Source organism: Zingiber officinale, chromosome 8A (assembly GCF_018446385.1).
Source record: "Zingiber officinale cultivar Zhangliang chromosome 8A, Zo_v1.1, whole genome shotgun sequence".
NCBI classification, from domain to species: Eukaryota; Viridiplantae; Streptophyta; class Magnoliopsida; order Zingiberales; family Zingiberaceae; genus Zingiber; species Zingiber officinale.
The window spans coordinates 113,364,373-113,436,461 of NC_056000.1; the positions used below are offsets into that span (position 1 = coordinate 113,364,373).

The window sequence follows — 72,089 nt, forward strand, 5'->3', positions numbered from 1 at the left end:
AACCCTGGACAAGGACATTGGACTGCGATAATGTTAGAGTGTATACTAAAAGCCTAGCTTTTGGTATAAACATTTATCTAGAAATAAGAATCACATTGGTCAAATGTCTACATTTATGATAAATGTAGTTGCTCAATTAATTTATATTGTAGATAACATGGTGTGTGGTGTCACACACAGAAGATCATGTTATTGGTTCCTTATAAATTATAAACAGTAGCTCACGACCAAAATGGAAAGGAACAAACCATTAGAAGGTCGTAGTGTAATTAGGTATTAGTTTATCTTGACTATATAATTACACTAGTACACTCAGAGTGTATTGAGTAGGACCATTTGAGGTCGTTCCTTTTATACTGACTTTATAAAGGAACAAAGACCTCGGTTATTATGGAAGTGTGTGCTCTTAATCCTAATATAATAACAAGCACATATATTTGACATTTATTTCTTTAATTTATCAATGGGTGAGATTTAGTTCGATGAATCAATAAGCCTGATAAGTTGGGAAATTGTATCACTTATAGTGTGTGTTGTTGATTATAGAAGGAAACTGTGTCCTAGAGATACTAGGTTGATAATGTCCTCAAGAGGAGCTCATAAGGATTGTCATGTTAAACCCTGCAGGTGGACCTAGTCCGACATGGCAATAAGGTTGAGTGGTACTACTCTTGGACTTAGATATTAATTAAATGAGTTGTCAGTAACTCACTTAATTAGTGGACATTCGATATCTTAAACACAGGGAGACTAACACACTCATAATAAGAAGGAGCCCAAAAATGTAATTTGGGATTGGTGCGGTAGTTCAATAATAGTTCTCTAGTGGAATAAATTATTATTGATAAAATTAAGTTGTGTGTTCGGGGCGAACACAGGATGCTTAATTTTATCGGGAGACCAAAACCAATTCCTCCTCTCGGTCCCTATCGTAGCCTCTTATTTATAGAGTACTATACCCACCTATACCCACCTTCTATACCTACCAATAGGGGGCCGGCCAAGCTAGCTTGGGAACCAAGCTAGGGCCGGCCTAGGTATAAAATTGGGTGGCCGACCCTAGCTTGAACCCAAGCTAGTGGGGGCCGGCCAAATTAATTTAAAAAGGGATTTTAATTTTAATTTTTATTATATGGGAGATATAATTTATTAAAGAGAATTAAAATTAAAACATTTCTCTTGTAAAAGATCTACAAAAGATTAAAGAAAGAGATTAGATCTCTTTCCTTATTTGTAGATTGGTGAAATATTTTATTTTCTCTTTAAAAATTATTCACATGTTGTAAAATTAAAATTATAGAAATTTCCTTTTATCAACCATGAAGAGATTTTGAAGAGAAATTTTATTTTTTTTAAATTTCCGGAAATAAATTAGGAAGTTTTAATTGTTGATTGAAACTTGTCCAATTTGATTTCATTGATGTGGCCGGCCATAAGATTTCAATTGGGGAAATTTTATTTTATTTTTCTCAATTAAATCATGTCAAGGAAATTGAGGAAATTTTATTGTAATTAAATTTCCTAATTTGCCTAGGCCAAGGAATATAAAAGAAGGGGTGAGGGTGCCTTCATGAACAACCTCTTTTATTTCTCTCCCTCTTTTGTTCCTTGATGTGGCCGGCCATCATCATCCTCTCCCTCTCTTTCTCTTGTGGTGGCCGAAACTCTCTATTGCTTGGAGCTCTTGTGGAGGCCGGATACTACTTGGAGAAGAAGAAGAAGAAAGAGAGAAAGCTAGCATCTCTTGGAGCTTGGTTGGTGTTTTGATCTTCTTCTTTGGTGAAGCTTCCTTGTTGTGGCCGAACCTAGCTAGGATGAGAAGAAGGTGGTTGGTGGTTTCTCATCTTGGAAGATCGTTGCTCACACAACGTCCGAGGTTAGAAGAGGAATACGGTAGAAGATCAAGAGGTCTTTCTAGAAGGTATAACTAGTAGTTTTTCCTTTTCCGCATCATACTAGTTATTTATGGAAATAATACCAAATACAAGAGGCTTACGTTCTAGTATTTCGAATATGTTTTTCGATGTTGTGTTCTTTTGTTTTATTTATCCTTGTGATTTGATTGTTCTTTTCGGTTAACCTAAAGTTATTTTAGGAAATTAAATATTAGCTTTCTATAAAAGGTTTTGTCTAGTCGGTGGTGGTTGCTCCCATATCCAAGAAGGTCATGTGCCTCGCCATGCAGTCCTGGAAGCCAATTTTGGAAATTAATATTTAATGGAATTAATAACTTAAGGTGATTTGGGTCGAACGTGTTAAGTTCCGCAGGAGACCCAAGTCAAAACCTAAAAGAACGAATAGATTAAGTTTTGGATCAAACGTGTTAAGTTCCGCAGGCGATACAAAATTTAATTTAAAAGAACACATGGTAGCTAGGAAAAGGTTCATACCTTTGTACAAAATTTTTGTACAGTGGAACCTCTAGGTTTTCCGAGTAGCAACCAACAATTGGTATCAGAGCTAGGGTTTTGCCTCTGTATATTTGGTATTAGTTTAATTATGCACATGTCATACATAATTTAGGCAGGATAATAGTAGGATGTGCTAACTTTGTGGATGCAGGATCCAACTATTATGGCTTTTAGTTATTATGTGTATGATTGGACCCTTGGACATGTCAAGGGCATTTATATGTGTGTGCATGATTGTATTATAAAATACAGCAAGAGCTGTATTTAGTTTTATTAGGATTTTATTTTTGATCCAGATACATGTACATTCCTTTTATGGAATATAGGATCAAAAATGTAAAATTCTATTTATGTCGCGGATCGAATCTTGCAAAGCATGGAACCTTCTAAGGACCAGAGGCGCAGCGGAACTAGGAGCAAGATGGATGCGACAGCTAGACCCGGTAGCGGTGGCCAAATATGGCAGCAGCTTGGGATGACAACACACGGAGGACAACTAGAGATAAAAGCCATAATAGTTGAAAATTAGATTTTCTATTTATTGCTTTTATATTGTGATGTGTGTGCATGTTGGTTTACATATTTAGTAGGCTAGCATAGTTAAAATTCCTCATTTATAAATAACTAAGTGGGAGAGGGATTTTTAAGTAAATCCCATGGTCTCCATTACTGGTTTGTAAGTGATGCAAACAAGCATGCGTTGGCTCTGAGTGCCTTCCTCCATAACGATGAGCTTGTTTGTGGATCACTAGAATGCACTTCCATTTTGGATGACTATAGGAAGTTAATTAAGAGTGTGTGATCTTCCCAACGGAAGGGCATAATCTTATTAATGGACTTAGTGTCAAGTAATGGTATACACTTAGACACATTTAATAGTATCCTCCCCAACGGAGTCACTACTATCACTTGTGTGACCAAAGGGAAACCAACTATTGATTTGTCATAAAACTAGATTGGCAATATAATAAAATTAATAAACCCCTCTTACAAATGTTTGAATTTGTATACGTCCACACTAACGTGGCATACAAGATTCATGGTGTTTGAGGTAATTTTATTTGTCAAAAAGTTATATTGACAAGATAGTCAATGGGTAAAACCCTCATCTTACAAATGATGAATTTGTATACGTCCACACTAACGTGGCATGCAAAATTCATGGTGTTTGAGGTGTTGGTGAATTTAAATAATATTGTTTGAGGAAGCAATGTTATTTTAAATTCAAAGAGTTTTGACCAAATATTTGATCAAAGACAGATTAACTATTAATTTTATTCGTCATAAAGTAAAGTTGATGAGATAATAAAATTTATGAATAAAATCTCCTCTTCGATTTTGTATACGTCCACACTAACGTGGCATACAAAATTCATGGGGATTTTTAAGGAGTTGATCTTGACCAAGTATTTTTGTGATTCTTAGGATTTAAAATGTTTGTCAATCCCCTAGTAGTTATACTATAAGAAAGACTTAGTAATCCCAATTGTAATGATTGGAAATAGGACTTGGACATTAAGGTAGACTGTCTTCTTAGAACTAAGAACAATATAGGTGTATTTAATTCATTAGTTGAAACATGTTTAGTGGTGTTATCTACCAGAACCTGGAGTGTAGATACAGATGCCATTAATCATGTCCGCAATTTATTGCAAAGTTCCAGGAAACCCGGCAACTAAATGAAAATTAAAACACCGTCTACATAGGCACTACTGTAAAAATGGTAGCTGTTGCAGTGGGAGATGTTTATCTTTTGATAAGAATAAAACATGGATTTTTGAGTAATTGTCTTTACGCACCAAGTTTAGAAAGAACTAGTTTTCAGTTTCTAAACTATTCAAAGAACTTGATATTCTGCCTCTTTTAAATAACAAAGTTGTTATTAAGAAAAAGAGGGAAGTTATCTGTTCTGGTACGTTGGTTGGCAATTTATAAATCCAATAACTCTCACGATGCAACAAATGGAAATTAGTAACACATCTTCTAAACTTAAGAGAAAGTAACCTTCAAAAATGAACCAATTATATCTTTGGCTTCTAAGGCTAGGTTATATTAACTTGAGTAGGATTCATTGGTAGTTGATGAACTTTTGGGTTCATTAGTAGTGGAAATCTTTCCAACCTACGAGTCTTACTTGGAAGGAAAAATAACCAAGAAGCTTTTAAGTCTAAGGGGTATGAAGTCAAAGATATATTGGAATTGGTTCATTCTGATTTGTGTGATCCTATGAGCATCCAGGCAAGAGGTTGTTTCAAATATTTCATCTATTTTATAGACAACTATTTGAGATACGGATATATTTACTTGATGTGCCGCAAGTCTAAGTGCTTTGATTAGTTCAAAGAGTACGAGGCTGATGTGGAGAAACGACAAAGTAAAAGTATCAAGACACTACGGTAAGATCATAGTGGCAAGTACCTCTTGGGAGAATTTAGGAGTCATTTATCAGAAGTAGGGATTCAATCCCAACTAACTGCACCTGGTACACCCCAAAAAGAATGGTGTAGGAAAAGGAAGGTATAGGACTCTTATGGAAATAAGTAGATTGATGAGTTATTAAGAATATTATCAAAATCATTTTAAGGATATACTCTGGAAACGGGAGTGAATTTAGTACCTTCTAAAGTCAGAACTCTCTACTCATATAGAATTGCTGAATAGGCGTAAGCCTATATCGAAGCATATTCGGATTCGGGTAGTCTAGCACATATGCAGAAGAGAGACAATGATAAGTTGGACAGGAATTCACTTGTTTGTGGGTTATCCTAGTGAAATGAAAGTAGGTTTATAGTCTTAAAAATCAGAAGGTCATTGTTAGCATCAATGACCGATTTTTAGAAAAGGACTATGTAATAAACCATGTGCCCATAAGAAAATTTGTTCTTAAGGAAGTAATAAAAGACATGTCTAATCTAGTACCAATTGTACAAGATGAGATACCACAAGGAAACTGCAACACATATCACAAATGATACACAATTGCAGAAAGTGTCTTGTCGTAGTGGGAGGGTTGTTAGGCAACTTAAAAAGATTCATGTTTTGGGAGAGTTTTTGGACTCGATCCCTGGAGCACATGAACCTGATCTCCGGACATATGACGAAACACTCCAAGATATAGATGCAACATCTTGGCAAAGAGTAATGAATAACAGAATTAGAATATATGTATTCTAATAAAATCTGGAAGCTTGTAGAACCACCAAATGGTGTAAAAGCCTTTGGGTATAAAAAGGTCTATAATAGGAAAAGAGGGATAGATAGGAAGGTAGAAACTTTCAAAGCAAGGTTAGATGAAAAAGGAAACTTTTTCACTGATAGCCATGCTTAAGTCTATCCGGATTCTTTTATCTATTTGGCAAGTGGATGTCAAGACAGTATTCCTTAATGGAAGTCTTGAAGAAAGCATCCATATAAAGCAGTCAGAAGGGTTCATTGCAAAGGGCTAAGAGCATCTTGTGTGCAAGCTCAATCAGTCTATGGACTGAGGCAAAGCTTCAAGGTCTTGGAACATCCGGTTTATCAAAGTAATCCAGACCTTTGGATTTATTGAGTAAACGGATAAGTCTTGTGTATACAAAAGATGTGATGGAAACGTGGTGGTATTTCTTATACTATACGTAGATAACATTTTTGGTAGTTGGAAACAATATCAAAATATTGTCAGAAGTAAGGGTATGGTTGTCCAAATAATTCGATATAAAGGACTTGGGAGAATGTATATATTTTTGAGATCAAAATAATAAGGGATCGAAAGAAAAAATATATATTTTACTTATCCCAAGCTTGATACATCGGAAAATCCTTGCTCGTTTTAAGCATGCAAAACTCCTCGAAAGGTTTCTTACCTTTTAAGAATGGAGTGTCTTTATCTAAAGAGATGTCTCCGATGACATCAAAGGAGATTGAGGACATGTAGGCAGTTCTTTATGCTTCGGCAGTTAGACAACCTAATGTATGCTATGCACGAGATCAGAAATCTATTTTGCCAAGGGCATAGTTAGCAGATATCAAAGTAACCCTAGACAAGGACATTGGACTGCAGTAAAGCATATATTAAAGTACCTTAGAGGTGCTAGAGATTATATGCTAGCTTACAAGGCAGTTAATTTGGTCCTTGTGGGTTACACGGATTTTGACTTCCAATCGGATAGGGACAATAATAAGTCTACCTCGGGGTTTTGTGTTTACTTTAGGAGGAAAAGTCATAACTATGGAAGAGTGATAAGCATAGGTGTTTTTCTGGACTCCACCATAGAAGCTGAGTATATGGCAAGTCTCTGAGGTAGCCATAAAAGCTGAATGACTTAATTACCTCAAGATAGACTTAGATATGATTTCTAGTTTGTCCAAAGATTATTACAATTTATTGTAATAATAATGGTGCAGTAACAAACTCGAAGAAACCATGAGTCTATAAGGCAAGTAAACACAATAAAGCACAAGTACTACCCAATACGAGAAATTGTATAACGAGGAGAAGTTGTTGCCGCCTAGATTGCATCAGATAATAACCTAAGGTCCTTAAGGCAAGAGCTTTTTGAAAGGCATGGTAATCAGATGTATAGCAGTAGATATGGCAGCTTAGTCTTTTAGTATAAGTGGGAGATTGTTAGAGTGTATACTAAAAGCCTAGCTTTTGGTATAAACATTTATCTAGAAATAAGAATCACATTGGTCAAATGTCTACATTTATGATAAATGTAGTTGCTCAATTAATTTATATTGTAGATAACATGGTGTGTGGTGTCACACACAGAAGATCATGTTATTAGTTCCTTATAAATTATAAACAGTAGCTCACGACCAAAATAGAAAGGAACAAACCATTAGAAGGTCGTAGTGTAATTAGGTATTAGTTTATCTTGACTATATAATTACACTAGTACACTCAGAGTGTATTGAGTAGGACCATTTGAGGTCGTTCCTTTTATACTGACTTTATAAAGGAATAAAGACCTCGGTTATTATGGAAGTGTGTGCTCTTAATCCTAATATAATAACAAGCACATATATTTGACATTTATTTCTTTAATTTATCAATGGGTGAGATTTAGTTCGATGAATCAATAAGCCCGATAAGTTGGGAAATTGTATCACTTATAGTGTGTGTTGTTGATTATAGAAGGAAACTGTGTCCTAGAGATACTAGGTTGATAATGTCCTCAAGAGGAGCTCATAAGGATTGTCATGTTAAACCCTGCAGGTGGACCTAGTCCGACATGGCAATAAGGTTGAGTGGTACTACTCTTGGACTTAGATATTAATTAAATGAGTTGTCAGTAACTCACTTAATTAGTGGACATTCGATATCTTAAACACAGGGAGACTAACACACTCATAATAAGAAGGAGCCCAAAAATGTAATTTGGGATTGGTGCGGTAGTTCAATAATAGTTCTCTAGTGGAATAAATTATTATTGATAAAATTAAGTTGTGTGTTCGGGGCGAACACGGGATGCTTAATTTTATCGGGAGACCAAAACCAATTCCTCCTCTCGGTCCCTATCGTAGCCTCTTATTTATAGAGTACTATACCCACCTATACCCACCTTCTATACCCACCAATAGGAGGCCGGCCAAGCTAGCTTGGGAACCAAGCTAGGGCCGGCCTAGGTATAAAATTGGGTGGCCGGCCCTAGCTTGAACCCAAGCTAGTGGGGGCCGGCCAAATTAATTTAAAAAGGGATTTTAATTTTAATTTTTATTATGTGGGAGATATAATTTATTAAAGAGAATTAAAATTAAAATATTTCTCTTGTAAAAGATCTACAAAAGATTAAAGAAAGAGATTAGATCTCTTTCCTTATTTGTAGATTGGTGAGATATTTTATTTTCTCTTTAAAAATTATTCACATGTTGTAAAATTAAAATTATAGAAATTTCCTTTTATCAACCATGAAGAGATTTTGAAGAGAAATTTTATTTTTTTTAAATTTCCAGAAATAAATTAGGAAGTTTTAATTGTTTATTGAAACTTGTCCAATTTGATTTCATTGATGTGGCCGGCCATAAGATTTCAATTGGGGAAATTTTATTTTATTTTTCTCAATTAAATCATGTCAAGGAAATTGAGGAAATTTTATTGTAATTAAATTTCCTAATTTGCCTAGGCCAAGGAATATAAAAGAAGGGGTGAGGGTGCCTTCATGAACAACCTCTTTTATTTCTCTCCCTCTTTTGTTCCTTGGTGTGGCCGGCCATCATCATCCTCTCCCTCTCTTTCTCTTGTGGTGGCCGAAACTCTCTATTGCTTGGAGCTCTTGTGGATGCCGGATACTACTTGGAGAAGAAGAAGAAGAAGGAGAGAAAGCTAGCATCTCTTGGAGCTTGGTTGGTGTTTTGATCTTCTTCTTTGGTGAAGCTTCCTTGTTGTGGCCGAACCTAGCTAGGAGGAGAAGAAGGTGGTTGGTGTTTTCTCATCTTGGAAGATCGTTGCCCATACAACGTCCGAGGTTAGAAGAGGAATACGGTAGAAGATCAAGAGGTCTTTCTAGAAGGTATAACTAGTAGTTTTTCCTTTTCCGCATCATACTAGTTATTTATGGAAATAATACCAAATACAAGAGGCTTACGTCATAGTATTTCGAATATGTTTTTCGATGTTGTGTTCTTTTGTTTTATTTATCCTTGTGATTTGATTGTTCTTTTCGGTTAACCTAAAGTTATTTTAGGAAATTAAATATTAGCTTTCTATAAAAGGTTTTGTCTAGTCGGTGGTGGTTGCTCCCATATCCAAGAAGGCCATGTGCCTCGCCACGTCAGTACTGGGAACCAATTATGGAAATTAATATTTAATGGAATTAATAACTTAAGGTGATTTGGGTCGAACGTGTTAAGTTCCGCAGGAGACCCAAGTCAAAATCTAAAAGAACGAATAGATTAAGTTTTGGATCAAACGTGTTAAGTTCCGCAGGCGATCCAAAATTTAATTTAAAAGAACACATGGTAGTTAGGAAAAGGTTCAGACCTTTGTACAAATTATTTGTACAATGGAACCTCTAGGTTTTCCGAGTAGCAACCAACAGATAAAGCATATATTAAAGTATCTAAGAAGGACTAGAGATTATATGCTAGTTTACCAAGCAGACGAGTTGCTCCCTGTGGGTTACACGGATTCGGACTTTCAATCAGATAGGGACAATAGTAAGTCAACATCAGGCTATGTGTTTACTCTAGGAGGTGGAGCCATTGCATGGAGGAGTGTTAAGCAGAAATGCGTCTCGGACTCAACCATGGAAGCTGAGTATGTGGCAGCCTCTGAGGCAGCAAAAGAAGCTGTATGGCTCAGGAACTTTCTAATGGACTTAGATGTGATTCCTGGTTTGCCCAAGATCATCACAATTTATTGTGATAATAGCAGTGCAATTGCAAACTCGAAGGAACCACGAGCTCATAAGGCAAGTAAACATATTGAGCGGAAGTACCACCTGATACGAGACATCGTCAAGCGAGGAGAAGTTGTCGTCGCCAAGATTGCATCAGAAGATAACCTAGCAGATCCTTTCACAAAGGCCCTTCCGGCGAAAGCTTTTGATCGGCATGTGGAGGGGATGAGAATCAGATGTAAGGCAACAGATATGGCAGCTTAGTCTTTTAGTATAAGTGGGAGATTGTTGGAGCGTATACTAAAAGCCTAGCTTTTGTAAACATGTATTTGTTAAAATAAAAGAATCACATTGGTCAATATCTGCATTTATTTATTAAATGTAATTGTTCAATTAATTTATATAGTAGACAACATGGAGTGTGGTGTCACACTCAGAAGATCATGTTGTCGGTTCTCTATAAATTATAAACAGTTACTCGCGACTAAGATAGAAATGAACAAACTATCAGTATAGTCGTAGTGTAATTAAGTATTAGTTTATCTTAACTAATAAATTACACTGATACACTTTAAGTGTATTGAGTAGGATCATTTAGGTATGTTCTTTTTGTACTGACTTAGTAAAAGAACTAAACCTTAGTTATTATGGAAGTGTGTGCTCTTAATCCTAATATAATAACAAGCACATATATTTAATATTTATTTCTTTGATTTATCAAAGGGTCAGGTTTAGCTCGATAAATCGATATGCCCGATAAGTTGAGAAATGATATTACTTATAGTGTGTGTTGTTGATTATAGAAGGAATCTGTGTCCTAGTTATCTAGGTTGAGAATGCCCCCAAGAGGAGCTCATAAGGATTGTCATGTTAAACCCTGCAGGTGGACCTAGTCTAACATGACAATAAAGTTGAGTAGTACTACTCTTGGAGCTAGATATTAATTAAGTGAGTTGTCAGTAACTTACTTAATTAGTGGACATTCGTAATCTTAAACACAGGGAGACTAACACACTCATGATAAGAAGGAGCCCATAATGTAATTTGGGATTGGTGCGATAGTGCGGTAATAACTCTTTAGTGGAATGAGTTATTATCGATGAACTTGAGTTGTGTGTTCGGGGCGAACACGGGATACTCAAGCTCATCGGAAGGCCAAAACCAATTTCTCCTCTAGGTCCCTGTCGTAGCCTCATTATAGCCTCAAGTCCATCCAAATGTAAGGCTCTTCTTGGTGTCCAAGAAGGGGGTCGGACCATTGCTTAGTGACCAAGCAATGGTCGGCCACATCCTCTTGAAGGGCCCGCCCTATAGCTTGGTGACCAAGCTTGTAGGGGCCGACCATAATAATTCAAAAAGTTAGGGTTGTTTTGAATTTTTAAAATCTTCTCTTTGTAGAAAACTATAAGTTTTAAAAGAGAGATTTTAATTTTTAAAACTTTCCTTATTTGAATTAGGCCACATGTTTAAATAGAGAGTTTAAAAGATTTTAAAACTTTCCTTTTTTAACCATCCTTATGGTTTAAGAAAAAAAAGGAAAAGAAGTTTTAAAATTTAAATTTTCTATCACCATGTTAAAAAAGGAAATTTATAAGAGAGTTTTTAAATTTTAAAACATGGTTTTAATTTTTAGAAACTTTCATTTTTTAACTCATACTTTAGGAAAGAGAGCTTGTAAATTTTATAAGAGGATTTCTTCTTGTAAAATTTTTAAAAAATTATTTTTCCTTTCCTTTTAATTGTGGTCGGCCACCTTGCTTGGTGCCCAAGCAAGGGTCGGCCAATAGGATTAAACCAAATTCAATCCTAAACCAAATAGGATTGATCATAACCATTGATTGGTGATTGATTCAATCAAGAGGAAAGAAAAGGAAAAAATAAAAAGGGAAAGGAAAAACTCTTGGATGATTTTATTTTTTGTAAAAGGTTTTTCCTTATTTGCCTTGGGTAAGTAATATAAAAGAAGGGGTGAAGGGGCTTCATGAGACACAACTCTTATTCTTTTACTTGGGTGATCTCTTGGTGTGGCCGGCCCTCTCCCTTCTGTAGGACCGTGATCGTTCGATAGAGGGGGGGGGGAGTGAATATCGATTCGAAAAGTTGAGTTAAAATACGAAGCGGAAAAGTAAATAAACACAGTTGTTTTTACTTCGTTCGGAGCCTGTGACGACTCCTACTCGAAGGCCCGTGGTCCTTGACCACTTTCGTTGGGCAATCACTATCAATTCGAATATAGTTACAAAATAAGTACAGGAAATGCTAGTGAAAAAATACCGACAAGGAAATTAACTAAAACTCGAAGGAGCACTTTGTCGGAGCTTGTTGGCGTCGCAAGAACGTAGAGCAGCAGGACCAGTAGTAGCGGAGTTCTCAGATCAAAGATGATTCTGAAGCTCCTGCCTGGGGCTTCTTTTATATGTTGCTCCGGGCGCCTGGATTCCTTCCGGGCGCCTGGAATGTGACGTAGCTGCTCAAACCGAGATGCTCCACGTGGCGACGACTTGGCTGGATATGATTTGCCTTCCGGGCGCCCGGACCTCCAGGCGCCCGGACCTCCGGGCGCCCGGACCACCTTGTTCCAGAAAACTCCTTTTTCCTGCAAAACAAAGTTAGTCCGAGGCAATATATATCCTGCAAAATAGATTGTTAGCGCATTTTATAATAGTATGAATTAGCACAAATAGTATGACTTAGATTCCGTCTTTCCGAGACCGGAATCTAGTCACGATCTCGACTTAGACATCCGAAATGGATCTAAGCCGGATCGACGCCTAATGTTCCCTTCCCGGGAAGTCACTCCCCTCCAGTGACTTACCTCACTTACCTGCCAGACTTCCGGTCAGCCCTTCGACCCGTCTGGACTTCTTGCCAGCTATCCGATCAGCCCGTCGACCTAGCTGGACTTCTTGCCAAGCGTCTGGGCAGCCCGTCGACCCGCTTGGACTTCTCGCCAGCTATCCGGTTAGCCCGTCGACCTAGCTGGACTTCGTGCCATACATCCGGTCAGCCCATCGACCTGTCTGGACTTCTCCTGCACACTTGATCAAAGTGTCAGACAACAACAAAACTAACTTAACCTATTTGTCATTCATCAAAACCTAGGTTAGACCGTTAGTGCTACCCGCACCAACAATCTCCCCCTTTTTGATGGAATGACAACCTGGTTAAGTTAGTGAAAGAGCGAAAAAATGGGCGCAAAAAAAACAGGTGCATCGGTTTTAAAGTTAGTTTTAGTGTTTTCAAGTTGGTATATCTAACTTAACCACCTAACCCTCCCCCTTTGACATTCATCAAAAATAAGCAAGGGTAAACAATCATAATGTAGAGTTACTTTAAAAAAATAAATACAGTTAATCTTGAAAAAAATCTGAGTTTGGTTCAAAGTATAATTTTTAAATCCAAGGAAAAAAATCAAGTTGACTTGGGGAAGACAAGTTAAATTTTGAAAAGTATAAAATTGAGTTTAATTAAGTTTAACTTTTCAAGCGTGTAAAAAATTTTAAATCAGGACTTTCAAATTTTCTTTTCAAGTTTAAGTAATATTTACTTCTTAAAAAGGTAAAATTTTTATAACTTCAATTTTTCAAAACAAAGCAAAAATTAAACAAGTAAGATTAAATTTGTCAAAATAAATTTTTAAGGCTAATTTGATAAAGGCTAAATTTGGAAAGTTTAATTTTCAAGCATATGTTACAAAACTGAATAAGTTTAACTATTCAACTTTTTAAATCGGGTTTAAAAATTAGGTGAGATTCAACTTCCAAGTTTTCCAAACACTTAGTTTAGCTGGTGTTTTAAAAATAAGTCAGTGTTAAAATAGCTGTACAAAGTCATTTTTCAAACACACAAAATTTTAATTAATTTCTCCCCCTGAACTTGATACTTAAATTTAAACAGCTGTCTAACCAATTAGGTACTAACTAATTATCAGAAGATAGTAGCTTTCACTTGGTTAGTCAGATTAAGTTGATTATAAGCAGTCAGTCTTTGACTTGATTGAAGACCTTAATCTGATTAATATCTGAGTTGTATTTAACGTCCAGACTTATGCTGATGCACCGAAATAAGCATCTTAAGTCCAGACAGTTGGCCTATGCATCTCACCCCTTTCTATGTTTGTCAAACACAAGCAAGGTAAACCTAAGGTGTTGGTGAGATGCTCAAAAACTAGTCCTATGGGTACATGCTTTCTAAGGATTCAAAACTAGTCTAAGGCCAAAACTGTTTTTGAAAATCTAAAAATGGAAATTTTTGAAAACACACAATTTTAATTTATAATTTGAAAGAACTATTTTTAAAATTCCTAGGCTACCAAGATAGAACATAATCAATGCAGGTCTGAAAATATCAGTAGATAAATCCAAAATATTTTACAGGTAGTGTAGCTACAGAAGTGAGTCATAACTAGAGCTACTGGGATGATGAAGGGGGTGGTCCAGATCCCAAGGATCGGAGAAGTGCCATCAGCTCAGTGTGTCGGGTGTCCCCGGCAGCTCGTAACTCGGCAACCTCTCGCCGTATGTCTCGATGAAAATCAGAGTTCTCCTGCTGGAGACTCGCCATAGCTCTCTCTAGTCCGGTCATACGGTCGGCTAGAGTGCGGGGAGCGTGACGTGGTGCTCGAGCTGGGGGCGGTGGTGGAGCCGGTGCGGCTTCCTCTGGAAATAGTGCGAGCATGAACTCGTCCACCTGTGCGTCTGGATCGGGCTGGTGCTGTGCCCCCCTCCGCCAAGACATAGTCCCGTCATCCCTATCTATCTGGACACCAGCTAGGGAGAAGTTCCGAGCTGCTATAACATCGAACTCGGTCATATGGGCAATGTCTCCTCTAGTGACATCAATGTGCAACGAGGACATATAGGCTGTCAAAATGTGACAAAATGGCATGTGGACTCGTCTGTCAGTCACGAATCCAGCCGCGTAGATAATGGTGGAGAAGATATGTAGGCTGATATCAATATCTAACCTATGACTCAGGGCATAGAGTAAGAACGAATGGAATGAGCGCATCACAGCGATGTCCCGAGTAGTCAGTGGTAAAATGCAAAGGACTAAAACCCTATAAAGAGCGTAGTCCTGGACCCGAAGTTCTATCGACCTAAACTGTGTCACAGTGGGATCTCGCTCTCCCCCAAAAAAATACGAATAAATCGTATCGAGAGTAATATGTGAGTAGGGATCTCCGAATGGTAGATCCCTCGGAGGATAGCACAAAAAGGAACAAGTATATGGACGCAATTCTAAAAACTCTCGGATAGTCGTAGGGGAAAATGTGATATCAGTGCCCGCTGCCCTGGTGGTATAGGTGAGATCGTCTACTTTCACTAGGTTATTGCAAAATTCGGCACACAGACTTATGTTTATTGGACTGGTACATTCGACAAGGTTCCTTAAGTTATAGTGGTCTATAACCTCTAAAACGGAGGGACATGGCCCTAGAAAGAAAGATCTATCTATGCAGGCAGTCCTAATGGCCTTATAAATGGTTGACTCAAACTTAACCCTTAGTTCTTCTGTGGGAAACCTAGGGTCAGTGCTAGCATTAGAGGGTCCAGCACCAGTATTTCTTCGTTTCCTACTGTATATATAAGAAAATATTCTAAGAAAAAATGAGAGGACAAATTCTAATAAAGTTTTAGAGAGGGGAAGAATTTTTACCGAGGAGTCATCGACAAATATAGATCTGACGACCTCGGTTGAATCGCAACAGCGTCTTCACCGCAAGAAAATTTGATTTAAAATACTCTCGCACTAAGGTTTGGAGTGAACCTTTGGCAAAAGTAAAGTTTGTGGGGCAAGGGTTGGGGGCGCCTCCTGCCCCTTATTTATAGGGGACTCCGGGCGCCCGGGGTTGATTTAGGGCAGGGCGCCCGGATCCCCTTCCGGGCGCCCCGAAGGGGAATACCAGGGGCGCCCGCCCCTGGTTTTTGACCTTTTTTTTTTTTTTTTTTAATTTAGAGATTAGGTTTGAAGTTAGGTTTTAAAATTTTTGAAATTAAGTTTAAAATTAAAATTTTGAAAATAATTTAAGTTTAAAAATTAAAATTTTGAAATTAATTTTTAAATTAAAATTTTGAAATTAATTCTTAAGTTTAAAATTAAAATTTTTGAAATTAATTTTTAAGTTTAAAATTAAAATTTTGAAATTGATTTTTAAGTTTAAAATTAAAATTTTGAAATTAATTTTTAAGTTTAAAAATAAAATTTTGAAATTAATTTTTAAGTTTAAAAATAAAAATTTTGAAATTGATTTTTAAGTTTAAAATAAAAATTTTGAAATTAATTTCTAAGTTTAAAATTAAAATTTTGAAATTAATTTTTAAGTTTAAAATTAAAATTTTGAAATTGATTTTTAAGTTTAAAATTAAAATTTTGAAATTAATTTCTAAGTTTAAAATTAAAATTTTGAAATTAATTTTTAAGTTTAAAATTAAAATTTTGAAATTAATTCTTAAGTTTAAAATTAAAATTTTTGAAATTAATTTTTAAGTTTAAAAATTTTAAATTTTTAAGTTTAAAATTAAAATTTTGAAATTAATTTCTAAGTTTAAAATTAAAATTTTGAAATTGATTTATAAGTTTAAAATTAAAATTTTGAAATTGATTTTTAAGTTTAAAATTAAAATTTTGAAATTAATTTCTAAGTTTAAAATTAAAATTTTGAAATTAATTTTTAAGTTTAAAATTAGAATTTTGAAATTGATTTTTAAGTTTAAAATTAAAATTTTGAAATTGATTTTTAAGTTTAAAATTAAAATTTTGAAATTAATTTCTAAGTTTAAAATTAAAATTTTGAAATTAATTTTTAAGTTTAAAATTAGAATTTTGAAATTGATTTTTAAGTTTAAAATTAAAAATTTGAAATTAATTTCTAAGTTTAAAATTAAAATTTTGAAATTAATTTCTAAGTTTAAAATTAAAATTTTGAAATTAATTTTTAAGTTTAATATTAGAATTTTGAAATTGATTTTTAAGTTTAAAATTAAAATTTTGAAATTAATTTTTAAGTTTGAAATTAAAATTTTGAAATTAATTTTTAAGTTTAAAATTAAAATTTTGAAATTAATTTTTAAGTTTGAAATTAAAATTTTGAAATTAATTTTTAAGTTTAAAATTAAAATTTTGAAATTAATTTTTAAGTTTGAAATTAATTTTTAAGTTTAAAATTAAAATTTTGAAATTAATTTTTAAGTTTAAAATTTTGAACTTAATTTTTAATTAAGCAAATTTACGCCTTATTCATCTCACCCGATCTAAATTATCAATCAGGGAATCCTATGATTTTGTGAGATGAAATTAGTTTGATTACAGAGTTTGGTTTAACTAGTATTAGATTCAGGTTTAGTTTTGGTCTCTACAAACAGGCATTCTTCGGATAAACTTCTAAGCTTGGTGAGTCGCATGGACGTCATTAGAAGTAACCAACCTTTCGAGGTTTTCCGAATAGTCCTATCCACGGAGCTTAGTACTAAATCTTGGTCTAACTGGTTAGGATTCGTTTAAGGGTAGCTTCGGTCAGTTCCACTTGGCCAAATGCACCAGATCGAAGTCATATCTTTCTAGACATGCGATGCCCAAGTTTCCCTAACGTACTATCATCCAAAAACTTCACCGGTACCATGATTCAAGTTAAACTTGGTCTCTAATCCTAATTACCCTGCCGGGTTAATTTGTTTTGGGTTACCATGTTGGGTAAGTTAGTTTTGGAGGTGTCAGCTATTCTGGAGCCTCCCCCTGAATTATTGGCCATTGATTTTAAATTTTGGTTTTAGGTTTGTGTCGATTCTTTTTATAGTTATGGTTAACTTGGTGATAATTTTGTTGATTTTTAAAGTGTTTAGATTTTGAATTTGATTTAGGTTTGTATTTTGGATTTTGGTTTGGTTTATTCGATTTTATATAATGTATTTTTTCTTTAGGTATATAATATTGCTTAAGTCCTACTTGCGTGGTCAGACACGCTTTCGGAACCCAAGCTAGATTGGTTGATTTGTATTGGGTTATTAATGATTTGAAGGTTTTATTTGAATTCGACTTATATCCTAGTCCGGTTTTATTATAACATGCTTTTTGATTATTCAGGATTAAGTCTAAATTTTTCGATCTTGTTGTGAATTTTTCTAACATTTCTTTTAAATTATTAATCTCATTTTTTAATGATAAATTGTCCTCCTCAAGTGTTAGATCTTGAGTTGGATTTGAATTTTTGATTTGTTCCTTGAGGTTTTGATTTTCCTTAAGAAGTGATTTGTTTTCATTTTCTGTTTTAATTAATTTATTGTTTAAACAAGAAATAATTCTAAAAATTTTTTTGTTTAAATTAAAGTATACCTCATTTAGGCCTTCGGAAACGAGTACGGACTCGTGGCTTGTTTCGGGTTCAGACCCGTCTTCATCTTCCGACTCGTCTTCTGTTTCAGCTTCGTGGGCCATCAGTGCGAGGTGGCTTTGATGTTTCTGTTCTTCTTCCTCCGATTCGTCCGAGGAGTCATCCCACGTTGCTTTGAGTGCCTTCTTTTTGGTTGGCTTCGGTTTGTCGAACTTCAGTTTTGGGCATTCGTTCTTGTAGTGTCCCTTTTTATTGCAGCCGAAGCAAGTAACGTTCCTTTGTTCTGTGGGAGAGCTGATCTTTTGAAGGTCCTTTTTACTGAAGCTCCTCTTTCTCCTGGTGAACATTTTCTTACCAAGTTCACCAGGTGTTCTTCGTCTTCGGAGTCTTGGTCGGAATCTTCTTCAAATTCAGTCTTGCTTTTCTTTTCTTTGGTGGAACCTGCAAATAAAGCTATACCTTTCTCGGCTCCAGCAATAGTTTGTTCATGTAATTCTAATTCACAGAAAAGCTCATCTAATTTTAACTTAGAAAGATTTTTTGAAATTTTGTAGGCATCAACTATTGATGCCCACAAATTATTACGTGGAAAGGCATTTAATGCGTACCTTATTAAGTCTCTGTTTTCCATTTGGTGGCCTATCGCATGAAGCCCGTTGAGGATGTCCTTGATCCTCGCGTGGAGCTGATTCGCTGTTTCTCCTTCCTGCATTTTTATATTAAAAATTTTATTTAAAAGCAGGGTTCGTTTCGTTACCTTGGCGTCGCTCGTTCCCTCGTGCAGCTCGATCAATTTGTCCCACAGTTCTTTAGCGTTTTTGTGTGGACCGACTATGTTTAGTTCTTCTCTTGTTAATCCGCACTGTAGAGTGTTGATCGCTTTATTTTCTGTTGATGCCTTTTTCTTTAAGTCTGCTGTCCAGTCTTCAGGATCCAGTAAATTCCCGGAGTTGTCTACTGGAATTTTGTAGGGTCTCGTAATGCTCATCCACTGGTCGAAGTCTGTCTTGAGGTAAACCTCCATCCGCTTTTTCCAGTACGGAAAATCGTCCCCGTTGAAGAGTGGAGGGCGTACTGTGCTGAATCCTTCTGTCTGAGACATTTTAGTCCTGCGCACAGACGAAAGAAAAGAGACAAAAAAAATCCCAAGACTTGGTCTTGGATTAGTAGTGCGGGACGAAAAAATAGTAGACAAATCTAGATTGGTGTTGCACCAATTTAGATTTAATTGCAAAAAAAATGATATACCAGTTTAGAGTTAGAAAATTTTTTTTAAGAGGAATAAAAAAAAACAAAGGAAAGGTTTCACCCCCAGTCTGATTGGTGGTTGCACCAAATCAGAGCGGTACCTGCTCTGATACCACTTGTAGGACCGTGATCGTTCGATAGAGGGGGGTGAATATCGATTCGAAAAGTTGAGTTAAAATACGCAACGGAAAAGTAAATAAACACAGTTATTTTTACTTCGTTCGGAGCCTGTGACGACTCCTACTCGAAGGCCCGTGGTCCTTGACCACTTTCGTTGGGCAATCACTATCAATTCGAATATAGTTACAAAATAAGTACAGGAAATGCTAGTGAAAAAATACCGACAAGGAAATTAACTAAAACTTGAAGGAGCACTTTGTCGGAGCTTGTTGGCGTCGCAAGAACGTAGAGCAGCAGGACCAGCAGTAGCGGAGTTCTCAGATCAAAGATGATTCTGAAGCTCCTGCCTGGGGCTTCTTTTATATGTTGCTCCGGGCGCCTGGATTCCTTCCGGGCGCCTGGAATGTGACGTAGCTGCTCAAACCGAGATGCTCCACGTGGCGACGACTTGGCTGGATATGATTTGCCTTCCGGGCGCCCGGATCCCTTCCGAGCGCTCGAACCTCCGGGCGCCCGAATCCCCTCCGGGCGCCCGGATCCCCTCCGGGCGCCCGGACCACCTTGTTCCAGAAAACTCCTTTTTCCTGCAAAACAAAGTTAGTCCGAGGCAATATATATCCTGCAAAATAGATTGTTAGCGCATTTTATAATAGTATGAATTAGCACAAATAGTATGATTTAGATTCCGTCTTTCCGAGATCTGAATCTAGTCACGATCTCGACTTAGACATCCGAAATGGATCTAAGCCGGATCGACGCCTAATGTTCCCTTCCCGGGAACGCGTCCTCGCAGTCACTCCCCTCCAGTGACTTACCTCACTTACCTGCCAGACTTCCGGTCAGCCCTTCGACCCGTCTGGACTTCTTGCCAGCTATCCGGTCAGCCCGTCGACTTAGCTGGACTTCTTGCCAAGCGTCTGGGCAGCCCGTCGACCCGCTTGGACTTCTCGCCAGCTATCCGGTTAGCCCGTCGACCTAGCCGGACTTCGTGCCATACATCCGGTCAGGCCATCGACCTGTCTGGACTTCTCCTGCACACTTGATCAAAGTGTCAGACAACAACAAAACTAACTTAACCTATTTGTCATTCATCAAAACCTAGGTTAGACCGTTAGTGCTACCCGCACCAACACCTTCTTCCTCTCCCTTTGCTCTCTTCTCCTTGGTGGTGGTGGTGGCCGGATTTTAGAAGAAGAAGGAGGAAGTTTTGGGTGGTGTTCATCTTGGAGGATCGTCGCCCACACGACGTCCAAGGCGAGGCGAGGAATACGGCAGAAGATCTCAAGGTCATTAGCATACAAAGAGAAGGTATAATTAGCAATTGTTTTCCGCATCATGCTAGTTTTACTCTTTGTATGAATTCTAAATACAAGAGGCAATTAGATCTAGTTTATCGAATTTATTTTTTGATTTTATGTTTTCTTCTTTTTCGAATTTGTGATTCGATTGTTCTTTTTGGTTAACCTAAAGTTATTTAAGGAAATAAATATTAGCTTTCCTTAAAAGGTTTTGCCTAGGCGGTGGTGGTTGCTCCCATATCCAAGAAGGCCATGTGTCTCGCCATGCAGTCCTGGAAGCCAATTTTGGAAATTAATATTTATGGAATTAATAATTTAGGTAGATTTGAATTAATAGTGTTAAGTTTCGTTTGCGATTCAAATCTAAACCATTAAGAACAGATAAGTTAAATTTGGAATCAATGATGTTAAGTTCCGTCTGCGATTCCTGATTTAATTTCTAAAGAACACAATAGGTTATTTAAGGAAATGTTCGACACTTGTACAAAAATTTTTGTACAGTGGAACCGGTACGTTTTCCTAGGATTAACCAACATGACCTGCAACCACAACCATGTCAGTGCCGAGCTAGGGAGGGGTCCCTCGGCGTTGACCCTCCGATGCTCAAGTCAGTCACCGACGATGTGGAAGCAGTAGAACGAGGAAGTAGAAGAACAACAACAACAATAATGTGTGCGTACCTCCGACGAAGCTTGGACCTCTTTATATAGGGCTCTTGTAGCGTGCGTGCACGCATCCCGAGCGTGTGCACACTCCTCGAGGCTTCCCTGAGAAGATGTATCAGTAAAGTGCCCCTGACACAATATCTCAACGAGTTAAGTATATCTCTGACGTGACAGTGGAAGCTTTCGTCGTACGATCCTATGCCTGATCATGCCGCCAACCATGCCACTTGTTGGTGGCTCTGGTTCGCAAAAGGATATCGCCGGATCCTTCTTGGTATAATCTGCCACTTGTTGGTGGCTCTGGTTCGCAAAAGGATATCGCCGGATCCTTCTTGGATCCTTCTTGGTATAATCGCAAAAGGATATCGTCGTACTGGGCCGAGCGAGAGAGCCGCTCGACCACCCTTCCACTGTCCGAGCTACGCTGCCATGCTTAGCAGGAAGCCTGATCTGAGTATAATCTGCTCGGTCTTGACTTCGCTTCGCCGGTTCCGAGTTTGATGTAAGTCTGAGCGGGCTGGCCGCTCGGTGTGTGCCTCACCAATATTTAGCTTTTATGAGCATCAGAAGCTCGGCGCATGGCCGAGCTGTGATGATATCAGATCGGACATTTTTTATCCCGATCGGATAAGTGGGTTGTCCGACCGACCAATGATATAGAGGAGTGGACTTTGACTTTGACTTTGACCCCTATCATGGTATTGACCCTCCGTGGAGTGGACTCTGTCTAATCATTGCATCAGACATATTTATGTATTATATTACATATAAAATGTATGTGAAGAATGACTAGTATCATTGTTACATTATCGAAAATTAGAATAACTTTGAAGAATAAAATATATTAATAAATTAAAAAGAGGACATTCCAAAAAAAAAATGCCCATTTAATTTTTAACAAAAAAATATTCAGCATACTTCCTATAATTTATGGAATACACATCTAAACCCTACTCATCTAAATATAGAGACCATATTAAGTTCTATAAAAGAAAAAAAAAATTGCATTACCAAATAAGAAACTCCTGTCTGCATGTTTCTCATTCGGGATTTTGAATTTGATTGGTTGCTAATCTCTGATGGACGATGTTCTGTGCTCAACACCCGATCCCTTCGAAGTGGCTCCATTTCGACGTTGGGACTTGGGGTTTACCACTCAAAATGTTTCCTTTTTTTTAATTAACTGCTAAGAATTAGGGTTTCTTTACGTTCTCACGTGCCAAAACCACTGATTCGACCAAGGGCATTGTCGCATTTTCGGCGGCGAGATGAAGCTGGCCGGGCTGAAGTCGGTGGAGAACGCCCATGACGAGTCCATATGGGCGGCGTCGTGGATCCCGGCGACGAACGAGAGGCCGGCGCTCCTGCTGACTGGGTCGCTCGATGAGACGCTGCGCTTGTGGCGCCCGGACGAACTCGCCCGTGTCGGGGCGCCGTTGAAGGGGCATTCACTTGGGGTTGTGGCCGTCGCGGCGCACCCTTCCGGCGCGGTGGCGGCCTCCTCCTCGATGGACAGCTTTATCCGCGTCTTCGAAGTTGACTCGAATGCTTCCATTGCCACCCTCGAGTCGCCTCCATCTGAGATCTGGAGTATGCGGTTTGACCCAAAGGTGAGGTCTTCATTGCGTGCCTGCCGTCCCTATTCAGCTTTGATCGGTTTCATGTTTTCCGAGTTCATTATGCTTCTTTGTTCGTTTCTGGAAATAATGTTGCAAACAATCCTTTGGCGTTTGTTGAGGAATAGCTACGATGTCGTATCGAGGACACACTAGGATAACAGTCTTAAGTAAGCTATTTAACTCAACGATGTACTAGTAGTAAATGCTTTACAGACATTCCTAACATATCATCGAATTCCAAACATATAACCTAGATCTGAAATTCCTTCCTGTATTTTCATGATGGTTTGTTGGATAAATTGCCCGGCAAGACATTTTTGTTGTTGCATGTCTGAATACTTGCCATCAATGGACATCTTTATGGTGACTTGTGATTCAACAATTTCTTATGCTACCAGGGTTTCAGATGTGTTTTCATATTGCAACAACATTTTATGACATAGGAGGCCAATAAGGTGAATGCCATTTTGTCATAATTTTCATAAAATCGTCTCTATATTTATACCTTGAGAATGTAGGGTTTTTGTGTATTGTTGTTGCATTTATTCACATCAGTTTTTTGTTCACTTTCTATTAATGAATATTGAACAGGTAGCTAGTTTGCTAACCTCATGACATGAAGAAAATGCACTCCATTTTTTGCTTTCTTTTCTCACATAGGTGATCAGTTGAAAAAAAATGATGAAGAAACCATAGTCAATAAATAGTGAAGTTTGTAATGATAGATAAATAATAAGCTAATGGATATTTAAGGATATGTCAACTTGATACCATGATGAGGAATATCTTTTATGGATTCTTCTGCTAATTTCAATATTAATGATTTAACTGATTTACAGTTTGAACATTTGTTTATATTTTAATATTCATTCTCAGAACTTGTATGGTTAGATGCTGATATTGTATAAGTTTTGTGATAGATAGCCTCCAAAATTTGGAAAATATTTTTGGATGTGAGTTGTAATCATGAGCATTGTGAGTTCCATCTTCATCCTGAAGTTATACATGTCAGTTTCCTAAAGTACCACAAAGTATGACGTTAGCATATTGAATTACTGACTGCATGCTTTTCTATGAAGGTTCCAAACACAAATCTGATGTGTTATGTATTTCCAATTTGGAATCATATTAGTTCCAAACACATTGGATTACTGATCATATGCTTTTCTATAAAGTCGAAATTTCTGTTTACTTGTTTTGTATTTGATTTTTGTGCTTACAGTGTATTCTTGTTAAAACACCATGAAGCACTTAGGTTAGATAACAACAACCTCCATGACTCCATCCCAGTAGAAGGTAAATCTTTGTGACGTGAAAGATCTTTTATGTTGTATAAAAGTGTGAGCCACTGAGTATATGTACCAAATGAACTTCTACTGAATATACTTTGTTTCATTGTAATTTTAACTTGAGCAACTTATAAAACTCCTGTAAATATCACTTGCATGTACAGACAATGACACAATTTTATACTCGATGAAGGACAACTGTATCATAAGCTGCCTTTCTTCTCTGATACAACCTCTCTGGACTTCCAACATCCACACTGCAAAATCATTTCCTGCCGCATTTCCTCCCTAATTCGAACCTCTTGCATGCCCAACTTCTACTTTGCACAACCAAAGCTGAAAGAATTATTTTCCATGATTTTGCATGAATTTTTTCTTAAGATAATACTTCAACAATAACTAAGTCTTATCCCACTAGGTGGGGTCAACTTCTTAAGATAAGATAATATTTGTTTCATAAAAATATTGATGAGTCTAAAGTTGAATATTCCTGAATCAATCATACTTGTCTTGTTCATGCCATTAGGCCTAGGGGTGTCAATTCGGGTGGGTCGGATTGAAAAAAAATTATAAAAAATCCCAATCTGAACTGACCTGAACTCAAATACAACCTGAAACTTCTAAACCCAAACCCAACCAACCTGAACCCAGCATGAATAATCCGATTAAAAATGATATTTTTTTTTGTTTGGCTATTTTTCCTATAAATCTTCACTTTTATCTCAATACTTCATCATTATCATACTAATATCGATATTGATGTACATAAAAGCATCTTAATTTTCAAAATAAAAAAAATCTATATTCAAATCAACCCGGTCACATGAAAATCTTCAACCCGAAAACCATCCAACTCGACTTGTACCCGAAAACCCCCAACATAAACCTGATTTTTTTCGGCTCAACTTAGGTTGGGTCGTGAGGTCGGGGTTAATTATATATGATTAAGACTATAATTAGTGTCAGTACTTGGTTGGGGTTTGACTACCCTTAATTTATTAGGATTACTAATAGCAAAAGAAATGGAAAATGTAGTTGTTCACACATTTACACTCCAAATCTTCATAAGTCATGGTATAATCATTAAATTATCTATATCACTATTTCTTACTTTGGACAACTGGTTCTATTTTCTAGAACATTGATCTAACATCTTTTTGTTTTCTACAACAAAAAAGATGCAACATGTCAAGTAATCTCGTTCTTATATTTACACGAAGTGTATTTTTTGCATTTCTCTATCATCCTTGTGAACATCAACCTAGGTCAGTTGGACTAGTTAATTCAACCGAGTTGATGCATAGGTTAATATGCTGATCAATTGTTAATCCATTGGTCTCACCATTGAGCTAATGACCTGAATCCTCACTCAAGTTGATGCCTGGTCTGGGACTATGTTTGATGTATGTACTATATAAAGACATGGATAAACCCCTTTTCTTGCTGTAAGATTAATGAAGTCAAAACAATTTTACTTACTTTTTTGAAGAAACTTGATGTTCTCTGCCACATGCGGAATATATGTGAATTTAGGTGCTTTTGTCATATAATTGAAGTGTTTATACATCCTTGGGATGTGTAGATGACTCTTTTAGGTTATTTGTTGACGAACCTTCATTGGGCAATATGAATAATTTTATATTCTTAGATTCTGTTTATGATTGTTACTTGGAATATTTAGAGAATTTGCACAGAGTATCTCATTCGTTTACCCCTTTCAGGGCACCATGCTGGCAGTTGCTGCAGGTGGCAGTGGTTCAATTAAGTTGTGGGATACCTCAACATGGGAACTTGTTGCTACCCTTGCTGTTCCACAGCCAGAAGGCGCCCGTCCCGATAAGACTGGCAGCGGCAAATTTATCCTTTCTGTTGCCTGGAGTCCTGATGGTAAAAGATTAGCTTGTGGATCTATGGATGGGACAATCGCTGTGTTTGACGTTGCCCGTGCTAAGTTCCTTCACCATCTTGAAGGCCATAACATGCCAGTGAGGTCCATGGTCTTCTCCCCAGTAGATCCTCGAGTGCTCTTTACTGCTTGTGATGATACTAACATCCACATGTACGATGCCGAGGGAAAGAATATGGCTGGCGCAATGTCAGGACACACCAGCTGGGTCCTCAGCGTGGATGCAAGTCCAGATGGTGCAGCGATAGCTACAGGGTCAAGCGATCGAACTGTTAAGCTATGGGATATCAGCATGAGGTCTGCAGTCCAGACTATGGCAAACCATTCAGATGCTGTGTGGGGCGTGGCATTCCGTCCTCCTGGAGGAACAGGCGTGCGTGTGGGACGACTTGCCAGTGTATCCGATGACAAGAGCATCTCGTTATACGACTACTCATAATCCACTGGCAAGATCCTACGGTTATATGGTTCACTAATTGTGATCTTTTTCAAGTGAGGCATAACCTTGTCATGAAACTAATCTCGAATTGCGTACATCTATTCCAATCTATGAAAAATATCGAGGGGGCAGGGCTATAATTCCAATGTCACTGTTTTGAATGTTTTTACATAAATGTGAAGTGCCCTACCCTAATTAATGTTGTGAACTGCATGTACCACTGATGTGTAGTATAGGCTTCGACATTTCTTCTACATTGTAGTTGTAAGTAGTTGTAACTTTGCGTCTTCTCACGATGGTCTAGGGCTAGACGGTCTAGTGGCTAACATATGAGGTATTGTTATAGCATATGAGGTATTGTTATCATGAGATCCGGGGTTTGAATCTCGATAAAGTCAAGGTAAATACTTCCTTTATGTGTTAGTTATTATTTCAAAAATTAATAATTGTCTGTGATTTATTTTTTCTGTGTTGGTCCTAAAACGGATTGATGAAGGTAATGGGGACGAATATATTCGATTTTTATCACCGAATAATTGTAATCTTGTTGCTATTTTATTTTATTTTCTTGTGTATCTTACTTCACAATCTTCACTCCAATCCAAGTTTCCTAGGAACTTAGACATGGAAATTTATATACGCCTGCTCCGTAGTTCATAGAAGGGCAAATTCGGAAGATCGTATTGTAGATTCACATTTTTGTTTTTTTTTTAAATTGCCCTCTTAATTTTTAAATATATAAAATGCACATGTGTTTTCATTGTTTTGCCAAAATGCCCACTTGAACTTTTTTCACGTTACGTCCTTCCATTTCAAAAATTACCTAACTAGCAAAGTTTTGTTCAAATTCATTTCCATTTGTAATTTTGGAAAACCTACGGTCCTACTTGTGTATAAACAATTCATTTTCTAGACCAACTAAATTGAGGTTGACTTTGACAAAGTATTTGGGTCAAAGGAATAGACTGAAATCACTCGTGGACTTTTCTGAATGTCAACATAAAACTTTGAAAGGACATGCTTTTTAAAGAATCAGATTACAATTTGATGAAATATTAAACTATAATTTTTCTACCAGAGAAAAAAAAATTAATGTTATTTTGAGCAGACATAATAATAAGAATTTGGCAAGAAAATGTTTTCTTGGTATTTTTTTATATCATAAATAGTAAAATAATTTATTTATTTCATTAGGAAGGTTCGTTAAGATCTCCTTGTCTCGGTCTTCCTACCGATTCCAGCCTTTCCTACTTGTTTGTTAGGGTTTCGTTTCCTTTTCTTTGATTTGGTAGATCTCGTCTCCGAGTTCTTCTTCGCCGGCCACGATGTTCCTTGTCGATTGGTTCTACGGCGTCCTTGCCTCACTCGGACTGTGGCAAAAGGAAGCTAAGATCCTCTTCTTGGGCTTGGACAACGCCGGGAAGACCACGCTACTTCACATGCTCAAGGATGAGGTCGGATCCCTTTGATTTCCTTTTGCAAGATTGCTTTTTGCTGCCTGTTTCGCTTTAATTTGTTGGTGTTTGGTTTGGATTTGTGTTGGTTTGAAATGTAGAGGTTGGTTCAGCACCAGCCGACGCAATATCCGACATCGGAGGAGCTTAGCATCGGGAAGATCAAGTTCAAAGCTTTTGACTTGGGCGGTCATCAGATCGCCCGGCGTGTCTGGAAGGATTACTACGCTAAGGTCGATTCTCTTTCCACAGTTTTGTCTTTCGCCGAATAGTTTCTCTCTCTATATATATCTATCTCTCGAGGATAATGGGGCAAGAAAATTGCACAAGGACATTCCGTTAGCCATACGTGGAAGATCTATCGGTTGGGCGGTAGTAGAGATAAGTATGAAGTCATATCAGAAGATGGTAAATTAAGAAAGAGAAACTATAATCTGTAATGGATGATCATTGTTCGTGTTTCTCTTCTAATCTTCTCTAAAGACAACACTTAGGTAGTAAAGGTAAGTTGCACTGGAGTCATCAAGGAAGAAGGTAAATTAAGAGAGAGAGACTATAAACTCCTGTCGAGAGAGCATCATTATCCATTTACCTCTTCTAACTTTTCTAAAGACATCACCTTGGGGTAATCTGTTGTTTACATAAATCATTCCTTCATGTTTCCAAATTTCTTTTAAGAAAGTTTCTTTTTTTTCTGAAGGGGATTCATATTATTATCTCATTCATCAATGTATTGGCTTGCTGATATTATCTCCTCGAGAGTGATATAATTATTTTGTCGCTGACATCATCATATCATGTGTTGGATCACATTAGATATATTAGAATAACTAGTATTTCATGATCATTTTGTGTTACTTTGATAGTCAAATTATATTTAGATTGGGATGATCTGATGCCTAATTTCTCTTCGTAGTCATTTTTTTAAATTCACTTGTATATTTTGAACAGATGGTTAACTATCTCATTTCTCTATATCTCTAGTACATGCTTTTCATTCTTTTCGGACAAGACATAATGAAGCATCAATGTTAAAATTGTTTGTACACAAAGTGTAAAGGGCTTAAAATATAGGTACCTATTTCAAGGGAAATTTTTTAACCTTGATTGTATTAGCATATAGCAAGGTTGTGAAATTGAGGTCCCTATCTAATTCGCTTTTTGTTTTTAATTTTGAATTTTAAATACAAGGTATTAAAGTAGTGCTATCAGAATTTATGGTATTAGTTTTTTGAATCATAAGGTTCAATTGAAAAAATGTAAGGAATTGGTTTGAAAGATCTCTGATTTACAATAGTTTTTGAATTCTAATATATCCACACACACATATTTTGTAACATCCATTCATAAGGAAAATATATGTTAATGTCTCACTACTTTTTGGCAAAGGAGTGAATATTGGGGTCTTTTTTATTTTTAAAAATGAAAATATGATAAAATAGTGAAATAATACCTATTTTTATTTTTGAAATGGAAAGAGATGGCAACAAGATATTTCATAATTAGCTTGGAGATGTTAAGACAATGGAGCTTGACAGCTAAATTGAGGTCCATGACACCATGTAGATAACTCAGTTAGCTTGGAGCTCTTCTGGTGTTCTTTAGCGTCATCTCCCAGCGAGCCAAAATTGCGTCACCTTTAGGCTTGGGGAAGCAGTCTCGCATGTCAAACACAACTCAATTGTGGGATTCTCGAAAAGGGTTGGTGTTGCATTGGCAGCTAGATTTACCTTGGCTGATTCTCCACTGGAATCTTTAGAGGCCTCTTAGGTCTAAAATTTTTTGGGCTTTGATGGTAACTCCGATCGTGCTGGCTTTGGTTTTCATTGAGTTTGGATTGTGCTGTGTTTGTTCTACCTCTAAAGCAGGTGGGCCTCTTCATGGTGGCTAAGATTTTAGTTGGGCAAATTTAGCGGCACTAGTAGTTCCAGAAGACTTTCTGCCTGAGAAAGTTTGACAAAAGGATGGTTTAGCCTTGAGGATTTGACTAGCCGTGGGTAGAGGTGCTAAATAGGCCTATCCATCTGCAACATGTCCTGACTCGACACTTTCAGCATGTTTGGTTGGGTCAAGACTTCTTGACTTGCTGGTTGTGGTAGGTATAGCCCGAGTCGGGGTCAGACCGAACAGAGCATATAATCAATTATGTTGATTTGCATGTTTGGAGTGCATCTCCGAACATCCATATCAATCACATGTGATTGATCATTAAATTCAAAACCACACATAATAAAACACAAGGACGCTCATCGATTGAAAAACAATTCTTGTGCCTGATATCCCCCTCTTTGAAAACCTGCAAGTCATAGACCTATCTCTTCACCTCCCACATTATTGTTCCTGCTGTTGCACGAACATGCCCTAAATCTTTTGCGAATCACCCTCCAACCACTCTATGAATTTGTCGTTGGTGTATACCTCTGAGATCAAGGGAGAAGTTGCAAACTCACAGTAGTGCATCACATGAAATGTCAGTACATCACAAATACATCATGCACAGTGCATGAAAGGCTGAATGATTATGATTCAAATATATAATCTTTTTTTCTCCATTAGACCATTCTAATAATTATTTATGGAGTGCAGGCAATTACTATGTTGGTGTTGTACCAAATTTGAGATATAAATATTCATACTATACTAAACTTAAACTTAAGATGTAATTATGGGGAGAAGTTGCAAAATTATAGTAGCGCATCACATGAAGTTGCAGTGCATCACACAAAGTGCACGGAAGTTCGAATGACTATCAATCAAATATATATTATTTTTCTTCTTCACTATGTCATTTAACAATTGTTTATAAAATATTAACAATTGATATGTACTATAGTTTGAGATGTAAATATTCATATTATTCGAAACTTGAGATGGAATTATGCAAATATCAAGACTTCATTTAATGAAGTTGTTGGAATTTCTTTTCTGGTTTCTAGAATTCTAGTATTTTTTTTTTAAAAAAAATACATTTGGCTTATAGGCCTGGACCCAAGTTGTACAAGTTTGGGATGGGGTTAATTTGGATGAATGGATGAACTTGCTGGGGTCAAGAACATACCTCTTTTTCTAATGTTCGGCTTAGGGCTGCAAACGAATCGAGCCGGCCCGAAAAATATTCGATTCGTATTCGAATTTATCGAATTCGAGCCGAACTCGAACATGTTCGAACTTTTTTACGTGCCAAACTCGAGCCCAAATTATATTGTTTGAGCCGCTTGCGAGCCGCTCAAGAGCCTTAATATTTATTAATATAAGTTAAATATATATTAAATAAATAAATTTTGAGCCTATTTTCGAGCAATAATTCGAATAGTTCGAGGACATGTTCGAATATTTCGAGCCAAACTCGAACCCGAGTCCTAATTCGAACCGAACTCGAACCAAACATTTTGAATTTTTCGAGTTTCGAATCGAGCTCGAACTCGAATATACCTATTTCGAGCTGAATTCGAGTCTTAAATTTTTCTGCATATTCGGCTCGATTCGATTCGTTTACACCCCTACTTGGGTCTGGATAAAAGGTTCAACAGAACTGAGCCATGTTCGACCCTGGCATGACGCAGTGGGATTTGAACCCTAAGGTCTATAGTAATGGGGCGGACACAACTCCTTTCAAGAATTCAGGGTTTGCTCAAGGGAATGGTTGCCAAAGTATGCAAGAAAGTTTACATTCATATCTGCAGAAGAGGTGAAATGAAAAGTGTTCATAGGCAAACAATATGTAAAGTGCACTTCAGGATAGGACTTAAAACTGTGGAGCCTTCAAATCCTACAGAAGTGAGTTTTTTAGTTAGTTCATTAAGAAATGCACAGCTGATGACTTTGGCCAACCACTTAGCATCCTATAGTTTTTTAGTTAAGCTAGGGGAAGTTCAAAATGATGTGTTAGAAAGACCACCGAGTTGGGTATCTGCCAAGGGTGAGCCACAGAGAAAGTCTTCGCCTTCCATGTCTTGATGAAGCCCTTTGCCTTCCACCTAGTGTGATGTGATATATTGTCACTTCTGATGAAGCAAACTCAGTGCCGTCGATGAAAGTTGTTGTTTGTGATTTCAATCCCTAAAGGATTAACCTTTATCTGGAGACCACTGTGTGCTGCTAAATTTTTTGAGAAAACTAAGGGGTTAGGGGGAAATCAGAGATTGATCATGCAAACAAGAGGACGATTGGAAGCTCTGTTTGTTAAAGAGAGGCATGCAAAATAAAGGAGTTCTCCATCTTGGATTTCTCCCTAATGTTCTGCAGTTTTGATTTAGTGGTGGCGGATTGTTTTGAATGAACCTTCTCTCACTCACACCTAGTTGTTATAGCTTGGCTAAATAGCCCATCTGGGCCAAAAGAGGTCTTTGTTGTTCCATCTAGGCGGAGGAGGAAGCCTGAAGTTTGATTCAGTTCCCCTGAAAGGTAAAGCAAGATAGTTCAGTTGAAGTGAATATGGTTCTAGTGAAGGTGGAAAGGACACAGCTGTGGCAACTAAGAGTTTGATGGCCGAAATTTTTCAGGCTTTGAAAATAAGGTGGGCCAAATCTGCAATGTAACAAAGCAAAACAATGTTGAGTTCTTACTGAGGTGGAGATGATGTTCTGGAGATCACAAATAGTGTTGGGTCGGAGAAAAGTAAAGCAGGGAGTTTGATCGGCTAGAAAATATAAAAGTATCTCTACTAACTACCTATTTATAGAGTTAGGTGTCATGTGAATGAAGAGAAAACATAGGCAGGGACTATAATCTAGAGAAATAAATGACAAGGGAATCAAGAAAGAATTGTTATCAAGATTCTATTTCATGAAATCTAATACGAGAACAATTAATGTGGGTAAAGTTTCACACTAATTATGGATGGTTAAAGGGAAGACATGCACTTTGGAATTGATCATGGTGGGAACAGGATCAACCATGTGTATTTAAATCTGTCAACTTGGAACTTGGCACGGGTTTATTATGCTTGCTAGTAGGGTCTTGCCATGTGGACCCCCCTCTCAGTTGGGCACTTGCTTATAGCTTTATAAAAGGAGCTCCTGACCAACAGTAAGAATGAGATGGCGACAGAATAAGCATAGGGCAGTCAAGTTGAGACACTTTGGATGCCTCTAACCTCACTTTAGCCCACCTACTCAAAAACTCACATTGAACAATACTAACTCCAAGTCTCACCTCAATCCACCAACCATATCTAGAAACTTAGTCACATCTAGAGAGCTATCCAGTTCACCTCAACTTAACTACTTTCACTATAAAGAATTGAGATTCCCTTGTCAAACTCTAATCGCTTGGTTGGATTATATCAGTTCATAGGGGTCCAACTTAACTGAAACCTCAATTGACCAATCTCTCATTGACTAGATCTTCTTTAGCTATATTCCTAATCGAGGTCTGAGCTATATTCCAAGAGTTAGCTGGTATTACTATGTTTTACCCTTTGCCATATTGTCAATACAACTTCTATTCTGATAATAGTCCGACAAGATATGTTCATTTACATCTCTATCAGCTTAGTGATTTTATCCCTTGTCAACTATTATTATGAGTGATTCCTTTTTAAATAAGAGAAACACGAGTTCCATCTTTCTTTATGATAGCCTAGGTTTAAGTTATCTAATTTGATTTAATTTCTTAGTGACTTTTTTTCTTCTTTCAAACCGTTCGCATCATGATTCTTTTAAACTTTCACTCATATGTTATTCATTGTTTTACATCTCAATAATATTATATCATACAATACCAATCATGAATCATATGATTCTAATAACTATAACAACTATGTTGTTAATTTGAGAGAGTAGTCATTTAGTTCCAGCTTATCACCTTGGCTGCCTAGTCATTTGAAATTTTTTTACTATTTTTTTGGTATATAATATTATAAATAATCATTATTCTTAAGGATGTTTATGTATAAATAAGCTTCATGCAATACAATAACATTTATATAAGTTATAAATAAATATATCAATGCAACTAACAAGATCATTAATAAAATTTCATCACAAATAAATATATTCTTTATTAAGTATGTGTACGCCGATATAGTTTTGGTATTTTTTAATATAAAATATATTAACTAAAAATAAAAAATTTAATCTGAATATTTGAAAATAATATATATATATATATATATATTTTAATTGGATAATTTTATTAAGTTTTAATTAAGTCTATTTAAATTATCCCAATCATAGCTAGGAGTTGATTAAAATTATTAATCTAAAGTTATTTAATTAAACCCTAAATTAAAAACCTAACTCCGACCCTCTTAGCACTGTTTCGGCTCGAGCAACGTGTTTGGGCTGTCGTCGAGCTCGGGTTGTGAAGTTATTTATGTTTTGAAAGGGAGTGGGGTTTTTAAAATTTTGTTGACTTTGACCGTCTCAACCATTGCGTAGCCTCAACCGCGTAGCCTGTCCCGCCTCATCTTTGATTGCCTAAAGCACCACCTAAGGCAAAGGCGGCGTGGTTGATGCCCGCCTCCCGGCTAAGCGGTTGCCTCTATTAGGGTCAAAAGGTATTTAGATATCTTCACAATGACATGATATTGTCAACTTTGGGCCTAAGCCCTCATGGTTTTATTTTTGGGCTCTACTCAAAAGATCTTATACCAATAGAGATATCTTTCTCCTATAAATCTATGATCTTTCCCATGTATTTTCAATGTGGAACTTCCTATATATTTTTAATGTGGGATTTTGTTTGCAATCTTACAACCCAACAATCCCCTTCTCAAACGAAGGACCACATGCTTTCCATGTTCGATCCTCGACCCATTAGGTCTTCCTGCTCCTCAGTCCATCCGACCTACTAGAACTTTCTTGTCTAGCCGCAACTAGGGCTTCCTGCCTGGTGTCTGGTCCCTTTGTTCGAGGTCAATATTCTACTCACATGATTCAATTAGACCATAACTCTTGTGCACAGTCGGCTGTTAGACCTTTTGGTAATCCGGACTCTGATACCAATTGTTAGGACCAAAAGGAATTTAGATATCTCCACATTGACAATATTGTTCACTTTGGGCCTAAACCCTCATGGTTTTATTTTTGGGCTCTACCCAAAAGGTCTCATATTAATAAAGATTTCTTTCCCTTATCAATTTATGATCTTTCTCATGTATTTTCAATGGGGGACTTTGTTTGCAACCTTGCAATCCAACAACCCCAGCCGCCATTTAGAACATTGATTGTTTGGATAAAGAGATCTTGTGACAAGAAGCAAGTATGTGACACCTGAGGTTAGGGTTACGGGGGATTCATTTTAATGATGGTTTCCCAATAGATAAAATTCTCACATAATAACAACAACAACAACAACCAAGTATTTTCTCACTAGGCGGGGAGATAAAATTCTCACACACACACAAAAAAAACAAATAGGTTCTTTACTCATGTGCTATAGGGCATTTGATTCTATAGGCAAGCATGGGTTTGGTTATTAACGCAACTTATTGATTTGTTTTGATTTAGACCAAAAATATTAGATAAAATTTATCATCTTCACAAATATGGGTGCATTGCCTTCCAATCGAAATGAATTGAAATTGAGATTTTTTTGTTTTTTGATTTTTTGGGTTTCAACTGCCTACCCATGATTGATTGCTTTACATGGAAGGTTCCAACTAGAGATGTCAACCAGTTCGGCTACCCGCTATCTAGCATGGCATGGCCTAATCCCAAGTAGGTTTGGATGACTCAATAAGAATTTGAGTTGTGTCGGCCCAACTTGATTCATTGTCGAGCACTTCTCGCGTGGCGGGCCAAGTATGATAACCCAGGGTGAGCCTAACACAAGAACAAATTCCATTTTTATTGTTATTTCATATAAATTTTTTATATTACCCATTTTATCCTTCAAATAATAAAAAAATAAATTCTTGTGTACCCATAAAATTTTCAAAATTCATCTAAATCTCCTTATTTTTAGTATTTTTTTATTTTTTTAAAAATTATTGGATAAAATGGCCATGCTCAAGCCTATGTTGGCACCATCCTATGTAGTGTCATAACTCGGGCATGGCCAGTTATGACACTCTTTATCCTCTTGTTTGGCCGCTAGGAGATCGCTATTAAGGTTATGTGCCACTCTATTTCTCAATCCAGAGCACAGTTGGCCAGTTTCGTATAATGGCTCGAGTGTGTATCAACGGTGTGGGCAATTGAATGGTTTACACGTAAGACATGATCGTGATTTGTTGCTCATGTAGTATGGTTTGCATTGAACTCTACTTGAGGGAATCATGTGGAACTTTTCGATGTTGATTAGGCTTTTGTAGGTTGCACGATGAGGTGATGCAAATAATATAGATCAATTTTAGTAACTTGAATTCACTAAGATATATTGGTGCAAACTTTGAAATATAGTTTTATTGTTTTTTTTACTATTTTTAGTATTTTATCCAAGTACACTAAATTATTGTAAAAGCTTATAATAGAGGCTTTTGTCCAATTATCATATCAATTCAAGCGATGAAGTTTTTATTTTCATATGCTTCTCAACCTTATAACTAGCTAAGTAACTGAGACTTCTAACCTCTATTCAGATCATTGATTGAATATGAATTTATCTGATGCAGCTTCACGGGGTTATAGTAGGTTCTGACCACATGTGAGGCAGTGATTGGTAAGGATATCCCGATAATACCCCATCACCAACCATCAAGCAAAAGACAATGATAATAAAATTGTCTATGATTCTATCCTAATTACAGGTAAGCTGCAATTACTTTTTAATCAATTTGAATCCAACTAGTTTAGTCTTAGACTCAGATCTTGAACCATTCTTAATTAGGACCTACAGTCTAGCCTTGTGTTTTTCTGTGAGGATAGAAAATAAGAGAGAAGAGATTGTATTGTGTTTGTTTGGGTAGATAGAAAATAGGAAAAGGAAACGATAAATTGTTGACTTGTTGGAAAGCGTCAAGCCAGTGTTCTCAACCAATTATGTGAAGATCCTCCAATCTTATCCCATTTTTAGGATGTAAGAAGAGGATAGAAAAACTATAACAAAGATTCTATAACCTTGAGACTTCAGTTTGTATGATCTAATTTCAGCAGAGTATTATGGTTCTGATCGATCTAGTTTCCTTTGCAAATAAAGAATGAATTATATTTCATTATGTCCTATTACCATACTGATATTTACCGTGCATCAACTCACATAAGACTTTGTCGAGCTGGGATGCTGTGCTGCTGTCTCGATTGCTACAGTTGAATTTTGGCACTATATAAAAATTTGCTCGGTAATTGTGTAAATAGGTAGATGCAGTGGTATACCTGGTGGATGCATATGATAAGGAGAGGCTTGCAGAGTCGAAGAAGGAACTGGATGCACTTCTTTCCGACGAAGCCTTGGCAAATGTTCCATTTCTCATTCTGGGAAACAAGATCGACATTCCATATGCAGCATCAGAGGATGAGTTACGCTACCATTTAGGCCTGAACAATTTCACAACCGGCAAGGGCAAGGTGAACCTTGCTGACTCCAACGTCCGGCCCCTCGAAATCTTCATGTGCAGCATCGTCCGTAAGATGGGCTACGGCGAAGGATTCAAGTGGGTTTCACAATACATAAAGTAGGATTCTGAATTCAAAACTCGATTGCCTTGCCAGCTTATGCTCCAATTAAACTTTTTCTGGGTTTCTTTGTTGTAATGGGTGTAGACTCTCATTAAGGAAGACGGGATGAGTATTATAGCAAAAGAGTTATGAATGGTGATTATTGACTCTTAAATTCTTATTCTGGATTTTAGTGGAAATTGTGTACTTTATCGATCCAAAAAAATTTCAATTTTCTTTTCACTATGCATGTGTTAGTACTTGTTCATTCTTTCGCAAGTTGAATTGTGATGTTAATTATTTGATATTCACTTGACATGTATAGTGTAGTCGTTCTACATATCTTCTCATATTTAAAATACAACAATAATTTATTTACAAAAGATTCAATTTTTGTTGTGTGCATGCACTTCTTGAATATCAATTTGGAGTTCATTAGCGATGACAGCACAAATTTCAATCGAAAAAATATAAAACTCCTGATTTAATCTTGTCCATTCATTTCCTATTTGATTTTTTTATAAGGGCAAGGAATCTTGCAACGTAAACATGTACTATTCTACTCCACCTTGCAATTCTTTTCTCCTCTATTTTAATTTTCAAATTGTAGAAGAAGCATTTTCTCAGCTCGTGCCATCCTCCGCCGTCGACACCCTGCTTAGCCTACTCGGCGCTGACTTGCCGTCGCTGCCCGTCTTCCTTCCGCCTTTCGCTCGGCGCCGCTGCACACCGAACAGAGCCCTGTGCGCTACCGCGGCGGGGTGCTGGCACCCCGCCCCCTTACCTTCTGCTGGCGCGCCCATCGCGGCGCCGCCGCCGCCGCCGTTTTGGCCCGCTTTGTTCATGGGGGAGAGCTCGAGGAACAGAGGCCGAGGGCCGAGTAGAATTTATAGCTTGTAGCCGGCTAAGAGAAAGGGTGTTAGGGCGGGAAGATTCCTTATCGTCGTGGCGGGGGCGGGCGGCGAAGAAGACAAATGGAGTGGCGGCCGAAAGCGTCGCTGAAGCCTTAAGGCACAATTTGTCGGTTAAAAAAGAAAAGAAAAGACGGCGGGCTGGTCCACGGGGCTTCAACTTGAACTTGCCTCCGAAGGTGATTCCCATCCCATCGGCGATAGAATGAGAGGGCACAGATCGATTGAATCTTTAACATAGCCGAGTTGGTGATTTGTCACACACGACTCGAATCCCCCAGCGTAGCCGAATTAAAACTCGGATGATAGAATTATCACACACAAGCAAGATTCAAATCGCCCTCCCAAGTCACACCTAGAAAACCACTTTATACCGTGACTTATCACCCTCTCACATGCCTTACATTATCATCTTTTGCCACACTTTGAAGCTCTAATAAATACACAACAATTAATCTAACAAGTAAATGTACGACAAGTCTAACAATTAACCTGATAAGCAAATTCATCATTCTACCCTCTTTGAACAGCTGCCAAAATGCAACACACCAAAGTTCAATTAATATTAACTAGAATTCCTCAGTGACGAGTGTCTGCCCTCGTCTTAATTCAAAACTAGCAAACAAAAGCATCATCGATTTCAAAGAAAACACTAGAAATTATAGTCCCACAGCACCTTGCATAGCGATATTGTAACATTCCGAATGATGTAAGATAAATGATAATGGTCTGTTTGCTGATCAGGGAAGGTTACACCTTGTAACCTCTGCTCTTTCTTCTTCCTCTGGCCTTCTCAAACTTCCGCCCCTTGGCTCGAACATAAGGCTTTGTGTGGCTGTGTGGCACACCAGGCGCTTTGCCGAAGTGCTTAACAGCTTCCCTAGCATTCTTTGGCCCTCTCAAGACAATCTATAAACAATAAAAATCATGATGAGACAATTGTAGGATGCTGACGTCCTAAACAAGAATTCACAAAAGACAGATACGTATCTATTAAACACTAAATCAACCTGCTAGGCTGCAACAGGTAACCAAGTCCTTTAGCAGAGCTAAAAATTATAACACTCCACCTAAGCCATATTTTGTGGCACTACGATGGTCACACTACATTAAGTGACACATCAAGGTTTGGAAGCAAAACCATGAACTCAAGGCAAAGATGATGGAGTAAGAGTGGAGCTTCTCCTGATATTGCCATGAATGGAATGCCTCATTATGAGAAGCAATTAAGAAACACTCAGAAATGTACCATACATCATGAAAATTTCAATTCCAGATGGAACACCCTAACAAGGATAGAACAAGATTTCCTAGCTTCTAGCACAGCTGAAGCAATAATTTTCATGAATATTGGTGTGTATATCCCCTAAGAAAGTTATAAAATAAATAAAGAAAGAAAGAGGTTCCCTGGGACAAATAGTCAAATGCTCATCAATGTATCAGTATTAGCATGGTAAACATAAACATCACAAGGAACCCACAAAAAAGACACTTGAAGAAATGAATAAGCTCAGTTCCACACCAAATTAAAATATCCTTCATATATTGAATAAAATAAATTTAAGCAACATTCCAATCTTGCCAACCAAAATGCACACAAACAGACCTAATTACTTCAAAGTATGGCAGAAAAGAGTAAACACAAAGGTACAAAGGCAATTTCAGAAACCATTTCTATTAGTTGATTATAATAATCTAAGCAGACGATCACAAATATAGCAGCTAAGATTGACAAATTATATTGATGCAAACAATTACTTGTTGAAGTCTGTTCACAAGGATAAAACCATTAAGTTCCAAGCTTAAGCCTTTCTACTAGTAGACAAACCTTAAACGTCCCTGGCTTCAAGGATCTTGAGATCAATTCCAATTTTAAAGAGTATAAATCTTGAGAGAAAAACATTTTCTACAGACTTTGAGAGGGCAAAATAAGAGATATTATAAAATGTATATCATTAATTCATTATAGATAAATAACCAATTGAAAGGCACTAAATAACATTGAGGATGACATTATTACCCATCTTCTTAGCTCCACATGAATTAAAGTCTTTTTATGAATTCGTTGTTGCCTAAAGTAGCATATGCACCTCTAACCATTTATGAGAAGAGCCATGATACACTCAAGGAAAAATCTCAATGAAATGCTCAAGGATAGACACATAAATTCATGGCCCACCATTTCACTTTTTGCGAGCCATCATTTTATGTGTCTATCCTTGAGCATTTCATTGAGATTTTTTCCTTGAGCATATCATTTTTCTAATGAGAAATTCTAAAAATTTTCTTAACTTAGTGTTTATTTGTCAGGTAGGAAATTGAAGAAAAATGAAATGGTTAAACTAAAGAGAAATGAATTGTAATAGTTTATGTCCACTCTATTTCATTTTATCTTATTTACTCGGACAAAATAGGGAGAGAAATACTTTCACTTATTTGTTTGTGCCTATGAGATGTATAAAGTTCATCATCTTCCATTTTCACCCAATTTGGGTAAAAAAAAAAAAGGTAGGTAGGGGCAGAATGAATTAAGTTCCTTTTCTTCTCTATTTCATTTCTTTTCACTTATTTCTATGTAACATAGCATTAAGACATTCAGGGAACTGAAAAATAAAATAGAGCATGGTTTGTTCTTCAGAATAGAAGGGATAAACCAACATTCTATCATTTCGACTAACGAAATTGAGAATAAAAAGAAATTCAGGTAAGATGTCACAAAATACGCAATCCATAAAAGCTTAGGCAGCAACTTGATAAGACTTACTGTGTTCTGCCCAAGGGGAGATCGGAGGGCGAGTTGGTCAAATGTCAGGCACTCTCCTCCTGCTTTAAGTATCCTCGCCCTAGCAGTCTCCGTGAACCTCAAAGCTGTCACCTTCAAAGCCGGCACCTCATACACTCTCTTATCATCCGTCACCGTGCCAACGATCACGGCTATCTTGTTATCCTAATCCCAACCAAACAGATCAGTGGAGCTCAACGACAAAAATAAGAGAGCGAGAAAATTGAAAAGAAAACTAAAAGAATGCACCTGTCCGTCCATGAATTTGATAAGCCTCCTAAGGGAGATCGGCGGTCGATTGGTCTTGCTCATGAAAAGCCTCTTCAGTATTATCGCGTTGAATTTGCTCCCGGTCCTCCGCACCAGAAACTTGTAGAGCTGCTCAAAGAAGCAATATCACCATCAGAAGATCTATCTAATCGCTCAGTCAGAACAAAAACAAAGACAAAGCAAGTGCGTGCTCTAACCCTGACAAGGAGCTTGAGGTAGACATCGTCGGACTTGGGGGCGGTACGCCTTACCTTCTTGCTCCGGCCGCCAGCAATAAGATCGATACCCTGGCATAACAACAATGGAAAAGAAGGGTCAGAATCCAACGCCGAAGAGGGAAATGGAAACTGCAGAGAGAGGGTTAGCAGTTCGCACCATCGCCGACTTGCGTGAAGAACCGCCTCGATCGATCCTCAGCCGGCCCTAACCTTGTCGAGGTCTATTTAAAGCGACGAGAACCGAGCAATTAGGGTTTTGGCTATTGAAGATTTTACTCGTACTCGAGGAAGTACCCAGTTTTGGATCCGTTAATCGGGAGGCTGCAGACGGCCCAGATTAATTTCCCATCTCGTGGGGCCTGAACAACGTCCTACGGACCCAAGGGTCAGAACGTGAGTGTCTTACAAGATGTTTGTGAAGCAAAACTTCTTTAAATTTGGAGAATAATTGTGAACCGTCCGATCCCGCATCAAAGGCTGTAAATGAAATGAGAAATATGTAAGTTACTTTAGAACAAATTGTTTCAGTATCCTCAACCTCAGTTGAGAGATGGCAAATGTCTCGAGCAGATAGGGCAAGATAAGGGATGGTGAAGTTGAAGTTGAGGCAGTTTCCCATGAGTAATCGATGGCGTTCTTTCCCTTCCGTATCAGTTTGTGCACCTCAGGATTTCAGGTATATGTTATAGTATGATTATGCTAACACAGTAATCTATTTATACTAAAATAGTAAGCATGTAATAAATTTGTAAATAAAAAAAGTAAGGTTGAGAAATTGTATATCTCTGGTTGAAGTGTCGACGTGCCGACTGTCTTTAGAGAATTTATTGTCACCCACGGTGCAGAGGCTCTCTGGCAAAATTCTTCCAAGATCCGACAGCCACTCGCGTCATCCGTAGGTGCACTCCAAAACGAACGGCGCACTCGGACTCAACCTCAGATCGCTAAAAACCAAACCTCAGAACAGGGAAAAACTAAACTCTCAGCGAGCACAGACAGAACAGAGAAGGAGGAGAAAGCAGACTACTTTATTTTTTCGGTGTGAGGAATGATGAACAGAGGTGTTGCATTTATTCACGCCGAAGCATTGGCAGGTGCGTCGCCTCTTCAAGCGCGAGCAGGTGCGCTGCTTCCTCACGCGCGAACCAAACCCAAGAGTGCACACGGCTTGGGATAGAACCGAACCAGACCAAACCAGAGACTGGCAAAAACAAACCAGTCCGCCTGCAAGCGCGAGGCCCACGAGCTGGGGATTTGCACTCACCCCCTGCGCGCGATGATCGCGTGCGTCGCGCCCAGTTTATGGATTTCCGGCTCGAACCCCCCGAAATCACCTGATTTGGGCTCGGCCCGCGCATGCGTGTAGGCCCCCTTAACTTTGCTAAGCAAGGATGGAAGAGCTCCATATATAAGGCCTTCCAACCTTTCTTTGCTTAGCAATATGGGACTAAATGCATACTTCTATGCATTACAATAAGCAATGAAATAATTTGAATTAAAATACAACAATCCCCCACTAATTCAAATTATTTTGGTTGAAAACAAAGAAATGTTCTGAGGCTTGGTTGCAATGAGCTTTTAGTGAAAATACATTCCGGTTTGAATTTTCACATAAGTACACCAATCTTATTCATATAGGTTTGAAGTGAACTCAGCCTTGAACTTAAACCTTTTATATGTGAAAATCAATTGGTAACAACTCATCACGGGCGACGGTTGAATCTTCTGGGTTGGTGCATTACGGTCATGCCACCGAATCTTGTTTCATAAGTGCTAAGGAGAGTTGCCTAGACCCCCCACACTGCAGCCACATAGTTACACTTACATAGGTGAGTTCTCCAAGGATGTACTGCAAGCATCCTGTCATTAAGACCTTGAACTCATTAAGAGCTCTTAAGCTCATCCTTACTAGCAGTCAAGCATTTATCCGGGTAAGAGACTATGAGATTATATCTCAATCAATTTGATGCTTACGGTTCACCCTTATAACTTGTTTGTACCACATTGAACCTACTTCTTGGGATCTCCAATCAGATAGGTTGGGTTGCCGTTATAGGTAAAACCAGGATAGGCCTCAGTCCCATTCCCTTACTGGATCTCTTGATTTTCTCATAATCAAGTCCTTTAGTGAGTGGATCAGCAATATTATTTTTTGAACTTACAAAGTTCAATGACACCATTCCAAGAGACACTAACTCACGAATAGACTTTAATCTTATTCGTACATGTCTCTTCTGTTTCTGGTTATACTTGGAGCTTCTAATCTGAGCTATTATTGTTTGATTATCACAGTGTACTGAAATAGAAGGTATTGGCTTTATCATCAAGGGAATTTCAGAAAGAAGACCCTTAAGTCAATCAGCTTCAGTTACTGTGGTATCCAAAGCACATAATTCTGCCTCAGATGTAGAACGGGTTATAATCGTCTGTTTAACAGACCTCCAAGCAACTGCACCGCCTCCAAGTGTAAAGACATAACCAGTAACGCCTTTACACTCAGCAGTGTCAGCTATCCAACTAGCATCACTATATCCCTCCAGGACTGCAGGGAATCTCCCATACCACAAGCCCAAGGATATAGTATCTTTTAGGTATCTGAGTACTCTATCTAATGCATCTCAATGCGTTCTGTCCGGACAGCTAGTAAACTTGCTCAATTTCAATATAGCAAAAGAAATATCAGGTCTAGAACAATTTGCTAAATACATTAGACTATCTATTATTTGTGAGTATCTTAATTGAGACACTGCCACACCACTCTTATTCTTGTGGAGAGTTTTTGAAGGATCATAGGGTGTGACAACAGATTTAATTTGGCTATAGTCATATTTCTCTAATACTCTCTCAATATAGAGTGACTGAGAAATTGCTATTCCATCAGTTGAACGAGTCAACTTCAACCCTAAAATCATATCAGCACAACCCATATCCTTCATATCAAACTTACCACTTAAGAGGACCTTAGTCTCATTAATAATAGAAAGGTTAGAACAAAAAAGTAGAATATCATCTACATATAAACATAAGATAATATAATTATCACCTTTCATTTTAGCATATACACATTTATCAGAGTCATTCATTTCAAAGCCAAACGATAGCATAACACTATTAAATTTTTCGTGCCACTGCTTTGGGGCTTGCTTCAAACCATAAAGAGAGTTGACTAACCTACGGACTTTATTTTCATTTCCAGAAACTATATGTCCCTCAGGCTGATCAATATATATCTCTTCTTCAATATCTCCATTTAGGAATGCCGTTTTGACATCCATTTGATGGACCTCAAGATGATATATGGATGCCAATGCTATTAACACTCGGATTGTAGTAATTCTGGTAACAGGAGAATAAGTGTCAAAATAGTCAATCTCTTCTTTCTGTTTGAATCCCTTAGCAACTAGGCGAGCTTTGAATTTATCTACTGACCCATCAGGTTTTTGTTTTTTCTTAAACACCCATTTACATCCTATAGTGGTACACCCAGGAGGTAAATCTACCAACTCCCAAGTGACATTAGAGATAATAGAGTCCATTTCACTTTTAATAGTCTCTTTCCAGTGCTTAGCTTCAGGAGAAGCCATAGCATCTCTATATGTCACAGGGTCACCTTCTATATTATAGGTGATAAAGTCCTGGCCTAGATCCGTAGACACACGTTGCCTCTTGCTTCTTCTTAGTTCTGTATGCTCACTAGATTCATCTAGTCTGGAGTGACTTGAGGAAGGTGTACCTTCTACGGATAATGGGGCCTCTATAGAAGCAGACATATCTCTAGTAGGAATAATAGATATAGACTGAGGTGTTCTCGTCTTCATAGGAAATATATCCTCAAAAAATGTAGCATCACGAAGTTCTACAATAGTATTTGCATCTATTCCAGAAATTTCAGATTTAATAATCAGAAACCTATATGCAATACTATTTTGAGCATAACCCAAGAAGATAATCTACGATCTTTGGACCAAGTTTTTTCCTTCTGTGTTCAGGTACTAGTACCTTTGCAAGGCACCCCCACACTTTAAGGTATTTCAAACTTGTCCTCCGGCCTTTCCAAAGCTCATATGGGCTTTTATCCCTTGACCCCATGGGGACTCTATTTAACACATGACATGCAGTGTATAGAGCTTCCCCCCACATGTAGTTGGGTAACCCAGAACTGCCTAACATAGAATTAATCATATCTTCAAGGGTTCGATTTTTTCGTTCTGCTATACCGTTGGATTGAGGACTATATGCAGCAGTTACCTCGTGAATTATACCTGCATCTTGACAAACTTTTTGAAACAGGTTTGAGGTAAACTCTCCATCCCTATCAGACCTTAACCTCGTAATAGTTTTATTTGTTTGATTCTCAGCTTCGAGGTCTCTCGTTATTACACCGTTAAACTCACAACAGTTAGTATGAATCAATTCTAAAATATCAGAATTTCTATCAACTGATTTGAAGGGTTTATGTGGTTGTTTATATTGCACATAAACTTCATTTTCTGATTTTTGAATTTCTTCTTGTCAGATGAGACTACTACGTTTGCCTTTGGAATAAAATCCATAGACATTCTTTTATCATCATCTTTATGTTGCTTCCGATGTTCTTCTTCGATATTTAAGGCAATTATCAAATATTCTAGAGAGATTTTACCTCTCCGATGTTTAAGAGTCATGCCAAAATCTTCCCAACTCGGAGGTAATTTTTCGATGATAGACAAGACCTGAAATTTTTCGGGTAATGACATATCTCCTTCAGCAAGACCATGAATTTGAACTTAGAATTCATGTGTCTGCTCAACCACAGATTTGCCTTCAACCATTTTGAAGTTTAGGAATTTTGCCACAGCGTACTTTTCTAAACCAGAATTTTCAGAGTTGTATTTTTTATCTAAAGATTTCCACAGCTCTTTAGCCGAAGAGGCTGAGCAAACCACATCAAATAGTGCGTAGACAGGCGAAGGAGGATCTGTTTCTATAACGGAGACCGTTGTTGCCAACGTCTGAAGCGGAGGTGCGTCGCCTACCAGACTGGTAAAAACAAACCAGTCTACCTGCAAGCGCGAGGCCCACGAGCTAGGGATTTGCACCCCCCCTGCGCGCGATGATCGCGTGTGTCGCTCCCGATTTATGGATTTCCGGCTCGAACCCCCCGAAACCACTTAATTTGGGCTCGGCCTGCGTATGCGTGTAGGACCCCTTAACTTTGCTAAGCAAGGATACAAGGACTCCATATATAAGGCCTTCCAACCTTTCTTTACTTAGCAATGTGGGACTAAATGCATACTTCTATGCATTATAATAAGTAATGAAATAATTTGAATTAAAACACAACAGTATCATCTCTCTGATCTCTTCGAACACAATTTGAAAGAACATTAGAAGCTTGACTACCCAATTCGGAATGAACGACTGATTATGTACTATGTTATCTTGATGGTTTGTGGTAATGTGCCCAAAGTAATTTTGTTTGTGCCCATTAATTCTGTTTGGCCTATTCCAAGAAGCTCAAGTTTGATCTGCTCTCTAGAGATTAATACAGAGATTGCTGGATGCCCTTATTGATTTTCCTTTAAGCACAATTGAAAAAGAGAGGAGACAAAAAAAGAATTTGCACCTTGAGATGATAATCAAAAAACATAAAAACTAGATCTTGGTGAGTTTCCTATGTAATTAATCAAATGCTTGAAAGCACTGTGACAATTCATGCTCAATACCCTTGGTAAATGATTATTATTGCCAATCAATTTTTAACTTGTGGGAAACAAATGGTAAGTAATTGCCACTCATTCACAAATTTGTTTTAATCACTTTTTCTTTGTTATTATTTTAATGTGAGAATAGTGCTTTCGAACATTCCCAATGGATTGATCCTCTTAAGTGTAGTAGCTCAAAAGTAGTGATTTTTGGATTGTTAAGGACAATAAGCGTCTAAAAATAGAGATAAAAAGTTGCACCTTAAGGGACACTAATACTTTTGAGAGTGTTTGGAATTATTTTCGTCATGAAGAACGGTAATACCATGTAGCATATAGAGGGAGTAGTTGTCTTTTGGAATGATTTTCTGATATGTTTCTGATCATGTCTTTTGGAGTAGTAGTCTCTTGAGTTTGTTAATATTAAATTTGTTAATGTACTCTTGGATTATTGATATTGGATCTATTTGGCTTGAATTAGTTTGCAATCTGTATTGAAATATACTAATGTGGCATGCTTTTGTTTAGGCATCTGCAACCTGCCACCAAAACTCCTCCAAGGATGTAGAGGTTCGGCTACCACCATCAAGCTCTAAGGGATGCTAGAAACAAAACCTCCTTTCTCTCCTTCTTCTCCTAGCTTGAACCAGCCACCAAGGACTCCTCTTGTGTTGATGCCGCTGGCCACAAAGAAGGAAGAGAAAAGGAGAGGAGCTAGAAACAATGACCGGCCACCACCAAGGAAGAGAGGGAGGAAAATAGAATAGAGTTGTGTCTCATGAAGACACCCCTACCCTCTCTTTTATAATCCTTGGTCTTGGCAAATAAAGAAATTTAATTATAATTAAAATTTCCTTTATTTTCCTTGTCATTGGTTAATAAGGAAAATTTAATAAAAATTCCTTTTAACCTCTATCATGGCCAACCACCTAAAGAGCTCCAAATTAGGCAAGTTTTAAACACAAAATTAAAACTTCCTTATTTGTTTCCGGAAATTTTAAAATTAAAATTTCTCTAATAATTTTTTCCCTTCATGGTTGGTTATAAAAGAAAATTTTATAAATTAAAATCTTTCTTTTAAACATGTGGATGATTTTCAAAAAGGAAAGTTATCTTTAAAATTAAAATCTCCTTTCAATCTACAAATAAGGAAAGATATCAAATATTTTCTTAATTTTTTTGTAGAAACTTATAAAAGGAAATATTTAATTTTAAAAATCTCTTTTTAAATCATGAACATGGTTACAAAAAAAGGAAAGTTTTATCAAAATTTAAATCTTCCTTTCAATCTACAAATAAGAAAAGATATCAAATCTTTTTTTAATCTTTTGTAGAAAGTTATAAAAGGAAAGATTTAAATTTTAAACTCTCTTTTAAAATCATGGAATCCACATAAGAAAAATTTTAAAATAAAAATCCTTTTAATTTTCTTAGGGCCGGCCACACCATGCTTGGGCTCCAAGCATTGGCCGACCACCTACTTGGCTCATCCTATTGGTCTTAGCCGTCCCTAGCTTGGGCTCCAAGCTAGCTTGGCCAGCCCCATTAGGATAGGTAGGAAGGTGGGTATAATTCTCTATAATTAAGAGGCTACGATAGGGACCGAGAGGAGGATTTGGTTTTGGTCTCCCGATGAAATTAAGCTTCCCGTGTTCGCCCTGAACACCCAACTTAATTTCATCAATAATAATTTATACCACTAAAGAATTATTATTGAACTACCGTACCAATTCCAAATTACATTTTGGGCTCCTTCTTATTATGATTGTGTTAGTCTCACTGTGTTTAAGATGTCGAATGCCCACTAATTAAATGAGTTACTGACAACCCTCTTTAATTAATATCTTAGTCCAAGAGTAGTACCACTCAACTTCATCATCATGTCGGACTAAGTTCACCTGCAGGGTTTAACATGACAATCCTTATGAGCTCCTCTTGGGGACATTCTTAACCTAGACTACTAGGACACAATTTCCTTCTATAATCAACAACACACACTATTAGTAATATCATTTCCCAACTTATCGGACCTTTTGATTTATCGAGCTAAATCTCACCCTTTGATAAGTCAAAGAAATAAATACTAAATATATGTGTTTGTTATTATATTAGAATTAAGAGCGCACACTTCCATAATAACTAAGGTCTTGTTCTTTTATTAAGTCAGTATAAAAAAACTTACCTTAAATGATCCTACTCAATAAACTTAGAGTATACTAGTGTAATTTATTAGTCAAGATAAACTAATATCTAATTACACTACGACTATTCCAACGGTTTGTTCCTTTCCATCTTAGTCGTGAGCATCTGTTTATAATTTATAAAGAATTGATAACATGATCATTTGTGTGTGACACCACACACTATGTTATCTACAATATAAATTAATTGAACAACTACACTTAGCAAATAAATGTAGACATTTGACCAAATGTGATTCTTTTATTTCAAAATAAATGTTTACAAAAACTAGGCTTTTAGTATACACGCTAACAACTTTTTACGAGGCACGTGTTTGGTATGTTCGGACAGTGAGTCCCTTTTGCGTGCCTGAGGAAAGTATCTCGGAACGAGGTGAAAATGGATGAGGTGGTAAAAGAAGGAAGGACGGACGGTGGGGAGGCGGCGCATGTAGCGACCGGGGGCCGAACGAAAATATGGGTCGAAAATTACTTCCAGGTCCTTTTCGGAGGACCAAACGGCTATTTTTTACCTTGGAGGTTTGATTGGTCCAATGTACCAAGGACATGGAACAAAATGTAGATCTATGAATTCCGGACATTTTGACATATCATATGACTCATTCTGACTCCGGACGAGCAAGATATGAATTTTCAAAGGTGCCTGAATTATGTTTTTTTGCGTTTCGGGCCAACGGACGTCTTCTTCAGCGATTTCGCCCAACGCGGCTCTTGTAGCCCTCCCTCCCCTCTACGTGTCGCCATAGACGGTTCCATGTTCCGAGTCCCGGGTCAAAAGTTATCGCCATAAATGCGTACTCTCTCTCCTCCTTTTCTCTCTCCCACTAACTTTTTTTATTAGTTTTTTATTTTTATTTTATAATTAATTAATTAATTAATTAATTTGAATTTATTTTTTTTAATGAATTCATTAATGATTTAATCATAATTCCTAATTACTCCCACCTAAATACTACTTGTCGTCGCCTGCTTTACCGTCGTGTCATGCCGTCCGATCTCTTCGCGTGCTGTCCCGTCGTGTCTGCTCCTGTCCCCTCACGTGCAGTGCGGTTCCATCAACTACCGTCCCATCGTGTCAACTGTCATCCTATCATCTCGTGTCCCCACGCGTGCTCCCCGTCCTGTCATCTCATGTCCCTCGTGTGTGTGCTTGCCTATTCTCGTCTATTCTCGTTTCGTCTATTTTCATCTATTCTCGTCTCGTCTCGTCTATTCTCGTCTCATATATCCTCATCTCGTCTATTATCGTCTCGTCTTGTCTCGTCTATTCTCGTCTCGTCTCATCTCGTCTCGACTAATCTCGTCTATTCTCGTCTCATCTATTCTCGTCTCGTCTATTCTCGTCTCGTCTTGTCTCTTCTCGTATCCTATTGTCATTTCCTTTGGTGTCCTCTCCTGAGTTGTGCTGGCTAGTGCATGCAACAGCAAAAGCATAAAACATAAAGCATAAAGCAAAAGCATAAAGCATAAACCCAAAGCATAAAGGAAAAGCAAAAGCATAAAGGAAAAGCAAAAACGCAAAGCAAATGTCACAGTCAGTCTTGTCTCGTCACATCTCGTGTCATTTCTTCTCTGTCTATATTAAGATCCCCCTGGCTGAGCACCATCACCACCCTCTACGCCTCCTCTCTCTTCGACTTCTTCTTCTTCTTCTTCTTCTTCATGCTTATCCCACCACCCCCACCGGTGCTAGCTATCAACATGACCACCATCAACCCAGTCGTATTTTGGAAACTTCGGGCATATGATTTCCTATCCCTTTCCATCCACATCCAACCCAACTCTCCTCCGTCGTTCACCACCCGGAGAGATAGGCCGGTGTCACTGATTGAGATTGTGGGGAGAGTGGTAAGTGTGTAGCGCACCGACGAGACTCTGACCATCCGTGTCTACGATGGCAGCGGCAGCATTCCCTGTATCCTTTTCCTCCAACCACATGCCAAACACGGTGATTACGTCGTTGTGTCGCCAGACATCGCTCACAAGTAGGCCGCATCAGTTGAATCGGGGAAGCTTGTCCAAGTCCGAGGGAAGATCGCACTGAGTCCGAATGGGGCACTACAGCTTATTGGTTGTTCTGTTACCGTCGAACACGGTCCGAATGTCGAAGCCCTGCACATCTTGAAGTGCATCGAACTGACATCGTACGTATAGAATCAACCATAAACCAAGCATGCGTTAAGGCTATGTTATGCTAAGTTATGCTATGTTCGACATTTGTCCGATGCTGGTATCGTATGGTATGGTACGATACGATACATTATGCTTTTCCTTTTGCTTTTATGCTTTATGCATTTACTTTTGCTGTGGACGTGACAACCGGATGCCTCAGTTGTTATGTTATGTTATGTGACTTGGTGTAGTGTTATGTTATGTTTTAAAAAAACCTAAAACATGTGGTTGTCATCAACTCCATATAATACGATATGATACGGTATTATACGGTATGATACATGACGAGACAATCTATAATACTACGAAACGTGATGATATGATACAATACGATATGTTCCAATGCAATACGATACAATACGTTCCTATACGACATGATACGATACGTTCCTATACGATATGTTCACCATTCATTTCCTTTATCTTTTTCCTCCGATTATGTGCAATTTTTTGTTACAATGTTTTCCTTTCCCCCTTGTGCGTCCATTTAGCACAAAGCCCATTTGGACAGCATGCAATTTAGCACAAAGCTCATTGAGCACAAAGACCATATAAGCCACATCACATTTAGCATATAGGCCAAAGCCCAATTAACTCATGTAGGCCAATTAGGTCATTTAACCCATTTAGCCTATTTAGCCCATCAAGCACATTTAGCCCATTTATCGCATTTAACCCAAGTAGGTCATTGACCATTTGAACCTATGACCATTTAGCCGAAAGCCCATTTGGACAAAGCCCATCTAGGCAAAAGCTCATTTAGCACAATAGCCATGTAGCCCAAAGCACACTTAGGTCACAACACATTTAGTTGACGTGACAACTTTATAATGGTCTTGTCACATCAAGAATCCACCCTAAACCCTTAACCCTTAACCCTTGAACCTTAACCCATAAACCCTTAACCCTTTACCCTTAATCCTTAACCCTTAACCCTTAACCGTTAACATCTAACCCTTAACCCCTAAACCCTTAACCCTTAATCCTTAACCCTTAACCCTTAACTCTTAACCCTTAACCCTTAACCATTAACCATTAACCCTAAACCCCTAAACTGTTAAGCCTTAACCCTTAATCCTTAACCCTTAACCCTAAACCCTAAACCCTTAACCCTCAACACTTAACCCCTAATCCCTAACCCTTAACCGTTAACCGTTAACCATTAACCCTTAACCCTTAACCCTTAACCATTAACCCTTAATCGTTAAACATTAACCCTTAACTGATAACCGATAACCGATAATCGTTAATCGTTAAACATTAACTGTTAACCGTTAATAGATAACCGTTAATCGTTAACCGTTAACCCTTAATCCTAAACCGCTAACCATTAACCGTTAACCGTTAACCTTTAACCCTTATCTGTTAACCCTTAACCGATAACCCTTAACTCTTAACTGTTATCCGTTAACCGTTATCCGATAACTGATATCCGTTAACTGTTAATCGTTAAACGTTAACCGTTAACCGTTAAACGTTAACCGTTAACCATTAACCGTTAACCCTTAACCGTTAACCCTTAACCATTAACCCTTAACCGTTAACCCTTAACTGTTAACCGTTACCCGTTAACCCTTAACTGTTAACCGTTAACCGTTAACCCTTAACCGTTAACCGTTAACCCTTAACCGTTAACCGTTAACCGTTAACCCTTAACCGTTACCCGTTAACTGATAACCGATAACCTTAACCATTAACCGTTAACTGTTAACCCTTAATCCTTAAATCTTAAACCTTAACCGTTAACCATTAACCGTTAATCGTTAATCGTTAAACGTTAACCATTAACGGTTAACCTTAACCCTTAACCCTTAACCATTAACCGTTAAATGTTAACGTTAAACGTTAAACGTTAACCCTTAACCGTTAACCGGGAACCCTAAACCCTAAACCCTGTTGTTGTTGTTGCTCGATCATTTTTGCTGCTTGGGCTTGCACGAGTATCTCCAGCTCCTCTTGAGTGAGTGTCACGGTGGTTAGTCGTCTACCGTCCTCCATCTTCTTGGCTCGGATGCAGGCTAGATTCCCACAGACGGCGTTAAACATGATTTTGTCCGAAAGTCAATGAGAAGGATGCTGGAGATGTGATGCTCCGTTGACCTCCTGTGGACTTTGCTCTGCTCCTGCAATACAAGCAGCGTCAGTGACTAGCCCTCCGACACTCAAGTCAGATTCCGACGAGGAAGAAGAAGAAGCAAAGAGCGTAACAAAGAGAACTGTAGCGCAATAGTAAAATATCACATATTTCCGCCGATGCTTGGACGCCCTTTATATAGAGCTCCTGTTGCACACATGCACGCTTCCAAAAATGAGCATGCATTTTAAATCTTTCCCTGAAAAAACCTGTTAGTAAAATATCCCTGACACAGTTCCTTAACGGGCCGAGCATATCTCTGAAGTGACAGTGGTAAGCTTCCGTCGTACGATCATCTGTCTAACCATGCCGTCTGTCAGCGACACTAGCTCTCAAAAGGATATCTAAAGATAGTCTGCTGTGTCTGTTGCTTAGCTGAGCGGAGTAGCGGCTCGGCCGAAATTCTGCTGTCCACATACTGTCTGCTGTCGCGCCGAGCGAGATAGCCTCTCGGCCGAAAGTCTACTGTCCAATTGTTGTCTGTTGTCAGGCCGAGAGGAATAGCCGCCCGACCGGAAGTCCGCTGTCTGCATGCTCGGTTGATGTTGAGTCTACTGCTCAGCCGAATGGAGGAGCCACTCGACTTGGCTTCTGCGTGTCGTTTTCCCTTGAGCGTCGGTTGTTTGAATGCTTCCCGTGTCGAGGGCGATGGTGGATCGGATCCTTCTCCCCGGTCAGGGCATGCTTTGCCCGACCGACCGTTGCACTATACGCATTGACTGTCTTGACTTTGACATCCACCGTGGCAGCGGGGTGGGGCCCCTCATCATTACCGCATTAGTTTCTTTGCTTCGGTCGACGCTTAGTTCTTATGAAGCATTCTCGCTCTGATACCACTTGTAGGACCCATGGCGGCCGACTAGAGGGGGCTGAATAGCCCATGCACAAAGACAACAAGAATACCTTCCTCAAACTTATAACTTAATTAAACTAAACACTTGTATAAATAAAATAAGAGATAAACAAAAAGATGAGGCTCACAGATTTACTTGATTACAACCGGGGAGGTTGTTAATCTAATGAATTGAAATGTACTAATTTTCCTTCAGGCGGAGAAACCTCTTTACAGAAATTAACGCATAGAAAAATGAAACTAAACTAACAAAGAGAAGTGCACAAGTATTATTTATCAAAATGCTTATTGTTATTAGCTTCTAGGACCAATGCGATATTTATAGCCTTGGTCTGAGCGCCTCGAGTGGGATATAATTTTATCCACGTCAATCATAATAAAATTTTTGTTTCGGACGCTCGGACCCACAAAGTCAACATAGTTGACTTTTTCAGTCCAGGCCCTCTGCTTCGGTTCTTCTCGCATCAGTCCGAGTCTTCCATACCGGCTCCGCTCGCTTGAGTGATTTCGGGCATCCGGAATATGGCTCACTCGAACCCAACTTCCGGCATTCTCGAGCAACCTTCCACTCCGGCTTCTCATCCCTCGGAAACGTTGCGCGCTTCCTTCTCGTCCGTCCTCTTACTTTTCTGCAGCACCTTGTCTCTCAGACGCACCAAACCCGTCGACTCTCTCCCGTATCGTCCATCACACTAACTACGTCTTTTGCTGGACTCCCTATGCTCCTAAGTTCTTGCATACTTAGACACAAGGTTAAATACAATAAGACCTAACTTAACTTGGTTGGTCACATCAAAACCTCCACGGGGTACTTACACCGGTAGCAGATCCTTCGTGGATAATTATAAGTAAAACTCAGCAATAAAGGCAAGTAAAATTGCTCATCATTTTTCTTTTTGGTGGACCGTATCACATAAAGTTACAAACACAAATAGGAGGAAAATAATGCGCAGAAAAATTCTGCCCAAAACAGAAAGATTGAATAGATTGCAAATACAAGAATAGAATAAGAATAATGCATAGACAAAAACTTTCACAAGAACATACAAATAATAACAGGAAGGAGAGATGTATCATTTACATAAACCACCAAATTTTTCCTTATAAAATCCTCACCTCCCATGCGCCAATCCTCAAACATGTGGTTGTCATCAACTCCATACAATACGATATGATACAGTATTATACGGTATGATACGTGACGAGACAATCTATAATACTACGAAACGTGATGATATGATACGATACGATACGTTCCAATACAATACGATACGATACGTTCCTATGCGATACGATATGACATGCTCCTATACGATATGTTCACCATTCTTTTCCTTTATCTTTTTCCTCCGATTATGTGCAATTTTTTGTTACAATGTTTTCCTTTCCCCCTTGTGCGTCCATTTAGCACAAAGCCCATTTGGATAGCATGCAATTTAGCACAAAGCTCATTGAGCATAAAGACCAAGTAGGCCACATCACATTTAGCATATAGGTCAAAGCCTAATTAGCTTATTTAACTCATGTAGGCCAATTAGGTCATTTAACCCATTTAGCCTATTTAGCCCATCAAGCCCATTTAGCCCATTTATCACATTTAGCGCAAGTAGGTCATTGCCCATTTGAACCCATGACCATTTAGCCGAAAGCCCATTTGGACAAAGCTCATCTAGATAAAAGCTCATTTAGCACAATAGCCATGAAGCCCAAAGCACACTTAGGCCATAGCACATTTAGTTAACATGACAACTTTATAATGGTCTTGTAACATCAAGAATCCACCCTAAACCCTAAACTCTTAACCCTTAACCCTCAACCCCTAAACCCTTAACCCTTAGCCCTTAACCCTTAACTTTTTAACCCTGAACCTCTAACCCTTTACCACTAAACCTCAACACTTAACCCTAAACCCCTTAACCCTTAACCCTTAATTTTTATCCCTAAACCCTAACCCCTAACCCATAATCGTTAACCATTAACCCTGAACCCTGAACCCTTAACCCTTAACCCTTAACCCTTAATCATTAACCCTTAACCATTAAACATTAACCCTTAACCCTTAACTGATAACCGATAACCGTTAATCGTTAAATGTTAACCGTTAACCATTAACAGTTAACCAATAACCGTTAACCGTTAACCCTTAATCCTTAACTGCTAATCGTTAACCCTTAATCCTTAACCGTTAACCGCTAACCGTTAACCCTTAACCGTTAATCGTTAACCCATATCCGTTAACCCTTAACCGATAACCCTTAACTCTTAATCCTTAACCGTTAACCGGTAACAATTATCCGATGACCGATATCCGTTAACTGTTAACTGTTAACCGTTAACCTTAACCTTAACCCTTAACCGTTAAACGTTAAACGTTAAACGTTAAATGTTAACCCTTAACTGTTAACCCTAAACCCTTAATCCTTAACTGTTAAACCTTAACCGTTAACCCTTTACTGTTAACCGTTACCCGTTAACCCTTAACTGTTAATCGTTAACCCTTAACCGTTAACCCTTAACCCTTAACTGTTAACCGTTAATTGATAACCCATAACCTTAACCAATAACCGTTAATTGTTAACCCTTAACCCTTAACCCTTAAACCTTAAACCTTAAACGTTAACCGTTGACCGTTAAACGTTAACCGTTAAACGTTAACCGTTAACCGTTAACCTTAACCCTTAACTATTAGCCGTTAAACATTAAATGTTAACCCTTAGCTGTTAACCGTTAACCCTAAACTGTAAACCCTAATCCTTGTTGTTATTGTTGCTCGATCATTTTCACTACTTGGTCTTGCACAAGCATCTCAAGCTCCTCCTGAGTGAGTGTCACGGTGGTTAGTCGTCTAGCGTCCTCCATCTTCTTGGCTCGGATGCAAGCTAGATTTCCACAGACGGCGCTAAACATGATTATGTTCGAAAGTCGATGAGATGGATGCTGGAGATGTGGTGCTTTGTTGACCTCCTATGGACTTTGCTCTGCTCCTACAACACAAGCACCGTCAATGCCTAGCCCTCCAACACTCAAGTCAGTTTCCAGCGAGGAAGAAGAAGAAGCAAAGAGCGTAGCGAAGAGAACTGTAGCGCAACAGTAAAATATCACTGTCGGAGGGTTCCTCTTGTAGAAACGTATGCGCTTCTCGTCCAAGGGTTCCTCCACTTCCAACTTCACTGCTGGAGGAGGCGAAGCCGAGTGCGGGATGGAATCAGATCGGCGCTTGCAGAAATCCGACGACCAAACCATTTCGCTGGAAGATATCCAATGTAGGAACCCTAGAACGCCTAGTTTCGCTGCTTCTTCACAGCTTTCACGCTTCGATCGCGTATTGGTATTTCACAGAAATAGAGGTGGAGGCATCTATTCGCAAGGAAGGTGGATCAATTTCGCAGAGGACGACGAAGGGATTCTTTAATAGGGAATAATCTTGACTTAATTTAGTAAGTTTTGCCCACGTGGCATATACATTGCTTTGAGTATCCCTCGGTGGAGAAATTTGTGAGGGATATATTTCTAAATATTTTCTAATTTTAAATATCTCATCTCAAAAGGGATAAGGTTGCGTACAATGGATCCTTACTCGGGATCTCGCATGACGGGAGATTCGTGCACCGAACTGTTCTTAAATATCCCGGCTGAAAAAGGATATTTTCTAAAATATTTCCTAATCTCAAATATTCTTTTTGGAAAGAGATATTTTTTCTAAGTATTTTTTAAATTTAAATATTCCTGTTGAAAAGGAAATATTATAGAGGAGTTTGAAAGTATCTATGTTTTAAAAAAATAAAAATAAAAAACTTTATATTTATATGGAATTTGGGAAATTTAATAGATGGTTATGTCAATATTTAATTTATGAGATATTAAATTATATAATATTTGAAATATTTAAAAAGTGAGATACAAACAAGCACCAAGCTCATTGAGCACAAAGAACATGTAGGCCACATCACATTTTGCATATAGGTCAAAGCCCAATTAGCCCATTTAACTCATGTAGGCCATTTAGCCCATTTAGCCTATTTAGCCCATTTATCGCATTTAGCCCATATAGGTCATTGCTCATTTGAACCCATGACCATTTAGCCGAAAGTCCATTTGGACAAAACCCATCTAGGCAAAAGCTCATTTAGCACAATAGCTATGTAGCCCAAATCACTCTTAGGCCACAACACATTTAGTTAACGTGACAATTCTATAATGATCTTGTCATGTCAAAAATCCACCCTAAATACTAAACCTTAACCCTTACCCCCTAAACCCTTAACGCTTAATCCTTAACCCTTAACCCCTAAACCCTTAACCCTTAACCCTTAATCCTTAACCCTCAAACCCGACACCCTTAAACCCTTAACCCTTAACCCTTAATCCTTAACCCTTAACCTTTAACCCTTAACCCCTAAACCGTTAACCATTGACCCTTAATCATTAACCCTTAACCCTTAACATTTAACCCATAACCCCTAAACCCTTAACCTTTAACCCTTAATGATTAACCCTTAACCCTCAACTCTTAACCCCTAACCCCTAACCCCTAACCCTAATCGTTAACCCTTAACCATTAACTCATAACCGTTAATCGTTAACCGTTAATCTTTAACCGTTAACAGTTAACCCTTAACCCTTAACTGTTAACTGTTAACCGTTAACCGTTAACTGATAACCGATAACCTTAACCATTAATCGTTAACTGTTAACCCTTAAACCTTAAACCTTAACCATTAACCGTTAACCGTTAAATGTTAACCGTTAACCGTTAACCTTAACCCTTAACCGTTAAATGTTAAATGTTAACCCTTAACCGTTAACCCTAAACCCTTAACCCTTAACTGTAAACCCTTAACCGTTAACCCTTAACTGTTAACCGTTACCCGTTAACCCTTAACTGTTAACCGTTAACCGTTAATTGATAACTGATAACCTTAACCGTTAACCCTTAACACTTAACCCTTAACCCTTAAACCTTAAACCTTAACCGTTAATCGTTAACCGTTAACCTTAACCCATAACCCTTAACCATTAACCGTTAAACGTTAAACGTTAAATGTTAACCCTTAACCGTTAACCGTTAACCCTAAACCCTAAACCTTGCTGTTATTGTTGCTCGATCATTTTCACTGCTTGGTCTTGCACAAGCATCTCCAGCTCCTCCTGAGTGAGTGTCACGGTGGTTAGTCGTCTAGCGTCCTCCATCTTCTTGGCTCGGATGCAAGCTAGTTTCCCACAGACGGCGCTAAACATGATTCTGTCCGAAAGTCGATAAGATGGATGCTAGAGATGTGGTGCTCCATTAACCTCCTATGGACTTTGCTCTGCTCCTACAACACACGCAGTGTCAGTGCCTAGCCTTCCAACACTCAAGTCAGTTTCCAGCGAGGAAGAAGAAGAAGCAAAGAGCGTAGCAAAGAGAACTGTAGCGCAATAGTAAAATATCACTGCCGAAGGGTTCCTCTTGTAGAGACGTATACGCTTCTCGTCCAAGGGTTCCTCCACTTCCAACTTCACTACCGGAGGAGGCGGAGCCGAGTGCGGGGTGGAATCAGATCGGTGCTTGCAGGAATCCGACGACCAAACCATTTCGCTGGAAGATATCCAAAGTAGGAACCTTAGAACGCCAGTTTTGCTGCTTCTTCACAGCTTTTACGCTTCGATCGCGTAGAGGTATTTCGCAGAAACAGAGGTGGAGGGATCTATTCGCAAGGAAGGTGGACCAATTTCGCAGAGGACGATGAAGGGATTCTTTAATAGGGAATAATCTTGACTTAATTTAGTAAGTTTTACCCACGTGGCATATACATTGCTTAGAATATCCCTCAGTGGAGAAATTTGGGAGGGATATATTTCTAAATATTTTCTAATTTTAAATATCTCATCTCAAAAGGGATAAGGTTGTGTACAATGGATCCTTACTCGGGATCCCGCATGGCGGGATATTCGTGCACTGGATTGTTCTTAAATATCCTGGCTGAAAAAAGATATTTTCTAAAATATTTCCTAATCTCAAATATTCTTTTTGGAAAGAGATATTTTTTCTAAGTATTCTTTAAATTTAAATATTCCTGTTGCAAAGGAAATATTATAGAGGAGTTTGAATGTATTTATGTTTTTAAAAAATAAAAAATAAAAAACTTTATATTTATATGGAATTTGGGATATTTAATAGATGATTATGTCAATATTTAATTTATGAGATATTAAATTGTATAATATTTGAAATATTTAAAAAGAGAGAGATACAAACCAGCACCAAGCTCATTGAGCACAAAGACCATGTAGGCCACATCACATTTAGCATATAGGCCAAAGCCCAATTAGCCCATTTAACGCATGTAGGCCATTTAACCCATTTAGCATATTTAGCCCATTAAGCCCATTTAACCCATTTATCGCATTTAGCGCATGTAGGTCATTACCAATTTGAACCCATGACCATTTAGCCGAAAGCCCATTTGGATAAAACCCATCTAGGCAAAAGCTCATTTAGCACAATAGCAATGTAGCCCAAAGCACACTTAGGTCACAGCACATTTAGTTAACGTGACAACTCTATAATGGTCTTGTCATGTCAAGAATCCACCCTAAACCCTAAACCTTAACTCTTAACCCTTAACCCTTACCCCCTAAACCCTTAATCCTTAACCCTTAACCCTTAACCCCTAAACCCTTAACCGTTAACCCTTAATCCTTAACCCTTAACCCCAAAACCCTTAACCCTTAAACCCTTAAACCCTTAACCCTTAATCCTTAACCCTTAACCCCTAACCACTAAACCGTTAACCCTTGACCCTTAATCCTTAACCCTTAACCCTTAACCCTTAACCCCTAAACTCTTAACCCTTAACCCTTATCCCTTAACCCTTAACCCCTAACCCCAAACCCCTAACTGTTAACCCTTAACCCTTAACCGTTAAACGTTAACCCTTAACTGATAACCGATAACCGTTAACCGTTAACCGTTAACCCTTAACCCTTAATCCTTAACCGTTAACTCTTATCCCTTAATCGTTAACTGTTAACCGATAACCGATAATCGATAGCCGTTAACCGTTAATCGTTAACCGTTAAACGTTAAACATTAACCGTTAACTGTTAAACGTTAAACGTTAACCATTAACCGTTAACCGTTAACCCTTAATCATTAACCATTAACACTTAACCCCTAACTGTTAACACTTAACCGTTAACAGTTAACCCTTAACCCTTAACTGTTAACGGTTAACCCTTAACCATTAACCATTAACCGTTAACTGATAACCGATAACCTTAACCATTAATCGTTAACCTTTAACTGTTAACCCTTAAACCTTAAACCTTAACCTTTAACCGTTAACCGTTAACCGTTAACTTTAACCCTTAACCCTTAACCCTTAACCGTGAAACGTTAAACGTTAACCCTTAACCGTTAACCCTAAACCCTTAACTGTTAACCATTAACCGTTAACCCTTGACTGTTAACCGTTACCCATTAACCCTTAATTGTTAACTGTTAACCGTTAACCGTTAACCCTTAACCCTTAACCCTTAACCGTTAACCGTTAATTGATAACTGATAACCTTAATCGTTATCCGTTAACTGTTAACCCTTAACCTTAAACCTTAAACCTTAACAGTTAACCATTAACCGTTAATCATTAAACGTTAACCGTTAACCTTAACCCTTAACCCTTAACCATTAACCGTTAAACGTTAAACGTTAAATGTTATCTCTTAACCGTTAATCGTTAACCGTTAACCCTAAACCCTAAACCCTGTTGTTATTGTTGCTCGATCATTTTCACTGCATGGTCTTGCACAAGCATCTCCAGCTCCTCCTGAGTGAGTGTCACGGTGGTTAGTCGTCTAGCGTCCTCCATCTTCTTGGCTCGGATGCAAGTTAGATTCCCTCAGACGGCGGAAAACATGATTCTGTCTGAAAGTCGATGAGATGGATGCTGGAGATGTGGTGCTCCGTTGACCTCCTATGGACTTTACTATGCTCCTACAACACAAGCAGCGTCAATGTCTAGCCCTCCAACACTCAAGTCAATTTCCAGCGAGGAAGAAGAAGAAGCAAAGAGCGTAGCGAAGAGAACTGTAGCGCAACAGTAAAATATCACTGTCGGAGGGTTCCTCTTGTAGAAACGTATGCGCTTCTCGTCCAAGGGTTCCTCCACTTCCAACTTCACTGCCGGAGGAGGCGGAGCCGAGTGCGGGATGGAATCAGATCGGCGCTTGCAGGAATCCGACGACCAAACCATTTCGCTGGAAGATATCCAATGTAGGAACCCTAGAACGCCCAGTTTCGCTGCTTCTTCACAGCTTTCACGCTTCGATCGCGTATTGGTATTTCACAGAAATAGAGGTGGAGGCATCTATTCGCAAGGAAGGTGGATCAATTTCGCAGAGGACGACGAAGGGATTCTTAAATAGGGAATAATCTTGACTTAATTTAGTAAGTTTTGCCCACGTGGCATATACATTGCTTTGAGTATCCCTCAGTGGAGAAATTTGTGAGGGATATATTTCTAAATATTTTCTAATTTTAAATATCTCATCTCAAAAGGGATAAGGTTGCGTACAATGGATCCTTACTCGGGATCTCGCATGACGGGAGATTCGTGCAACGAACTGTTCTTAAATATCCCGGCTGAAAAAGGATATTTTCTAAAATATTTCCTAATCTCAAATATTCTTTTTGGAAAGGGATATTTTTTCTAAGTATTTTTTAAATTTAAATATTCCTGTTGAAAAGGAAATATTATAGAGGAGTTTGAAAGTATCTATGTTTTAAAAAAATAAAAAATAAAAAACTTTATATTTATATGGAATTTGGGAAATTTAATAGATGGTTATGTCAATATTTAATTTATGAGATATTAAATTATATAATATTTGAGATATTTAAAAAGTGAGATACAAACAAGCACCAAGCTCATTGAGCACAAAGAACATGTAGGCCACATCACATTTTGCATATAGGTCAAAGCCCAATTAGCCCATTTAACTCATGTAGGCCATTTAGCCCATTTAGCCTATTTAGCCCATTTATCGCATTTAGCCCATGTAGGTCATTGCTCATTTGAACCCATGACCATTTAGCCGTTAAACCGTTAATCGTTAACCGTTAAACGTTAATCGTTAACCGTTAAACGTTAACTGTTAAACGTTAAACGTTAACCATTAACCGTTAACCCTTAACCCTTAATCATTAACCGTTAACACTTAACCCCTAACTGTTAACACTTAACCGTTAACCGTTGACCGTTAACCCTTAACTGTTAACGGTTAACCCTTAACCATTAACCATTAACCGTTAACTGATAACCGATAACCTTAACCATTAATCGTTAACCTTTAACTGTTAACCCTTAAACCTTAAACCTTAACCTTTAACCGTTAACCGTTAACCGTTAACTTTAACCCTTAACCCTTAACCCTTAACCCTTAACCGTGAAACGTTAAACGTTAACCCTTAACCGTTAACCCTAAACCCTTAACTGTTAACCATTAACCGTTAAACCTTGACTGTTAACCGTTACCCGTTAACCCTTAATTGTTAACTGTTAACCGTTAACCCTTAACCGTTAACCCTTAACCGTTAACCGTTAATTGATAACTGATAACCTTAATCGTTATCTGTTAACTGTTAACCCTTAACCCTTAAACCTTAAACCTTAACAGTTAACCATTAATCGTTAATCATTAAACGTTAACCGTTAACCTTAACCCTTAACCCTTAACCATTAACCGTTAAACGTTAAACGTTAAATGTTATCTCTTAACCGTTAATCGTTAATCGTTAACCCTAAACCCTAAACCCTGTTGTTATTGTTGCTCGATCATTTTCACTGCTTGGTCTTGCACAAGCATCTCCAGCTCCTCCTGAGTGAGTGTCACGGTGGTTAGTCGTCTAGCATCCTCCATCTTCTTGGCTCGGATGCAAGTTAGATTCCCTTAGACGGCGCAAAACATGAATATGTCTGAAAGTCGATGAGATGGATGCTGGAGATGTGGTGCTCCGTTGACTTCCTATGGACTTTGCTATGCTCCTACAATACAAGCAGCGTCAGTGCCTAGCCCTCCAACACTCAAGTCAATTTCCAGCGAGGAAGAAGAAGAAGCAAAGAGCGTAGCAAAGAGAACTGTAGCGCAATAGTAAAATATCACTGCCGGAGGGTTCCTCTTGTAGAGACGTATGCGCTTCTCGTCCAAGGGTTCCTCCACATCCAACTTCACTGCCGGAGGAGGCGGAGGCGAGTGCGGGGTGGAATCAAATCGGCGCTTGCAGGAATCCGACGACCAAACCATTTCGCTGGAAGATATCCAATGTAGGAACCCTAGAACGCCCAGTTTCGCTGCTTCTTCACAGCTTTCACGCTTCGATCGCGTATTGGTATTTCACAGAAATAGAGGTGGAGGCATCTATTCGCAAGGAAGGTGGATCAATTTCGCAGAGGACGACGAAGGGATTCTTAAATAGGGAATAATCTTGACTTAATTTAGTAAGTTTTGCCCACGTGGCATATACATTGCTTTGAGTATCCCTCAGTGGAGAAATTTGTGAGGGATATATTTCTAAATATTTTCTAATTTTAAATATCTCATCTCAAAAGGGATAAGGTTGCGTACAATGGATCCTTACTCGGGATCTCGCATGACGGGAGATTCGTGCAACGAACTGTTCTTAAATATCCCGGCTGAAAAAGGATATTTTCTAAAATATTTCCTAATCTCAAATATTCTTTTTGGAAAGGGATATTTTTCTAAGTATTTTTAAATTTAAATATTCCTGTTGAAAAGGAAATATTATAGAGGAGTTTGAAAGTATCTATGTTTTAAAAAAATAAAAAATAAAAAACTTTATATTTATATGGAATTTGGGAAATTTAATAGATGGTTATGTCAATATTTAATTTATGAGATATTAAATTATATAATATTTGAGATATTTAAAAAGTGAGATACAAACAAGCAGCAAGCTCATTGAGCACAAAGAACATGTAGGCCACATCACATTTTGCATATAGTCAAAGCCCAATTAGCCCATTTAACTCATGTAGGCCATTTAGCCCATTTAGCCTATTTAGCCCATTTATCGCATTTAGCCCATGTAGGTCATTGCTCATTTGAACCCATGACCATTTAGCCGTTAAACCGTTAATCGTTAACCGTTAAACGTTAATCGTTAACCGTTAAACGTTAACTGTTAAACGTTAAACGTTAACCATTAACCGTTAACCCTTAACCCTTAATCATTAACCGTTAACACTTAACCCCTAACTGTTAACACTTAACCGTTAACCGTTGACCGTTAACCCTTAACTGTTAACGGTTAACCCTTAACCATTAACCATTAACCGTTAACTGATAACCGATAACCTTAATCATTAATCGTTAACCTTTAACTGTTAACCCTTAAACCTTAAACCTTAACCTTTAACCGTTAACCGTTAACTTTAACCCTTAACCCTTAACCCTTAACCGTGAAACGTTAAACGTTAACCCTTAACCGTTAACCCTAAACCCTTAACTGTTAACCATTAACCGTTAAACCTTGACTGTTAACCGTTACCCGTTAACCCTTAATTGTTAACTGTTAACCGTTAACCCTTAACCGTTAACCCTTAACCGTTAACCGTTAATTGATAACTGATAACCTTAATCGTTATCTGTTAACTGTTAACCCTTAACCCTTAAACCTTAAACCTTAACAGTTAACCATTAATCGTTAATCATTAAACGTTAACCGTTAACCTTAACCCTTAACCCTTAACCATTAACCGTTAAACGTTAAACGTTAAACGTTAAATGTTATCTCTTAACCGTTAATCGTTAATCGTTAACCCTAAACCCTAAACCCTGTTGTTATTGTTGCTCGATCATTTTCACTGCTTGGTCTTGCACAAGCATCTCCAACTCCTCCTGAGTGAGTGTCACGGTGGTTAGTCGTCTAGCATCCTCCATCTTCTTGGCTCGGATGCAAGTTAGATTCCCTTAGACGGCGCAAAACATGATTATGTCTGAAAGTCGATGAGATGGATGCTGGAGATGTGGTGCTCCGTTGACCTCCTATGGACTTTGCTATGCTCCTACAACACAAGCAGCGTCAGTGCCTAGCCCTCCAACACTCAAGTCAATTTACAGCGAGGAAGAAGAAGAAGCAAAGAGCGTAGCAAAGAGAACTGTAGTGCAATAGTAAAATATCACTGCCGGAGGGTTCCTCTTGTAGAGACGTATGCGCTTCTCGTCCAAGGGTTCCTCCACATCCAACTTCACTGCCGGAGGAGGCGGAGGCGAGTGCGGGGTGAAATCAAATCGGCGCTTGCAGGAATCCGACGACCAAACCATTTCGCTAGAAGATATCCAAAGTAGGAACACTAGAACGCCCAATTTCACTGCTTCTTCGCAGCTTTTACGCTTTGATTGCGTAGAGGTATTTCGCAGAAACAGAGGTGGAGGGATCTATTCGCAAGGAAGGCTGACCAATTTCGCAGAGGACGACGAAGGAATTCTTTAATAGGGAATAATCTTGACTTAATTTAGTAAGTTTTGCCCACGTGGCATATACATTGCTTAGAGTATCCCTCAATGGATAAATTTGGGAGGGATATATTTATAAATATTTTCTAATTTTATATGTCTCATCTCAAAAGGGATAAGGTTGCGTACAATGGATCCTTACTCGGGATCCCGCATGGCAGGAGATTCATGCTCCGGACTGTTCTTAAATATCCCTGCTGAAAAAGGATATTTTCTAAACTATTTCCTAATCTCAAATATTCTTTTTGGAAAGAGATATTTTTTCTAAGTATTTTTGAAATTTAAATATTTGTGTTGAAAAGGAAATATTATAGAGGAGTTTGAATGTATTTATGTTTTTAAAAAATAAAAAATAAAAAACTTTATATTTATATGGAATTTGGGATATTTAATAGATGGTTATGTCAATATTTAATTTATGAGATATTAAATTATATAATATTTAAGATATTTAAAAAGTGAGATACAAACCAGCACCAAGCTCATTGAGCACAAAGACCATGTAGGCCACATCATATTTAGCATATAAGTCAAAGCCCAATTACCTCATTTAACTCATGTAGGTCATTTAGCCCATTTAGCCAATTTAGCCCATTATTCCCATTTAGCCCATTTATCGTATTTAGCCCATGTAGGTCATTTCCCATTTGAACCCATGACCATTTAGCCAAAAGCCCATTTGGATAAAACCCATCTAGGCAAAAGCTTATTTAGCACAATAGCTATGTAGCCCAAAGCACACTTAGGCCACAACACATTTAGTTAACGTGACAACTCTATAATGGTCTTGTGACATCAAGAATCCACCCTAAATCCTAAACCTTAACCCTTACCCCCTAAACTTTTAACCCTTAACCCTTAACTCGTATCGTCCTTCACACTAACTGTGTCTTTTGCTGGACTCCCTGTGCTCCTATGTTCTTGCATACTTTGACACAAGGTTAAATAAAATAAGACCTAACTTGACTTGGTTGATCACATCTAAACCTTCACAGGGTACTTACACCAGTAGCAGATCCTTCATAGATAATTGTAAGAAAAACTCAGCAATAAAGGCAAGTAAATGTTAGAATGTATACTAAAAGCCTAGCTTTTGGTATAAATATTTATCTAGAAATAAGAATCACATTGGTCAAATGTCTACATTTATGATAAATGTAGTTGTTCAATTAATTTATATTGTAGATAACATGGTGTGTGGTGTCACACACAGAAGATCATGTTATCAGTACCTTATAAATTATAAACAGTAGCTCATGACCAAGATGGAAAGGAACAAACCATTGGAAGGTCGTAGTGTAATTAGGTATTAGTTTATCTTAACTATGTAATTACACTAGTACACTTAGAGTGTATTGAGTAGGACCATTAGAGGTCGTTTCTTTTATACTGACTTTATAAAGGAACAAAGACCTCAGTTATTATGGAAGTCTTAATCCCAATATAATAACAAGCATATATATTTGATATTTATTTCTTTAATTTATCAATGGGTGAGATTTAGTTCGATAAATCAATAAGCCCGATAAGTTGGAAATGATATCACTTATAGTGTGTGTTATTAATTATAGAAGGAAACTGTCCTAGTGATCTAGGTTGAGAATGCCCCAAGAGGAGCTCATATGTTAAACCGGTGGACTTAGTCCGACGATGAAGTTGAGTGGTACTACTCTTGAGCTAGATATTAATTAAGTGAGTTGTGTGAACTTACTTAATTAGTGGACATTTGTTATCTTAAACACAGGAGACTAACTCATAATAAGAAGGAGCCAAAATGTAATTTGGGATTGTGCGGTAGTTCAATAATAGTTTCTAGTGGAATGAATTATTATTGATAAAATTAAGTTGTGTGTTCAGGTGAACAGGGATGCTTAATTTTATCGGAGACAAAACCAATTCCTCTGTCCTATCGTAGCCTCTTAATTATAGAGTATTATACCCACCTATACCCACCTTCTTACCATCCCTGAGCTGCCAGCTTGGAGACCAAGCTAGGCCGCCAAAGTTTGGTTCATGGTGCTTGGTGTAGCAGGTTCAAGCTTGGTGGGGCCCAAATTAAAATAAAAGATTTTTATTTTAAAATTTTTCTTATGTGGATAACATGATTTAAAAGAGTTTAAAAATTTAAATCTTTCCTTTTATAAGATTCTACAAAGATTAAGAGAAGAGCTAAATCTCTTTCCTTATTTGTAGATTAAAGGTTGATTTTAATTTTGGTAAAACTTTCCTTTTAATTATGTTTATGATTTAAAAGAAAGTTTAAAGTTTAAAAATTAAAAATTCTCTTTATTAGTATCTAAAAGATTAAGAAAAGATTTAATATCTTTCCTTATTTGTAGATTGAAAGGAGATTTTAATTTTTAGAGATAACTTTCCTTTTTTATCCACATGTTTAAAAGAAAGATTTTAATTTATAAAATTTCTTTTATTAACCAATCATGAAGGATTAAAATTATTGGAGAAATTTTATAAATTTCTAGAAACAAATTATGAAGTTTTAATTTTGTTTTAATTAAAACTCTCATTGTTTTATGGGGAAATCAATAAATAAGAGAAGAAAATTATTTTAATTAAATAAAATTTCTTTTATGGTAAAAGAATCAAGGAAGTTTTATTTAAATTTCCTTTTTCAAGACCAAGGATTATAAAAGAGGGGTAGAGGAGACTTCATGGTGACCTTGACTCTATTCTTCTTCTTCTCCATCCTGCCGTCACAGCCGAGGTCCCTCTTCTTCTTCTCTCTTCTCCTTCTGTGCCGAGACTTCATCAGCTTGTATAGGTGGCGGATCTAGCTTGGAGAAAAGGAGAAGAGGAGTCTTGTTCCTTGGAGCTTGGTTGGTGGAAAAGATCTTCATCTTTGGAAGCATTGTGTTGGCGAACAAACTGAAGAAAGGAGAAGAAGGTATTTGTGGTTTCTCATCTCGAAGATCGTTACGTCCGAGATTAGAAGAGAATCTGATAGAAGATCAAGAGGTCTTTCTAAAGGTATAACTAGTATTTTCTTTTCCGCATCATTCTAGTTATTTTTGGAAATAATACCAAATACAAGAGGCATGCGATTCTAGTATTTCAATGTTTTCGATGTTGTGTTCTTTTGTTTCTTTTCCTTGTGATTTGATTGTTCTTTTCGGTTGACCTAAAGCTATTTAAGGAAATTAAATATTAACTTTCCTTAAAAGGCTTTGTCTAGTCGGTGGTGGTTGTTCTATCCAAGCAAGTCATGTGCCTCGATGCACCAAACCCGTCGACTCTTTCAAGTATATTTAATGAAATTAACTAGGTGATTTGCTGGACTCCGTGTGCTCCTAAGTTCTTGCATACTTAAACATAAAGTTAAATAGAATAAGATCAAACTTGAATTGATTGGTCACATCAAAATTTCCACATGGTACTTACACCGGTAGCAGATCCTTCGTGGATAATTGTAAGTAAAACTCAGCAATAAAGGCAAGTAAAATTGCTCATCATTTTTCTTTTTGGTGGACCGTATCACATAAAGTTACAAACACAAATAGGAGGAAAATAATGCGCAGAAAAATTTTACCCAAAACAAAAAGATTGAATAGATTGCAAATACAAGAAAAGAATAAGAATAATGCATAGACAAAAACTTCCACAAGAACATACAAATAATAACAGGAAGGAGAGATGTATCATTTACATAAACCACCAAAATTTTCCTTATAAAACCCTCACCTCCCTTGTCCCAATCCTCAAACATGTGGTTGTCATCAACTCCATACAATACGATATGATACGGTATGATACGTGACGAGACAATCTATAATACTACGAAACGTGATGATATGATACGATACGATACGTTCCAATGCAATACGATACGATACGTTTCTATGCGATACGATACGATACGTTCCTATACGATATCTTCACTATTTATTTCCTTTATCTTTTTCCTCCAATAATGTGCAATTTTTTGTTACAATGTTTTCCTTTCCCCTTTGTGCGTCCATTTAGCACAAAGCCCATTTGGACAGCATGCAATTTAGCACAAAGCTCAATGAGCACAAAGACCATGTAGGCCACATCACAGTTAGCATATAGGCCAAAGCCCAATTAGCCCATTTAACTCATGTAGGCCAATTAGATCATTTAACCCATTTAGCCTATTTAGCCCATCAAGCACATTTAGCCCATTTATCGCATTTAGCCCAAGTAGGTCATTGCCCATTTGAACCCATGAGCATTTAGCCGAAAGCCCATTTGGACAAAACCCATCTAGGCAAAAGCTTATTTAACACAATAGTCATGTAGCCTAAAGCACACTTAGGCCACAACACATTTAGTTGACGTGACAACTTTATAATGATCATGTCACATCAAGAATCCATCCTAAACTCTAAACCTTAAACCCTTAACCCTTAACCCATAACCCCTAAACCCTTAACCCTTAATCCTTAACCCTTAAACCTTAACCTCTTACCCTTAACCCCTAAACCCTTAACCCATATTCCATAACCCTTAACCAATAACCCTTAACCCTTAACCCTTAATCCTTAACCCTAAACCCCTTAACCCTTAACCCTTAATTTTTATCCTTAAACCATAACCCTTAACCCCTAACCCCTAACCCTTAACACCTAACAGTTAACCATTAACCCTTAACCATTAAACATAAACTCTTAACCCTTACCCTTAACCCTTAACCCTTAACCCTTAACCCTTAACTGATAACTGATAACCGT

General features: G+C 37.9%; 3 protein-coding genes and 1 pseudogene across 3 annotated transcripts; 2 read left to right on the plus strand and 2 right to left on the minus strand.

Moving 5' to 3' along the window:
• Positions 1–22,587: 22,587 nt before the first annotated feature.
• LOC122009980 (WD repeat-containing protein VIP3-like) lies at positions 22,588–26,903 on the plus strand. The gene is made up of 2 exons (XM_042566308.1): positions 22,588–23,006; positions 26,026–26,903. Exons 1-2 carry the CDS (start codon positions 22,665–22,667, stop codon positions 26,647–26,649), a joined length of 966 nt encoding a protein of 321 aa, XP_042422242.1. The 5' UTR covers positions 22,588–22,664; the 3' UTR covers positions 26,650–26,903.
• A 947-nt stretch (positions 26,904–27,850) lies between these two features.
• Positions 27,851–37,885, plus strand: LOC122009981 (GTP-binding protein SAR1A-like). The gene is made up of 3 exons (XM_042566309.1): positions 27,851–28,103; positions 28,205–28,336; positions 37,343–37,885. The coding sequence occupies exons 1-3, from the start codon at positions 27,975–27,977 to the stop codon at positions 37,661–37,663; spliced, it is 582 nt and encodes a 193-aa protein (XP_042422243.1). The 5' UTR covers positions 27,851–27,974; the 3' UTR covers positions 37,664–37,885.
• Positions 37,886–39,089: 1,204 nt separating this feature from the next.
• On the minus strand, positions 39,090–42,107 carry LOC122009982 (60S ribosomal protein L18-2-like). The gene is made up of 5 exons (XM_042566310.1): positions 41,981–42,107; positions 41,803–41,892; positions 41,585–41,713; positions 41,318–41,500; positions 39,090–39,462 (listed from the first exon to the last, which is right to left on the minus strand). Exons 1-5 carry the CDS (start codon positions 41,981–41,983, stop codon positions 39,304–39,306), a joined length of 564 nt encoding a protein of 187 aa, XP_042422244.1. The 5' UTR covers positions 41,984–42,107; the 3' UTR covers positions 39,090–39,303.
• Positions 39,955–40,030, minus strand: LOC122013209 (annotated as a pseudogene).
• Positions 42,108–72,089: the final 29,982 nt, after the last annotated feature.

Bases quoted from the DNA above. Each gene is read 5' to 3' on its own strand.
- LOC122009980 (XM_042566308.1), top strand. From the start codon at position 22,665: ATGAAGCTGGCCGGGCTGAAGTCGGTGGAGAACGCCCATGACGAGTCC. The intron at 23,007-26,025 runs GTGAGGTCTTCA...TACCCCTTTCAG, and splicing joins GTATGCGGTTTGACCCAAAG to GGCACCATGCTGGCAGTTGC.
- LOC122009982 (XM_042566310.1), bottom strand. The intron at 41,714-41,802 runs GTTAGAGCACGC...TTCTTTGAGCAG, and splicing joins ACCTCAAGCTCCTTGTCAGG to CTCTACAAGTTTCTGGTGCG. The intron at 39,463-41,317 runs GTAAGTCTTATC...TATTGTTTATAG, and splicing joins CTCCCCTTGGGCAGAACACA to ATTGTCTTGAGAGGGCCAAA.
- LOC122009981 (XM_042566309.1), top strand. From the start codon at position 27,975: ATGTTCCTTGTCGATTGGTTCTACGGCGTCCTTGCCTCACTCGGACTG. The intron at 28,104-28,204 runs GTCGGATCCCTT...TTTGAAATGTAG, and splicing joins TTCACATGCTCAAGGATGAG to AGGTTGGTTCAGCACCAGCC. The intron at 28,337-37,342 runs GTCGATTCTCTT...TTGTGTAAATAG, and splicing joins GGAAGGATTACTACGCTAAG to GTAGATGCAGTGGTATACCT.